Below are 72,089 nucleotides of genomic sequence, written 5' to 3'. Positions count from 1 at the left end.
AGAAGGATGTTTGTCAATGTGCCCGTGCTCCCCGTGCTCACAGAAATGCTTCCTCCTTTGTTCCTACTGGACTCTGAAGAACACAGCTCTAGCACAAAGCCAAGGAGGCACTGGCAAGTAAAAGCAACAGTGTTTTCTAATCTCCCTGGATCAAAACCACACAAGTTTCGATTCTGTGAAGACTCTTCCTTAGCATGCTGGATTAATCACACGGATTAATATAGCAAGTCGCCTTTACTCACGGTGACTTCTAGGCTTTGTGCTGGCCACCCTCCCTCTCTGGCCCCTCCCTCCCGCCCCCACCTCCCACCACTTAAATTCTGTGGAAGTCTGAGAGAACAAAAGGACTGGAATCTTCTATGAGTGCCCAGGCCATTGGGACCATTGGCCCAGCCCCTCTGGAAGGTGGGCTCCTGTAATCTCTCCGTGTGTAAAGTACTTGTTTGTACCTCTGTGCCCCCGGGGGAACTCACGGTGTCCTGTGGGCCCTACATTCTGCATGATTTCCTGTGAGTGAAAAGCTGCACGTTGCTGTCCTTCACATGTAAACCAGAGCGAAGACTGAATGAAAGCCAGTTAGGACATGTTGAGGGGTATCCGATAAGGCCCTTGCTTAGATAGATACGCAAATGTTGGTCCCAACCCTTTTTGGCCTGTTTGACTGATAAGATCAGTCAGCCTATGTGTGATTCAACAACAGCCATGACAACAGCTAAAGTTCGTTGAACTTGACTATCTGCCAGGTATTGATTGAACACTTCACCTGAAGTATTCATTTCACCCTCAGAGAACCCCTCTGGGACAGCATATTATCCTCTGCATTTCCTGACAGAGTAGCTGGCGTCAGGGATGCTCAGCGTCTGGATAGGGGCTTAGGCCACTGCTAAGCGGTGGGGCTGAAATAGCTCAGTCACTCTCCAGAGCCTAGGATCCTAACCTCCGCTGATGCTTTTTCATAGCTTGAAGCCAGTTTGTTTACGCATTTTTTGGCTGCAGCGGGTCTTCATTGCTACTTGTGGGCTTTCTCTAGTTGCAGCGAATGGGGACTTCTCTCTAGTTGCGGTGCCCAGGTTTCTCACTGTGGTGCTTCTTGCAGAGCATGGACTCTAGGGTGAGCAGTTGTTGCACTTGGGCTCAGGGGTTGTGCTCCCAGGCTCTAGAGCACAGGCTCAGTAGTTGTGGTGCACAGGCTTAGCTGCTCCATGGCATGTGGGATGTGAACCCATGTTCCCTGCTAAGGCAGATTCTTAACCACTGGGCCACTGAGGGAAGCCCTCATTTAAGCTTTTTTAAACCATTACCTTCAACAGTGAGATAAATACTTCTAGGCTGTGTTTTAAGTTTATTACTGAATTGTGCCTTCTTCACAGTGAGGAAATAAAATGGCAGTTTCTGTTCTGAGCCCACAGTGCATAGTTCTTATCATTCATAGGCTGGAAAACCCTGATTGAAACCTTGTAGGACAAAACAACAGAGAGGGAGAAATGCATGGAGGACAGGGGAGCGGCTAGGGAGGGGAAAGAAAGCTGTGAAATGAACCAGCAGGTACAGTTACGATGGCATCTTGTCCTTGTCTGTCCGAATGTCATTGTGATGTGGGGAAGGGACTTGTCTGTGCTTTTTGTCACCTCTCTTTTGCACGGCATTCTTCTCCCTCCCCTTCCTTCCAGGGTGAGCATCCTTTCTTGTGCCTCCACCCACTTGGTCTCCTCTTCAATCTGACCAGCAAGGAAGATTCTGCCCTCTCCAGGGAGCTTCTTGGCCTTGTATATCAGAGCAGGGTGATGGGAGAGCAAAGAAGCAGACCAAAAAAAAAAAAAAAAAAAATCCAAAATGTATGCAGAGCAAGAGAAGAAGAAAAATGACAATGTCAAGGAGGGCAGAGAAGGAAGGGCGAGGGAGCCTATCGTGCTGGCTGGTGTGGAGGAGGGCTCTGGGGGCTTGTTGTGGGGAGAAATGGAGGACTGTGTTGCAATATAGGAGAGAGCAGGAAAGGGAGAGAGTAAGGAGAAGCAGGGAGGGAAGGGGAGAAGATGGGGAGGAAGTCAGGCGAAAAGGCTTTTAAGGAATTTGTTGTGTGAGATGGTTATCTAGCATCACTGACTCAATGGACAGGAGTTATCTCTTGAGCAAACTCTAAGAGATAGTGAAGGGAAGCCCGGTGTGCTACAGTCCATGGGGTTGCAAAGAGTCGGACACAACAACAGCAATGAATCTAAACCTTCTTCCGTCTTTCCTCAACAGACTGCAATTAAAGATTTGTATTAATCTTTTAGTCTGAACAATTTTTGGATTCCAGTTAAATTTGATTTTACTAAGACTTCTAGGCATATCTGGGTAAGAAGGGGCCACAAATGGGCTCCCCTTTTTGGAGGTTACACACCCCAGGAGATTAAAATTCCCAGGTTGTGAACATAGGTGTTATCTTTTTCTTGGTCCAACTTCAGCCCATCACTAAAATATGTGGACCTGCCAGTTGTTTCTCCTTGGATATATAAGGGGTAGTAGATCTATTTATTCACTTTTTGTTCATAATGATATTTGCAGACAGCCAACTCTGTGCAAACCAGTAGTGAACAAGGTATGGTCCCTGCCCTTGAAAGCTGGCTCCCCAGGGAAGGAAGCAGGAAAGAAACCACTAAAAACCAATAAACAACATCAGTACAGATTGTGAAAAGATCAATAAAGGAAATAAAATTGGAGCTACTTCCTGCACAAGTAACAGTTAAATCATGACAGGAAAATAAGAATCTAGTTGTATATATGGGGTCACACAGAGTCAGACACGACTGAAACGACTTAGCAGCAGCAGCAGCAGTTGTATATAGAGCTCTGGAAGAAAAGTATATTATGAATTTTCAGGGAAATGCCTCAGACATATATTTCTAATAAGATTTTTTCACATCTCTCTCTTCTTAAAAATCCAAGTATTCAAACAGATCAACAGAATTTCCCCAGTCTGAACAAGGGAGAGAAAATGGACTGAAAAAAAAAAAACCCAACAAACCCCTGGGGGACACACACGATGATAACCAAGGGTGGTTGAAGTCCCTGAAGGAGAGGAGACAGAGTAACACAGAGAACTATTTGAAGAGATAATGACTGGAAATTCCCCAAATTTGGTGAAAGACATAAACCTGCATGTTCAAGAAGATGAGAGGATCCCAAGTAAATAAACCCAAAGAAATCCAGGCTACAGCACTTCCTAAAGAAATGTCTGAAAACACAAGATAAAATCAAGATATTCCATTAGTTGCCCTTAAAGTGCTGGTGTAAATTTTGAAAAGTGAAGTTTTGTGTTTTCAAGGCAGGGGAAAATATGATTGGAGAATCATATAGTGATAACTGGTCCTATAACTAGGATCCAGAAAGAAATATTTGGCACATTTAAAAGAGTCTCACAGGGACTTCCCTTGTGATCCAGTGGTTGAGACTCTGACCTCCCAATGCAGGAGGCTTGGGTTCAGTTCCTGGTTGAGGAACTAGGATCTCTCAGTCAATACACAAACAAATAAAACATCAGGATATTTTAAGAAGTGGGCATCTCACAGAAAAGAATTTAGTAAAGGGGCAATATGCTGAGAAGTGGGGAGGATTTAGGCTCTACAACTTGAGGCATGAGGGAGTTAAGATAAGGAGGCTGGAAGGCAGTGACTATTTCTAGGTGTTGTTACCAGTGCCTGGTGGAAGTTGGAGCTGTCTGCTGATAGAAATTATAACATAGAAGGATGTGCTGGAACTGTGGTACAACAATTGCACTCATCTAACACGCTAGTAAAGTAACGCTCAAAATTCTCCAAGCCAGGCTTCAGAAATACGTGAATTGTGAACTTCCAGATGTTCAAGCTGGTTTTAGAAAAGGCAGAGGAGCCAGAGATCAAATTGCCAACATCTGCTGGATCATCGAAAAAGCAAGAGAGTTCCAGAAAAACATCTATTTCTGCTTTATTGACTATGCCAAAGCCTTTGACTGTGTGGATCACAAGAAACTGTGGAAAATTCTGAAAGAGATGGGAATACTAAACCACCTGGTCTGCCTCTTGAGAAACACGTATGCAGGTCAGGAAGCAACAGTCAGAACTGGACATGGAACGACAGACTGGTTCCAAATAGGCAAAGAAGTATGTCAAGGCTGTATATTGTCACCCTGCTTATTTAACTTATATGCAGAGTACATCATGAGAAACGCTGGGCTGGATGAAGCACAAGCTGGAATCAAGATTGCTGGGAGAAATATCAATAACCTCAGATATGCAGATGATACCACCCTTATGGCAGAAAGTGAAAAAGAACTAAAGAGCCTCTTGATGACAGTGAAAAAGAAGAGTGAAAAAGTTGGCTGAAAGCTCAACATTCAGAAAACTAAGATCATGGCATCCAGTCCCATCACTTCATGGCAAATAGATGGGGAAACAGTGGAAACAGTGGCAGACTTTATTTTTGGGGGCTCCAATATCAGTGCAGATGGTGATTGCTGTCATGAAATTAAAAGACGCTTCCTCCTTGGAAGGAAAGTTATGACCAACCTAGACAGCATATTCAAAAGCAGAGACATTACTTTGTCAACAAAGGTCCATCTAGTCAAGGCTATGGTTTTTCCAGTGGTCATGTATGAATGTGAGAGTTGGACTATGGGGAAAGCTGAGTGCCAAAGAATTGATGCTTTTGAACTGTGGTGTTGGAGAAGACTCTTGAGAGTCCCTTGGACTGCAAGGAAATCCAACCAGTCCATCCTAAAGGAGATCAGTCCTGGGTGTTCACTGGGAGGACTGATGTTGAAGCTGAAACTCCAATACTCTGGCCACCTGATGCGAATAGCTGACTCATTTGAAAAGACCTTGATGCTGGGAAAGGTTGAGGGCAGGAGGAGAAGGGGATGACAGAGGATGAGATGGTTGGATGGCATCACTGACTCGATGGACTTGAGTTTGGGTGAACTCCGGGAGTTGGTGATGGACAGGGAGGCCTGGCCTGCTGTGGTTCATGGGGTCGCAAAGAGTCAGACACGACTGAGCAACTATGTTGACTCAGGAGTGAGGACTTCTGTTTTCACTATTAATCAACTGAGTCAATTTGGAAAAGTCACCTGTACTCTTTGAGCTAAAATGTATTTCTCTGTTACATAAAGGCTTGAGATTAGAAAATCTTGAATATTATCTTTCAACTCTATGTTTTCTGTAAAAGTTCCATGTCACTGCTGCTGGCGCATGCCATCTGGGTTTCAGTTATTCCAAAACTGAAGTATTTAAAGATTAAATACTCCCAGATGACAGTAAATATTCTCTTACAACCCCCAACTTAATTGACTTTCTACTTCCTCCAGATTCACCAACTTCCCCCATCTCCTTAGCAGAACATTATGATACCCACAGGATATTGCTATATGCTGGGTGTCTATTTTATCTATCTAGTTCTCTCACCAGTGAGTATTATGTTTGCCAAAAATCCGTTGTCTTTTCTCTGTGTCTTCCAGTTGTATATGTATTGTGATCATGTAACAGTTAAATATTACATGAGGGCAAAAGAGTTGTTTCTTTGCAAGTACTAAGTTGAATGGTTCAGAAACAGTTTTAAATTAGGCTTACAATTATTGATATTAGTAAAAATCTAAGAGGAAATTACTAAATCTAGAATGAATTTGCATTTAGCTCATTCTGGAAGCATCCCACTCTACTTAGGAAATGGAAACCAGAAACTGCAGGTAGGTAATTGTAGATGTGTATTATGAATGCAGCCTATGCAAGAAAGGAAACTTGAAACTCCATCAGCCCTTAGACCCATTCTCAAAAAACAAAGCCTTGGCCCTACATCAAAAGTTTGGCTAACAGTATGCAGACATATTCAGATGTATGTTTTAAATAAAAAAAAAAAACAATATATAGGAAGAATATTTGGATTTCTTGCTTTTATTTGATTAACTGATCATTTATTAGATATAATCAAATTGGGTTAGAAGGCTTATACTATCCTTGATGTTTAGCATGTTTTTATTCTGTAAGAAGTAACTGTCACTAAACTAATATCATAAGCTATTAAAAACAGCAGCCTGTGGATTAAGACTTCGTAGACTGTTAGGTAGTTAATACTTCTGAGTCTAGGCTAGTACCTTGTGAAAGTAAACCATTTTCTTTGAAACTAATGCATTGTGTAAGATTGTGAAACTGTGTTTATCCAAGAAATGCTGGGTGGCCTGGGGGTATGAGCTATGAAATGGAAAGATATTTGCTATTGAATGACTTGCTGTTATCACTTGAGTGTTGAAATTCTATGTTTTCCTCTACAGACATATGCTTTTAAAAGGAACTCTTTTTTTTTTTTTTTTTTTGAGAAATGGTGTGTGTACTCAGTTGTGTCTGAGTCTTCGTGATACCACGGACAGCGCAGGATTTTCCTCACAAGAATACTGGAGTGAGTTGCCGTTTCCTCCTCCAGGGGATCTTCCCAACCCAGGGATCGAGCTGACATCTCTGGTGTCTCCTGCATTGGCAGGTGGATTCTTTACCTCTGAGCACCTGTAAAGCCTTTTTGAGAAGAAATAGTCCTTAATTTATTTTCACTGTGTATGAGAACTAAAGACCTTTGCTTGGTATCTGGCTGCTCCTTTGGAGACATAGCGTTGCTTTGTCATGACAGTCACTTCAAATGTCAAATACACTCCGCTGTCTCTCCTGGAAGTAACAGATGTTAGAAGATCTCTAAGACCTGTCTCTCTACATGGTAGACAGTATGAGATGATTGATGTAAGACTGGATTTGATAGGAGACTGGAAGGAGAAGGGGAACATGGGAGACGGAAAGAGCTATGGCTAGTTGACAGTTATTACGATTTATGGTTTTTTGAAAAAACCCATGTTCTGCAAAATCATATACGAAAATGGAAAAAATAAAGTTGGACTGATCACTCATAGCATACAGTTTTGGAAAGTTACAGAAATAGTAACAAGACAAAAATACTGATGCTGTTAAAAAGATATGTTGAGTTTCTGCTAAAGAACCAGAGCAGTAAATACAACATTTTAAAAACCTTTTAATTTTTGTTTATTGCATCCCCAAAGTATGGGAAATTCTCTAAATGGCCGAAGAGTACAAAGAACCATATGTACTCTTTTCTTTACATCTCATGAACCATGTGTACTCTTTTCTCTACATCTCAGGGTATACGCCAGTACTGAGATTGATCTGGCATATACCCTGAGAAAACCATAATTCAAACAGACACATGTACCTCAGTGTTCATCGCAGCACTATTTACAATAGCCAGGACATGGAAACAACCTAGATGTCCATCAACAGATGAATGGATAAAGACGTGGTCTATATATACAAAGGAATGCTACTCAGCTATAAAAAATGAATGAAATTGGGTCATTTGTAGCGATATGGATGAACCTAGAGTCAGTTATTGGAGAAGGCAATGGCAACCCACTCCAGTACTCTTGCCTGGAAAATCCCACGGACGGAGGAGCCTGGTAGGCTGCAGTCCATGGGGTCGCTAAGAGTAGGAAATGACTGAGCGACTTCACTTTCAGTTTTCACTTTCATGCATTGGAGAAGGAAATGGCAGCCCACTCCAGTGTTCTTGCCTGGAGAATCCCAGGGATGGGAGAGCCTAGTGGGCTGCTGTCTATGGGGTCGCACAGAGTTGGACATGACTGAAGCGATTTAGCAGCAGCAGCAGGGGCAGTTATACAGCATGAAGTAAGTCAGAAAGAGAAAAACAAATACTGTATATTAACACATACATATGTATTTATCTATATCAATATCATATGGAATCTAGAAAAATGATACAGATGAACCTATTTTCAGGGAAGGAATAAAAATGCAGATGTAGAGAATGAACTTGTGGACACAGTGGGGGAAGGGAGAGGGGGGACAAACTGAGAGAGTAGCTCTGAAATATATATACTACAGTGTGTAAATAACTAGCCAGTGAGAAGCTGCTATATAGCACAGACTGCTCAGCTCAACTGGGAGGGGATATATGTGTACTTATAGTGGATTTATGTTGTTGTACAGCAGAAACTAATACAACATTGTAAAGTAATTATACTCCAATTTAAAAAAAGAGCAAGTTTCCAGACCCAGCAAGGTAGCCCCCCTTAACAGCTTTTTCTGTGTTGTTTACAGCTTTTTTAAAAATGTAAAAGCAGGGCATAATTTTTAACTTTTTTCTCCTTTTCAGATGCAAAAGAGAGCACATTGTGCAAGGTGTCTGCATCTTTCATTTTTCAGTTAATAATCTATCTTGAAGTTCCTTCCACATCAGTACATTTCCTTTTTATTGCTAAATATGACTTTTAAAGAATCTTAAGGTAGTTTAATATTAGAAATTACAAAGAAGTGTTGAGGTTGCTAAATTTTGTAGGCAACGGCAAATGTATAATGATTTGGGAGATTTGCATGATTAACTTTGCAGGACTGAGCTGCTGGTCAGACAGAGTAAGAAGGGTGTGATGGTGGATCCTCCGTAACTTGCTGTGTTCAGCTATATTGCTGTGCTGTGCTTAATTGCTCAGTCATGTCTGACTCTGCGGCCCAGCAGGTTCCTCTGTTCATGGGGATTCTCCAGGCAAGAATACTGGAGTGGGTTGCCATGCCCTTCTCCAGGGGATATTCTCAGCCCAGGGATTGAACCCAGGTCTCCTTCATTGCAGGTGGATTCTTTACCATCTACTGCTGCTGCTAAGTCGCTTCAGTCGTGTCCAACTCTGTGTGACCCCTTAGATGGCAGCTCACCAGCCTCCTCTGTCCCTGGGGTTCTCCAGGCAAGAATACTGGAGTGGGTTGCCATTTCCTTCTCCAATGCATGCAGGCATACTAAGTTGCTTCAGTCGTGTCCGACTCTGTGTGACCCTATGGTCAGCAGCCCACCAGGCTCCTCTGTCCACAGGATTCTCTAGGAAGAATACTGGAGTGGGTTGCCATTTCCTTCTCCACTTTACTGTCTGAGCCACCAGGAAGCTATATTAGGGCAAGTTAAATTCAGCTGCTTTTACTAGTGGTTCAAATATTAACACATTGGCAAAGCTAGATATGAAAAAAAAATGTGATTTTCAAATGACTGCATTATACCTCATCCCTTATTTACCAATGACAAATGAGCTAATTTTCTTTATAGAAATGCACATTGTAACAGGCCATATATGAAGAATTTGAGTAATATTTAATTGTTTACCATGATCCATCTGCTTCACAGATTATGTTTTTTGGGGGAGAAATTAACTTCTTATTCTATAAGGTATTAATAGCAAAATAACAGAATAGTGTTATTACATTTTTTGGCCAACATATTTGAGAATTCTTCATATAAAAGCAGGGACTATAAGCTACATCTGATGGGTAGCAATTTAATCCAATATTGGAAAGATTATATAGAAGCAATAATAATTGTAGGTAACATTTATTGACCATTTAGCGGTGTCATTAACTCTGCTTAGCAATTTGATATGTTATTTTATTTTAAGAACACACAGCTTGTCCACTGCAAAGCTAGACTTTCAAACCAGAGTTTGATTTCAGAACCTCCTCTCACCCGAACACTACCTACTGCCTTCTGTAATTGTTGCATATGATGTGTGAGACCATTTTGTGCAGTCCCCAAAGAGACTGGGCTTTTCACAGGGATATGATGAAGAAGACTTTATTCAAAAACCACAATTTTCATGCCAAGAAAATCTTGCCCATCTTGAGATAAATGATACATTTATCTGTCTTTTCTCTAAGGGTAGATACTAACTCTCTAAATTTTCCTTCCACTGAAACATGTAGATAATAATACTGTCATTTCTTAGGGGTTACCTTTAATAGTTTCAAATAAATTCTTCAATATGTATTTGTAGTTGAGAAAATTTATGAAAAAATGTATTTGAAACAAGGAATTTAGCAAGCTATGCCTACACCCAGTACCTCTTAACTTTTCAGTCTTTGTTTATATAATTTAGAATTTGGGATATTCAGTTCAGTTCAGTTCAGTCACTCAGTCATGTCCGACTCTTTGTGATCCCATGGACTGCAGCATGCAGGCCTCCCTGTCCATCATCAACTCCCGGAGTTTACTCAAACACATGCCCATTGAATCTGAGATGCCATCCAACCATCTCATCCTCTGTCGTACCCTTCTTCTCCTGCCTTCAATCTTTCTTAGCATCAGGGTCTTTTCAAATGAGTCAGCTCTTCACATTAGGTGGCCAAAGTATTGGAGTTTTAGCTTCAGCATCAGTCCTTCCAATGAAAATTCAGGATTGGTTTCCTTTAGGATTAACTGGTGGGATCTCCTTGCAGTCCAAAGGGACACTCAAGAGTCTTCTCCAACACCACAGCTCAAAAGCATCAATTCTTTGGCGCTCAGCTTTCCTTATAGTCCAAGTCTCACATCCATACATGACTACTGGAAAAACCATTGCTTTGACTAGACAGACTATTGTTGATAAAATAATGTCTCTGCTTTTGAATATGCTGTCTAGGTTGATCATAACATTCTTTCCAAGGAGTAAGAGTCTTAATTTCATGGCTGCAATCACCCTCTGCAGCGATTTTGGAGCCCCAAAAAGTAAAGTCTGCCACTATTTCCACTGTTTCCCCATCTATTTGCCATGAAGACCATGGGACCAGATGCCATGATCTTAGTTTTCTGAATGTTGAGCTTTAAGCCAATGATTTCAATCTCCTCTTTCACCTTCATCAAGAGGCTCTTTAGTTCTTCTTCACTTTCTGCCATAAGGGTGGTGTCATCTGCTTATCTGAGATTATTGATATTTCTCCTGGCAATCTTGATTCCAGCTTGTGCTTCTTCCAGCCCAGCGTGTCTCATGATGTACTCTGCATATAAGTTAAATAAGCAGGGTGACAATATACAGCCTTGACGTACTTCTTTGCCTATTTGGAACCAGTCTGTTGTTCCATGTCCAGTTCTAACTGTTGCTTCCTGACCTGTGTACAGGTTTCTCAAGAGGCAGGTCAGGTGGTCTGGTATTTCCCTGTCTTTCAGAATTTTCCACAGTTTATTGTGATCCACACAGTCAAAGGCTTTGGCATAGTCAATAAAGTAGAAATAGATGTTTTTCTGGACCTCTCTTGCTTTTTCGATGATCCAGCGGATTTTGGCTATCTGATCTCTGGTTCCTCTGCCTTTTCTAAAACCAGCTTGAACGTCAGGAAGTTCATGGTTCATGTATTGCTGAAGCCTGGCTTGGAGAATTTTGAGCATTACTTTACTAGCGTGTGAGATGAGTGCAACTGTGTGGTAGTTTGAGCACTCTTTGGCATTGCCTTTCTTTGGGATTGGAAAGAAAACTGACCTTTCCCAGTCCTGTGGCCACTGCTGAGTTTTCCAAATTTGCTGACATATTGAGTGCAACACTTTCACAGCATCATCTTTTAGGATTTGAAATAGTTCAACCGAAATTCCGTCAGCTCCACTAGCTTTGTTCGTAGTGATGCTTTCTTTTTTTTTTTTTTTATAATTTTATTTTATTTTTAAACTTTACAATATTGTATTAGTTTTGCCAAACATCGAAATGAATCCACCACAGGTATACCTGCGCTCCCCATCCTGAACCCTCCTCCCTCCCCCCCCCCCCCACCCTCCCTCTGGGTCGTCCCAGTGCATCAGCCCCAAGCATTCAGTACCGTGCATCGAACCTGGACTGGTGACTCGTTTCATACATGATATTATACAGGTTTCAATGCTATTCTCCCAAATCTCCCCACCCTCTCCCTCTCCCGCAGAGTTCATAAGACTGATCTATACATCAGTGTCTCTTTTGCTGTCTCGTACACAGGGTTATGCTTTCTAAGGCCCACTTGACTTCACATTCCAGGAGGTCTGGCTCTAGGTGAGTGATCCTACCATTGTGGTTATCTGGGTCATGAACAGTTCTTCTGTGTATTCTTGCCACCTCTTCTTAATATCTTCTGCTTCTGTTGGGTCCATACCATTTCTGTCCTTTACTGAGCCCATCTTTGCATGAAATGTTCCCTTGGTATCTCTAATTTTTTTGATGAGATCTCTAGTCTTTCCCATTCTATTGTTTTCCTCTATTTCTTTACACTGATGACTGAGGAAGGCTTTCTTATCTCTCTTTGCTCTTCTTTGGCCATCTGCATTCAGATGGGTATATCTTTCCCTTTCTCCTTTGCTTTTTGCTTCTCTTCTTTTCACAGCTATTTGTAAGGCATCCTCAGACAACCATTTTGCATTTTTGCATTTTTTTTTTTAGGGGGGATGGTCTTAATCCCTGTCTCCTGTACAATGTCATGAACCTCTTTCCATAGTTCATCAGGCACTCTGTCTATCAGATCTAGTCCCTTAAATCTATGTCTCACTTCCACTGTATAATCATAAGGGATTTGATTTAGGTCATAATATAATGGTCTAGTGGTTTTCCCCACCTTCTTCAATTTAAGCCTGAATTTGGCAAAAAGGAGTTCATGATCTGAGCCACAGTCAGCCCCTGGTCTTGTTTTTGCTGACTGTATAGAGCTTCTCCATCTTTGGCTGCAAAGAATATAAGCAATCTGATTTCGGTGTTGACTATCTAGTGATGTCCATGTGTAGAGTCTTCTCTTGTGTTGTTGGAAGAGGGTGTTTGCTATGACCAGTGAGTTCTCTTGGCAAAACTCTATTAGCCTTTGTCCTGCTTCATTCTGTACTCCAAGGCCAAATTTACCTGTTATTCCAGGTGTTTCTTGACTTCATACTTTTGCATTCCAGTCCTCTATAATGAAAAGGCCATCTTTTTGGGTGTTAGTTCTAGAAAGTCTTGTAGGTTTTCATAGAACCGTTCAACTTCAGCTTCTTCAACATTACTTACTGGTTGGGGCATAAGCTTGGATTACCGTGATATTGAATGGTTTGCCTTGGAAATGAACAGAGATCATTCTGTAATTTTTCAGATTGCATCCAAGTACTGCATTTTGGATTATTTTGTTGTCTACAAGAAATGGCTACTCCATTTCTTGTAAGGGACTCTTGCCCACAGTAGTAGATATAATGGTAATCTGAGTTAAATTCACCCATTCCAGTCCATTTTAGTTGGCTGATACCAACATTCCGAAAATGTTGATGTTCACTCTTGCCATCTCCTGTTTGACCACTACCAATTTAACTTGATTCATGGACCTAACATTCCAGGTTCCTATGCAATATTGCTCTTTACAGCATCGGACCTTGCTTCCATAACCAGTCACATCCACAACTGGGTATTGTTTTTTCTTTGGCTCCATCTCTTCATTCTTTCTGGAGTTATTTCTCCACTGATCTCCAGTAGCATACTGGGCACCTACCTACCTGGGGAGTTCATCTTTCAGTGTCCTATCTTTTTGCCGATTCATACTATTCTTGGGGTTCTCAGGGTAAGAATACTGAAGTGGTTTGCTATTCCCTTCTCCAGTGGACCACATTTTGTCAGAACTCTCCACCATAACCCGTCCTTCTTGGGTGGCCCTACACAGCATGGCTCATAGTTTCATTGAGTTAGACAAGGCTGCTGTCCATGTGATTAGATTGGTTAGTTTTCTGTGATCGCGGTTTTCACTCTCTCTGCCTGCTGATGGAGAAGGATAACAGGCTTATGGAATTAATTAATTAATTAATTAATTTTGGCTGTGCTGGGTCTTAATTGCTGTGCGGGCTTATCTCTAGTTGTGGTGAGTGGGGGGCTGCTCTGTAGTTGCAATGCAATGGCTTCTCATTATGGTCGCTTCTCTTGTGGAGGAGCACAGGCTCTGGGGTGTATAGGCTTCAGTAGTTGGGGCTCCTGGACTCTGGAACACAGGTTCAATAGTTGTGATGCCTGGGCTTAGTTGCTCTGTGGTTTGTGGAATCTTCCCAGACCGGGGATTGAACCCGTGTCTCCTGCACTGGCAGGCTGATTCTTTACCACTGAAGCACCAGGGAAGCTCTCATTGTTCTTAAATTATATCTTTGCTCATTGCATGAATTTCAATCGTTCTCTATTTTTATTTGGGAACTCCTTTAATTCTTAGGTTTAATTTATGTTATTTGTCTTTATCCTCCTTACTTACTATTCACTGATGGTTTTCATTTCTTTGTCCTTTTTTTCCCCTCAGAATGGGTGCACTTTTCAAGTTTGCCCTGCATATTAGGATTCTTTCAAATACAACTAACAGAAGCCATGCCCAGGGTGGGGGCCCTGCCCTTGAGTTAGTAATGTGGTCTCACATTCCAGAAGACAATCACTGTATCTGTGTGTCATCACCATGCCCAGCGAACTCTTCTCTGAAGCCCCCAGCAGACTTCCCCTCAGGTCTCTTTGACTTTACCCAAGTCTCCCACTCTCTCCTGAACCAATCGTGGTAAAAGGAATGTGGTTCTCATTCACAGGGACTTCCCCCTGAATTGAAGACTTGGACTCTTTCTGAGCTGTGGGTACTTGAATCAAAGGTGGTTTCTGTTTGCAGAGATTATGGTTTCTGTTTGTACCAGCGGCGTCTGCTACACCTTCCTTGCTAGTGATTTGATTTTCTTGCAGTGTTGCTCATTCCATTTACTCATCCATTTACTTGATGTTGCTATTGGACATTTAATTTCCGTGGAATTGTTCCTTATCTCGCTCTGCTCTGCTTTGTCTCTGCTTACGGGTCTTTGCTGGTCATCCTGATGTTTTTAAACCATCTAATGTGCTTGTCCTTTCATCTTATTCTGTTCTTTTGCAGGTTCCTGTTTCATAAAGCTCTGTCTTGTATCCTGTTAAGGATGCCAAGCTGTTTTCTAGAATTTCCAAAATGTTTGGTTACAGGAGGTTTTTCTGAGCTTTCGGGATGATGTGTTCTCTTCCTCAACTGGCTCTATTGTATGTAACTACTTATCCATTTATACATAGCATTGTATAAGTTCATATTTTTTCATCTTTTTAAAAATTTGGCTGCACCTGGTCTTAGTTGTGGCATGTAGGATCTAGTTCCCTGAACAGGGATCAAATCCCAGCCCCCTGCACTGGGAATATAGTTAACCACCAGACCACCAGAGAAGTCCCTCATATTTTTTCGTCTTTGAGTGGGCAGAAGTATATTTCCCTTGAGGCTTTCTAGAAGGCACAACATGTGCTTTGCTTCTGTTCATTATCTACTTGGAAGTTATTTGTTCTTTTTTAGGCTTGATGCTGGGAAGTAGGTTCATAAGAGCCAAGTCTGTTCTCAGGGAATAGCTGAAATCCTCACCCTAACCCTAACCCAGCCCTTAACCAGGCCTACCTCCACCTCTATTTGGTGCTGTTCTTCCTGATATAGTGAGACCTCCCTCTCACTGCCTGATTATCTGGTACTCATGGATTATACCAGTACCAGTACCAATGCTTACTGGCAGTAAGCATTGTTACCAGGAAACTTTTCTTTGACCTGACACTTGATATGCAGGGTCTGTATTTTCTGGGATAGACTGCACAATTGCCACTCTCCCCTGTACATCCAGGCAGGGCTCTAGGGCAGGGAGTGGAGTACATGCCTTGCCTCGGAATCAGTGTCTACAATATGTACAGGAGGCTCTGCCTTTTAAATGTTTTAATTTCTAATTTTGGCCACAAACCCTTGTTCACTGGGCCAGGAGGTAGACAGGGGCAGAGGAAAAAGTCTCTTTCGTATTTTCCAATCAGCTTGGACTCATTTGCTAATTATTTAGAGATTGGATATGGCACTGATGACTGTTCTCATTCCATCTCATCTGGATATAAATGCCTCTTAAAATCTAGCCTAGGGTGTCTCTGAGGCTTAGATTTTAACAAAAAGTAAAGAGAGGCTGCACCTGGAATGATGGCTAGACATTTGCATTATTCTTCTAGTAACGTTACTCTCTCTCTCTCTGGGTACCTGATCCCTCACTCTTCTCTTTCTGTAAACCAGCTTTCTCTTACTGCTTGCACTTAGACAATCATGGACCTCCCTAAATGTGCCTGTGTTCCCTAGATCCACCAGAATTTTCCAGCCATTTGATTTATTCCCTGTGTCTAGATTTCAGATTTCTGAGAATGGAGTGTCTGAGTGGTCCAATTTGGCCCAGGATTTATCTAAACACCTGTGGGGTGTGTGTGTGTGTGTGTGTGTGTGTGTGTGTGTGTGTGACATGGTACCAGGCTGTGGGTAGTTCCCTTTCTCTAAGCAGGGGTTGCATATTTATTATTGATTGAAATGAAATAGGCAAAAACCTGAGCTCTCCCAGTGGAGGAAAGGACAGTGTGCTCCTTGCCACCTACTAAGCCTTCACTGATCAGCTCATACACAGAATTCTTCAGAATTCTCAAGTGGAATTCTGCATGGAGGGATTCAGTGTCCATTGGCCAACCCTTTGGCATCATCATGGCCATTTCAGCAGCTGCTCCCTTTGTGCCATGAAAACACAGCCTCAAGAAGTTTGAATTAGATTAACTCTCATCTTTGTGGATGAGTGAGGACTTCTTTATCTTGATCCAAGATGCAGCTGCCCCCACCCCTCTTTATTGTGTAACAAAGATGAAAATGGCTGAAAACAACTTAATTTTACACAGATATAGGAGAGCCCTCAGATGCATGGCCTTACCCTGTTTTGATCGCATCAGCTGACATCTGGTAACGTGTGTGAGCTTGGCCACTGTTTCTGGTCTGGGTTAAAGATGACAAAGATAAAAATCTTTTTTTCTGGATATATACATGCAGGGCATGTGGCTAGACTAATTGGTAGTGCTTATTATGGTAACAAGTCCATAAATTTGTACTATTAAAGCTAGCAGCCCTGGAGAAAAACACTGGACTTTCTCCCCATGTTTCAATTCAAGCATTACTAAAAATTCTGGCTTCTGAAATACCATTAAAAGGCATGTCAGAAGGTATTCCTCAGCTGACTGTATTGCTTCTTTTAAGATTATTCAACTACCTAATTCCTTTTGTAAATATTCTTTAGGAAATGGAGAATTGTGTCCACAATTTTTTAAAAAAATCATTGATTTTAGCATACTTCTCTTTTTAAAGCAATCCTTTAATTTCACTTTCCTGAATTATTTTTTTCTCAGGGTAAAAAGAAGTCAAACTGAATCAACTTTGTGATTCAAATGCCTATGTAGAAATAAGCTAAAAGAGGATATTAAATATCTCAATTTCTGTGGGAAGACTTTGTGTGTCCTTGGTATAGAAGAGTTTTGCTTTCCTTTGTGAACATTAGAATTTTTAATTTTGTTAATCACATTGGCAGAAACATTTTTACTTTGAAAACAGATCATTCCAGTTGGATTTGTACTAAAACTCTAACATGTACATATTTTATTTTTCTTTTCTTCAATGTTACAACAGCTCCGACAGGTCCTCAGAACGCTCTGTATCCTGGATGTGGAGTGTAGGTTGTAAACAGGGTAAGCAGGCAAAGGGTTCTTGAACAGTATCCTTGGATTTACCCCCTGCACTTGTCTGGTTATTTTCCTTCTGACATCTGGAAGGGCAACAGAGACCTGGTGACAGGACAATGAAGTTTTCCTATCAACGCTGACCCTCAGAAACTGACGTCATCTCTGTAATTTAATTCAGTCCCATCGTCTCTGCATGTTGTAGCTTCTGTCATGGGGTTTTGTTTAAGAGTAGATTTGTTTTTCTAGAAAGAGAGGGGGGGAATGCATATGTAACCTTTGAATATTTTTTAACTTAAAAAAGAGCTTGCATATTTTGGTCATTTACAAGCTATCTGATTAACTTGCTTAAACTTCTTAGAGAGTTTATATGGTGAGGTCATGAAGCTATACTTGGGCAGATTGGAGGACTAGAGGTTGTATCTATAGGGCACCTACTACAGTGCTGATATCACTTATATGCAGAGTACATCATGTGAAATGCCAGGCTGGATGAAGCACAAGCTGGAATCAAGATTGCTGGGAGAAATATCAAGAAAGTGAAAGAGGGGAGTGAAAAAGTTGGCTTAAAGCTCAACATTCAGAAAACAAAGATCACGGCATCTGGTCCCATCACTTCATGGCAAGTAGATGGGGAAACAGTGGAAACAGTGGCTGACTTTATTTTCTTGGGGTCCAAAATCATTGCAGATGGTGATTGCAGCCATGAAATTAAAAGACGCTTGTTCCTTGGGAGAAAAGCTATGACCAACCTAGACAGCATATTAAAATGCAGAGACATTACTTTACCAACAAAAGTCCATCTAGTCAAAGCTATGGTTTTTCCAGAAGTCATGTATGGATGTGAGAGTTGAACTATAAAGAAATCTGAGTGCTGAAGAACTGATGCTTTTGAACTGTGATGTTGGAGAATACTTGAGAGTCCCTTGGACAGCAAGGAGATCCAACCAGTCCATCCTAAAGGAAATCAGTCCTGAATATTCATTGGAAGAACTGATGCTGAAGCTGAAACTCCAATACTTTGGCCATGTAAAGAACTGACTCCTTAGAAAAGACCCTGATGCTGGGAAAGATTGAAGGCGGGAGGAGAAGGGGATGACAGAGGATGAGATGGTTGGATGGTATCACCGACTCAATGGACATGAGTTTGGGTAAGCTCCAGGAGTTGGTGATGGACAAGGAGGCCTGGTGTGCTGCAGTCCATGGGGTCACAAAGCGTCAGACAGGGCTGAGTGACTGAACTGAGTGACTGACTACAGTGCCTGATACACAATAGGAACTCAATGCGTATTCATTCTTTTCTGCCACCTCTCTTAATATGAACACTGTTTGTAATGAGATCCAGTAAGGCATCATTCCTTGCCTACATCTCTATTAGAGTAGAAGGTCATGTGTGAGTGCTTAGTTGCTCAGTCATGTCTGACTCTTTGCAACCCCATGAACGGCATGCCAGGCTCCTCTGTCTATGTGATTTTCTGGGTAAGAATACTGGAGAGGGTAGCCATTCACTTCTTCAGGGGCTCTCATCAACCCAGGGATTGAACATGTGTCTCCTGCATTGCAGGCAGATTCTTTACCATCTGAGCCACCAGGAAAGCCCATAGAATGCCATATCCCAGACTTAATGGGAAGAGAGAGGAAGTCTGTTACTGTCACTTGATATCCTTACAATCCTTTTAGTCTTCGAAAGTTGTTTCTTCAGTTAAAAGGAGAAGGTTGAGGAGGACCATCAATTAACTTGAGTATCTGCTGAGTCTTTGAGGACCATCACATGCCAGGGGTGTCCAACCCAGCACCCCTCTACCTTGAAAGTCTGTAGAAATGCAGTTCAGTTCAGTTCAGTCACTCAGTCATGTCCGACTCTTTGCGACCCCATGAATCACAGCATGCCAGGCCTCCCTGTCCATCACCAACTCCTGGAGTTCACTCAGACTCATGTCCATCAAGTCAGTGATGCCATCCAGCCATCTCATCCTCTGTCATCCCCTTCTCCTCCTGCCCCCAATCCCTCCCAGCATCAGAGTCTTTTCCAACGAGTCAACTCTTCGCATGAGGTGGCCAAAGTACTGGAGTTTCAGCTTTAGCATCATTCCTTCCAAATAAATCCCAGGGCTGATCTCCTTCAGAGTGGACTGGTTGGATCTCCTTGCAGGCCAAGGGACTCTCAAGAGTCTTCTCCAACACCACAGTTCAAAAGCATCAATTCTTCGGTGCTCAGCCTTCTTCACAGTCTAACTCTCACATCCATACATGACCACAGGAAAAACCATAGCCTTGACTAGACGAACCTTTGTTGGCAAAGTAATGTCTCTGCTTTTGAATATGCTATCTAGGTTGGTCATAACTTTCCTTCTAAGGAGTAAGCATCTTTTAATTTCATGGCTGCAGTCACCAATCTGCAGTGATTTTGGAGCCCAGAAAAATAAAGTCTGACACTGTTTCCACTGTTTCCCCATCTATTTCCCATGAAGTGATGGGACCAGATGCCATGATCTTTGTTTTCTGAATGTTGAGCTTTCAGCCAACTTTTTCACTCTCCACTTTCACTTTCATCAAGAGGCTTTTTAGTTCCTCTTCACTTTCTGCCATAAGGGTGGTGTCATCTGCATATCTGAGGTTATTGATATTTCTCCTGGCAATCTTGATTCCAGCTTGTGCTTCTTCCAGCCCAGCGTTTCTCATGATGTACTCTGCATATAAGTTAAATAAGCAGGGTGACAATATACAGCCTTGACGTACTCCTTTTCCTATTTGGAACCAGTCTGTTGTTCCATGTCCAGTTATAACTGTTGCTTCCTGACCTACAAATTTCTCAAGAGGCAGATCAGGTGGTCTGGTATTCCCATCTCTTTCAGAATTTTCCACAGTTTCTTGTGATCCACACAGTCAAAGGCTTTGGCATAGTCAATAAAGCAGAAATAGATGTTTTTAGACATGCCTGCAAATTGATCAGCTTTGTGTAATCATCCATCCCTGTCTGTCTATCTTTCTCCTCCTTCTCCATCAACATCATCACATATTATTTATTTGAAATATTGATTATACAACATACTCAGTGGATGCATTGTAGGTAAAGAATATTATAGATAAGGAAGAAACTGAGAAATGATAGGCATATAACACCAAAGTGTACTTTCCCTCTAGTCTAAGGGATCTTTCTTTCTTTTTAAAATGTAAAATAGACTTAAGCTAGGCAACTCTTTAATCAAGACATAATGGATATAAAATACACTGCTCATATTTAAGGGACACAAATACAAGATTTGACATACATACACCTATGAAACCTTCACCATACTCACAATAGTGAACATAACAATTACCCCCAAAGTTTCCTCATTTACTTTTGTAATCCTTCCATCCTATCTCTCCATGCCTCTCATCCCTAGGCAACCACTCATTGGTTACTTTTTTGTCACTGTAGATTGGCTTGCATTTTCTAGAATTTTATGAATGTGAAATCATGCAGTATATACTCTTTTGGAGGGAGGGTCAAGTTTCTGTCAGAATGATTATTGTGAGATTTGTCTATGCTGTTGCATGTACCAACAGTTTGTTCCTTATCAGAGCTCAGTAGTATTCCATTGTATGAATACACGAGAGTGTGTTTATTCATTCACTTGTTGAGGGGCATTTGGATTGTTCCCAGTCTAGGGCTTTTATAAATAAAGTTGGTATAAACATCTGTGTACAAGTCTTCATATGGGCATATGCTTTCATTTCCCTTGGATAAATACCTAGGATGGAAATGGTTAGATCATCCCATAGTTTAACTTTCTTCTTAACAACTCTAACTTTTTTAGAAACTGCTAAATTGTTTCCATTGTGATCAATCTGCTTAAGTTCCCACCAGCAGTGTCTGAGAGTTCCAGTTGCTCCATCATCTCAGCAACAGTTTAGTTGTTTTAGTTAGCCATTACAATAGGTATGTAATGGTTTTAATTTGCTTGTTAATGACTAATGTTGAATATCTTTTTACACTCCAATTTGCTATTGACATATCTTTTCTGGTGAAGTGTCTGTTCAAATATTTTGCCAGGGTTCCCCTTCCCTGTGTCATGGCCAGGAATCTCTTAGAAGATGGTAAGCTAGACAGTCTTAGCGCCCATCTCATTTTTCTCCTGTCTCTCTAGGTTCACTGTCCTTTTTGATTTCCCTGTTAATTTTTTTCTAGCAAATTTTAAGAAGTTTTTCCCACTTTCTAAGAAACACTGTTAAATGCATTTCATAATAGATGATTTTATTTAAATTTGGAGTGAATTATTTGAGTACATGAATGACTAATAGCCCTCTGTATCCATAGTTCCCTTAGATTCATGGCACCTAATCTATGTATTCAACCAACCAAGAACTGTGCGGTACTGTAGTATTTACTCTTGGGAAAAAAAATCTCTGTATAAGCAGACCCATGGAGTTCAACTTTGTTATTCAAGGATCCACTAGAATATTTATGTCTTGAATTGTTTTTATTGTAAAGTTAAGAAAAAAGTCATCTAAATGTAATCTGTTTATAGTTCAAAAATCAGTCAGATGATGAAACATCAGCATGTTTATGTTGAATGTGAATGAATATTCCAAGTTGTTTTTATAAAAATGTGCTTCTATGTATCTTCATGACAAAGGAGAGATAGGTTCGTCCCTTGTGGCTCCATAGTTGTGTCTCTACAGAGTTGGATTCAGCTAATACGCTGGAAAAAACTGCTGAGATCAGTCTCAGGTTCTTGCCTTCTTCCTCCTCTGCTGCCCTTCCCCTGCTGCACTGCTCCCCATTCCAGCCCCTTTCTGCCAGTGCATGCCTCACCAGCCCCTGTGAACCAGGAATCAGCAAGAAACCCCACAGAGCATCTCTTTCATTTGACAAGTGTCAAGGATCTGGCAACAACAGGATGAAGCTGCAGTCTGAAAACGGAAAAGGATAAAAGTGTTGGGGGAAAATAAAAACCCTTCTGGAAGCTCGTACCTTATAGAGAAATCTGGGCTTGAAGGAGAGGATTATAAAGATTGAACGCAACAGAACCATTTCAAGTGACCAGGAAACCTTTCTTCAGACCTCCTTAGAAAAATGTGCTGTTCAGAAGCCAGATGCTACTGTGAGCTGTCCCTGAGTGACTTCCATTTCAAGTGTATCAGTATAGCAGTAAAACACAGAATCTGAAATGTTGAGTTCTAGATAATGGTGAAAGAATTCGTATAGATTTTCAAAAGGAACCTGGAAACATGGTCTGTTTCTTTGCTCTGTAAGGATGCTTTGGTTATTCTCTATGTAGGTGAGATAGGGCAAGTGCTGGGAGAGAGTTCCTTGAGAGAAGATGCACACAAGAAGTGACAAGACGTTATGTCTGCACTGCTTAGCATGCTAGCCACCAGCCCCATGCAGCAATTCAAATGTAAAGTACTTAAAATATTAAATTTAGTTTTTCACTTGCACTAGCCACATTTCAAAAATTTACTAGCTACATCTGACTGGTGGCCACTACCAAAGCACACATCTAGAACATTTCCATCTGTGTAGAAAGCTCTTAGTGCTGTTTAAAGGGATACTTACATTTTAGGGGGTTTCTCTGGTGGCTCAGTTGGTAAACAGTCTGCCTGCAGTGCAGGAGACCTGGGTTCAATCCCTGGATTGGGAAGATCCTTTAGAGAATGGAATGGCAACCCACTCAGGTATTCTTGCCTGGGGAATCCTATGGACAGAGGAACCTGTTGGACTATAGACCATGGGGTCACAAAGAGCTTTCACCAGTTTACACTTTACATTTTAGAGAGGTGGATGGTTAAGCAGAGATGATTAAGCAGTAGACAGAAAAGAAGAAAATCAGAAGTATGGATGGAGAGCCAGAGAGGGCAACATCTAAAGAGACAACATGAGCTACAAAAGTAGGGAACATACCAAATAGAGAAATGCTGCCCAGCAGACAAGGAGGAGGAGGATACAGAAGTAATTACTGGCTTAGGTGATTAAGGTTTGGTGCCGACTATGTGGAGAGCAGTTTCAGTAGTGGAGGCAGAATTCAAATAGGAGTTTGGAACGAGAAAATAGAGGTGATCAGGGTAAACCATACTTACTTTTTCCAGAAGTCTGGCTGTGTAAAGGGAAAAGAAAAATAAGATAGCCATAGTAGAGCTAAAAGGTCTGACTCACTTTGGGGTATAGAAGAAGAGATGGAAATTCCCAACAGAAACAGAAACATGGACAATTACTACAGTGTCGTATGGGGAGAAGTGACAAGGGCTGAAATGAAGAGGCCAGGTCAAGGCTGGATTGAGTTTTTTGTTTTGTTGTGTATTTTTTTTTCTTTCTTTTTTATGTGGATCATTTAAAAAGTCTTTATTGGACTTATTACAATATTGTTTCTGTTTCATGTTTTGGTGTTTTGGCCCCAAGGCATGTGGGATCTTAGGTCCCCAACCAGGAATCAAGCCCATACTCTTGGCATTGGAAGGCAAAGTCTTAACTGCTGGACCACTGGGGAAGTCTCTGGATTGAATCTTAACAAAGAAAAGAGGACAGGAAGAGTTGGGTGAGTGGAAAGAGAGAGGAGGAACGTGAAGGAGTTCATGGTAGATGGCTGCATCAGAAGTGATCATGCTGGGAATGGCTCCTGAGGTTGTGGAGACTGGAGAAGGTTCATGTGGTTACCCTGGCAGGTCCACAGAGGTGAGGAAATGAGTGCTAAGGGAATTAATGTGCTATTCCCTTCTAAGTACCATGTAGGATTTTACATGGAGAACTTCTGCAGACAACATCTTAACACCAAATCATGACTACATGAAAGGGTAAGAATTTCTGGGTAACCTAGTAATGACATAAGTTGGGAAAGGAAGGGAGACTCTATAGCACACCTCAGCTCAGTCCATGGATGAGTCTATGCCACTCTCCACAGAATTAATACTGATTGCCACTTCCTGTTTGCCCAACCAGCTTGAGAGTCACTTCAAGCTGTTTATTTTTCCCAGTAATGCATTTTTAGTGTTTTATGAATTGATATCTATGAGAAAATAATATTTTGCTCAAAATAAGAGGGTAGATCCATAATCAGCTCCTCTCATGTTCCAGGTTAGTGTTTATTAATGATTCTTTCAAATTGGATGCCCCAGGATTAAGTAGATTAGATGCTTTGAGGATTTAGTCATTGATTGTAACTAAGAATAACCACATTTCATAGATGATAGACTTTGTTAAGAACCATATTAGGCAGTTTGCACAGCTTACCTTTTAATCCATAAAATGCTGCAAAGGAGATACTATTCTTTCTCTTTCTCTTTACCTTTTATAAACACACGAGGGAACTGAGGCTTAAAGGAACTGAAGGGGACTAATCAATGGTGACGTCTGGCATGAAGCTCAGGAATGTAGGACTTCCAAATTATTCTGTTGCCCCTACCTTTTCTGGACAAAAGTACATGGAAAACACCATGGCAGGTGCTCTTTGATCAAAAATGGAAATGTAGGAAAAAATGAAATGTTTTTCCTACAGTTAGAATTTTAGAGTAGAGAGAAAAAAGATGACAATTACAAGCCAGTGGCAGTCAAAAGGATAATGCTAATTAGATGGAATGGAAGATGACCCTAGTTACTATATTCTGTATCGACTTCCAGGGCCCATGGGCAGGAACTCTCAAACTATGGTCTATCAAAGGTCTCGTAGTTCCTAGACTGCTCTTGTGTAATATTCAAGACAATTTAAAGTAGTTCCTTGACCTCTGCATGCTTAAAATGTATATCCTGTGGTTCCAGTCATCTCACTGGTGCTAAGCTCTAGGTACTGAAAGTGAAAGTGAAGTCACTCAGTCGTGTCTGACTCTTTGTGACCCCATGGACTGTAGCCTGCCAGGCTCCTCCTCCATCCATGGGATTTTCCAGGCAAGAATACTGGAGTGGGTTGCCATTTCCTTCTCCAGGAGATCTTCCAGACCCAGGGATTGAACCCAGGTCTCCCACATTGTAGGCAGATGTTTTACCGTCTGAGCCACCAGGGAAGTCCTAGGTACTGAGGACACAGTAAATAGCAAATAGAACCTGCCCACGTCCTCAGTGAGTTGATAGTCTAGCTGGTGATGTAGGTATTTTCCTAAATGATTAAAAATATAAAACGAAAATGACAGTTGTTATTTTATGGCACTGACTCTCTTTTTGCCTGTGAGACCTCTCTTGACTGGCTCATTAAATCAGTGCCTCCTCTGCTGATTTATTCCAGTGAGGCAGTTCTTTTTCAGCCATGAATAGGAGGGAGGATCTTGGGGGACTTGGCTATGGTAAAATGGTCTGCAAACTAAAGATATTTGGGAACCACTGACCTATAGCAAGGCCCCGAGAATTGCATTAGAGAACATTTCAATTCCCCATCTCTCTTTCTCAGAGTTCATACATTTGCATGCAGAGAACGTGAAGGCCAAGGTCAGAAAGCAGTTTGATGTAAAACCTCTCAGGAGCAAATCAGCATTGCCTTACCCTAGAAAATGCAAAAATAGATGCAAACTTAGGTATTTTTATCTTGCGCTGTGTATGTGGAATAAATGCTTATTTTCTGACTGCACAGAGATCTTTCTCTCTTTTGAGAGAAATTATCTGCTGATTAAGCCTTCTACTTTGGGGACAGTGAGCTTGAAATCTTGACTGGGCTCTTAAATCTTCATTCTAAGAGCACCAGGTGTATTTTCTGATGGAATAAGGAGGTTTTTATTTAAAGAGATCAAAAAGTTCATCCTGCTTGGGACAGCACTAACAGTACTCACAACAAATTTATGTTCACCTTTTATGCATCAAGGGCAGAGAGCATCCTGGTACTTGGCTTTGATGAGCCATATTCACATGGACTAAGTCACTCATTTTGAGAAAAAGAAGATGGAAACCAGTTTATTTAAGGAAAGGCATTTGGTTGTGAAAACTGGGCATCTCGCATTGGGTTGCAGCCTCTCAGAAGAAGAAAAAAATAATTACAGTTTACTTTAAAATACTACGGACTCCCTATCATCACCTATCTGAAAGGAAGCAAAGAAAAAGGGACAGAGCTTGAAGCTGGCAAAGAAAAAAAATCCCAACTTTTGTGAATGTATAGGCATTCAACTCACACTGTTCATTAACACACATATTGCTAACGTTTGGCAATGAAGCGGACATTTTTCTTGAGTAGGGTCGAAAAACTAATTATTCACCATATGGTGGTTGGCGCAGCAACAATTGCTAAAGTCGTGGAAGCAAAGGGAAGTTGGCTGAGTGATTTCTTTGGGCAGTTTGCACAGCTCTGACTCTCTTGACATATGCCATTCATGTGGCCTCTGGAGAACAGATGGGCCAGGGCTGGGAACGGAGGGGACGTCGTGGCTGGGATCTGGTGGCAGCCCTTGTCTCTTTATCCTTCAGAATGACTTGGAGTCACATGGCATGTGAAAATAACAAGTAGGGGATTGTACTCAGAGGATTTCCCTGCCTTCTTTTATAAAGCCACAGCGTAATTTTGACTGCCTTTTCGTATTTTGTTTATTAAAGGGATCAGGGTTTTAGATGAAAGAGATTCCTTGGTTGTGGGTAGAGTCTAGCCTGTGCCAGTGACCCTTGCTCATTGTCGGCAGGAAAAATGCTGGCAGTTTGATAAGGGATAAGAAAATAGAGGGTTTTTTAAAATTAAAATTTAAATTACTCCTTGTTTGTTCTCCTCCCATTTGTAAATCTCACATTAGCAGGTTAAGATAAGAGCTAGTTCAGATAGGATACTCAAACCTTCTGAAGCGAGTTAGTATGGGTTATTATTATTATTTTCTCTTCAGAGGATCCCAGGCAGCAATGTTGAGAGTCAGATGCACATTGAATAGATACAGCTTGGGTGCTTTCTGGATATTACATTGTCCAAAAGAAACAAGATAGAAGAAGGAGGGAAAAAGTCACCAATTAGAGAGTATCTGGGTATTAATATGCATAAAACAGATTAAACTGAAATTGTTCACTCAGTAACTTCAATTTTAATTAAGAAGCATTAGCAGTTAGGGAGGGCCTGCAAGCTACAGCCTTGGGACAGTACTTAGGCTGCCATTCTTGCTTTGCAATGATAGCCCTGGAACTCATACTAAATACAGGGCCTTGTTCTTGGTCATAATTCTGGACTTTGACTTCCAAAGCTGACTCCTCACAGAGAGACATCTTGAATGACAACTATGGTGTTTTACATTTCAGAGCTTTTAAAAGCAAATTTGCTTGGTGAATTGAAATGAAAGAATTACAGGCATTTTTTTCTTGTCTTCCTACATTTTGAAATTTTATCATTGAAAATTCGATCCTAGTACAAGAAGACGATCTTGAAACCAGGTGGTTAAACAACAGAAAAGTATTTTCTCATAGTTCTGGGAGCTGGAAGTCTGAAATCAAGCTGTGGGCAGGGCATGCTCCCTACAGGAGGGTTCTCCCTTGCCCCTTTTGTGTTTCTGGTCTTTGGCAGCAATCCTTTGTGTTCCTTAGTTTTCAGCTGCATCATTTGATCATCATCAAATGACCTCACTGTGTGTCTCTGGGGCTCTTCTCCCTTTCTAAGGACACTGGTCATACTAGACTAAGGGCCCACTACTATCCCAATTGGTCTCATCTTAACTTACACCTACATTTCATCCTTAAAGACTCTTTTCAAATAGGTCACTTTCACAGGTACATAGTTAGGACTTGAATAGCTCTTTCTGGGGACAAAATTCAACTCATAGCAGGTGCCTTGCATGGGACAGGTATGGCTGAGAAGACAGTAGCAACCAGCTAGACCTAATCCTGCCCCTGGGGAGCCTCCATGAACTAGACAGAAAGGCAAGCACATACAGCATTTTCGGGTAGTTGCTGTTCAGTCACTCAGTCCTGTCCGACTCTCGATCCCAGACTGCTGCACGATGGGCTTCCCTGTCCTTCACCATCTCCTAGAGTTTGCTCAAACTCATGTCCATTGAGTTGGTGATGCCATCCAACCATCTCATTATCTGTCATTCCTTTCTCCTCAGGCCTTCAATATTTCCCGGCATCAGGGTCTTTTCCAATGAGTTAGCTCTTTGTATTAGGTGGCCAGAATATTGGAGCTTTAGCTTCAGCATCAGTCCTTCTGATGAATATTCAGGGTTGATTTCCTTTAGGATTTTCAGGTAGGGATAAGTACTATTTAGAAAATCAGACAGGGTAAAAATACTAAAATATAGGTGGCTATTTTAACTGGAGCAGTCAGTAAAGGACTCCTTTCCACCCCCTCAGATTTATTGAGGTGTGACTAACAAATAAAAATTGTATATACTTAAAGTGCGGAAGATGATATTTTGATACATGTATACATTGTGAAATGATTCCCAAATTCAAACTAATTAACATATTAATCTCTTCACATAGTTACCATATGTTTATTAATTTTTTTGTGGTGAAGACACTTATGACCTACTCTTGTAGCAAATTTCAAGTATACAATGCAGTATTATTAACTACAGTCACCCTTTAGTCTCCAGAATTTATTTATCTGATAACCAAAGTTTGTATCCTTGGACCAGCATCTCACCATATTTCCCCCCTGCCTAGCCCTTGGTAACCATTTTTCCACTCTGTTTCTGTGTGTCCAACCTTATAGATTCCACCTGTAAGTGAGATCACACAGTATTTGTCTTTCTGTGTCTGGCTTATTTCACTCAGTATAATGTTCTCCAGGTTTCCATGTTCATTTATGTTGTTGCAAATGGCAGATTTCCTTTTTTTTAAGGCTTAATATTATTTACACTACATAATATTAATATTTATATTCATATATATATACATTTTCATTATCATTCATCTGTTGATGAACACTTATTTCCATATTTTAGCTATCGTGAACACTGCTGTACTGCTGTACATGGGAGTGCAGATAATCTCTTTGAGATAGTAATTTCATCTCTTTGTGTATATATCCAGAAATGGGATTGCTGGATGATTCAGTAGTGCTATCTTTTATTTTTTGAGGTTTATCCATTCTGTTTTCTATAATGACTATATAAATTTACATTATCACCAACCATGTTTAAGAGTTGCCTTTTCTCTACATCCTTGCCAACACTTATCATTTGGCTTTTTGATAATAGCCATACTACCAGGTGTAGAGTGATATCTCATTGTGGTTTTGATTTGCATTCTCTGATGATTAGTGATATTGAACACCTTTTCATATACCTCTTGGACATTTATATGTTTTCTTTAGAAAAATGTCTATGCAGGTCCTATACCCATTTTTTTTAATAAGCTGGTTTCTTTTTTTGTTATTGAGTTATATGGGTTTTAGATATCAGTCACTTTTCAAATATATGGTTTGCAAATATATTTTATCATTCTACAGGTTGTATTTTCATTTCATTGATTGTTTCCTTTGCTATGCAGAGGTTTTTTGTTTGTTTGATGTAGTCTGACTTGTTTACTTTTTTTTTGCCTATGCTTCTGATATGATATCCAAAAAATAATTGCCAAGACCAATGTCATGGAGCTTTTCCTCTGTTTTCTTCTAGGTGTTTGACATTTAAGTCTTTAATCGATGTTGAGTTGGGTTTTCTATATGGTGTAAAATACAGATTCAATTTCATTGTTTTGCATTTGGGAATCTAGTTTTCCCAACACTATTTGTTGAAGAGACTTTCTTTTCTCCTTTGCCTTTGTCCTGGCGCCTTTGTCCAAAATAGGTTGGCTGGATGTGCATGGGTTTACTTCTTTCTTTGCTTTCTGTTTTGTTTCATTGGCCTATATATCTGTTTTATGCCAATACCATACTGTTTTGGTCACTGTAGTGTTGTAATATTATTTGAAATCAGGAAATATGATACCTCCAGCTCTGTTTTTCTTTAGGTAGGCAGGGTATTTGGTAGCTCCATACAAATTTTAGGATTTTTTTTCTATTTCTGTAAAAAATGTCATTGAAATTTTGATAGGGATTGCATTGGATCTAGATTCATTGCAATAGAGATTGCACTGAATCTGAAGATCACTGAGGGCAGTGCTCTGAAGATCACTTTGTTGGAAGTTTGATAGAACTCAAGATCAATTTGTTAGATAATAAGGACATTTTGACAATATTAATCCTAACTCATGAATACAGGATACCTTTTCATTTATTTGTGTCCTCATTTTCTTTCATCAATGTTTTATAGTGTTCAGTGTATAGATATTTGACCTCCTTGGTTCAATTTATTCCTAAGTATTTTATTTTTTGAATTTTTTATAAATGGGATTGTTTTCTTAATTTTTTGGAAAGTTCATTGCTAGTATATAGGAACACGGTGGAATTTGTATGTTGGCTTTTGTATTCTATCAGTTCAGTTCAGTTCAGTCACTCAGTCACGTCCAACTCTTTGCGACCCCATGAATTGCAGCATGCCAGGCCTCCCTGTCCATCACCAACTCCCAGAGTTCACTCAAACTCATGTCCATCAAGTCAGTGATGCCATCCAGCCATCTCATCCTCTGTCATCCCCTTCTCCTCCTGCCCCCAATCCCTACCAGCATCAGTCTTTTCCAATGAGTCAGCTCTTCGCATGAGGTGGACAAAGTACTGGAGTTTCAGCCTCAGCATCAGTCCTTTCAAAGAACACCCAGGACTGATCTCCTTTAGAATGGACTGGTTGGATCTCCTTGCAGTCCAAGGGACTCTCAAGAGTCTTCTCCAACACCACAGTTCAAAAGCATCAAGTCTTTGGTGATGAGCTTTCTTCACAGTCCAACTCTCACATCCATACATGACCACTGGAAAAATCATAGCCTTGACTAGACAGACCTTTGCTGACAAAGTAATGTCTCTGCTTTTGAATATACTATCTAGGTTGGTCATAAGTTTCCTTCCAAGGAGTAAGCGTCTTTGAATTTCATGGCTGCAACCACCACCTGCAGTGATTTTGGAGCCCCCAAAATAAAGTCTGACACTGTTTCCACTGTTTCCCCACCTATTTTTGCCATGAAGTGATGGGACCAGATACCATGATCTTTGTTTTCTGAATGTTGAGCCTTAAGCCAACTTTTTCACTCTCCTCTTTCACTTTCATCAAGAGGCTTTTGAGTTCCTCTTCACTTTCGGCCATAAGGGTGGTGTCATCTGCATATCTGAGGTTATTGATATTTCTCCTGGCAATCTTGATTCCAGCTGTGCTTCTTCCAGCCCAGCATTTCTCATGATGTACTCTGTATATAAGTTAAATAAGCAGGGTGACAATATATAGCCTTGACGTACTCCTTTTCCTATTTGGAACCAGTCTGTTGTTCCATGTCCAATTCTAACTGTTGTTTTCTGACCTGCATATAGGTTTCTCAAGAGGCAGGGTCAGGTGGTCTGGTATTCCCATCTCTTTCAGAATTTTCCACAGTTTTCCCTACTTTCTGCAATTTAAGTCTAAGTTTGGCAATAAGGAGTTCATTATATGAGCGAATTTATCTATTAGTTCTAACAGTTTTTTGGTGGAGCCTTTGGGCTTCTCTGGTGGCTCAGAGGTTAAAGCGTCTGCCTCCAATGCGGGAGACCCGGGTTTGATCCCTAGATCAGGAAAATCCCCTGGAGAAGGAAACGGTGACCCACTCCAGTATTCTTGCCTGGAGAATCCCATGGACGGATAAGCCTGGTATGCTACAGTCCACAGGGTCGCAAAGAGTCGGACATGACTGAGCGACTTCACTTTCACTTTAGGATTTTCTATCATGTAACCTACATGTAAGATAAGATCGTGTAATCTACAAACAGAGATAATTTTCCTTTTTCTTTTCTGATTTGGATTCCTTTAGTTTTTTTTCTTGCCTAATTGTTGTGACTAAGACTTCTAATATTGTGATTAATAAAAGTGGTGAGAGTAGATACCCTTGTCTTATTCCTAATCTTAGAGAAAAAGCTGAAAACCATTGTGTGTGATGTTAGCTATGGGTTTGTCTTGTATGGCCTTTGTTATGTTGAGGTACATTCCTTCTATACCTAATTTATTGAAAGTTTTTATCATGAAAGAATGTAGAAGTTTGTCAGATTTTTTTTTTCTGCAGCTATTGAGATGATAATGACTTTTATCCCTCATTTTGTTAATGTGAAAGTGAAAGTGAAGTCGCTCAGTTGTGCCCGACTCTTTGCGACCCCATGGATAGTAGCCTGCACCAAGCTCCTCCATCCATGGGATTTTCAAGGCAAGAGTACTGGAGTGGGTTGCCATTTCCTTCTCCAGGGAATCTTCCCAACCCAGGGATAGAACCCAGGTCTCTCACATTGTAGACAGACGCTTTACCGTCTGAGCCACCAGGGAAGTTGATTTGTGTATGTTGAACTATCCTTGCAACCCAGGGATGGGTCCCATTTGATTGCAGTATATGATTCATTTATTGTACTGCTGAATTCAGTTTGCTAGGTTTTTTTTTTTTTTGAGAATTTTTGCCATCTATGTTTATCAGTATTTTGGCCTGTGATTTTCTTTCCTTGTAGTGTTCTTGCCTGATTTTGGTATCAGAGTATTGCTGGCTTTGTAAAGTGAACTTAGAAATGTTTCTTCCTTTTCAATTTTTTTGGGAGAGTTTGAGGAGGATTGGTATTAATTCTTCCTTAAATGTTTGGTAGAATTCACCAGTAGAGCCACCTGGTTCTGTACTTTTCTTTTTGGGGGAAGATTTTGGATAGTTAAGGACTCTCAATGGCTAAGTCAGCAACTTGCCTGTGCTGTTCTTAGTCTTCCATTTCAAACTCACCTGCACTTCATTGCCTAAAGGATTTTCCCCAAACACTGCTTTCACCACTCTGACTTAGTGCCTCTTGAACAGAAGAAAGTTACTTTAGAAGAAAGCTTCAGTGCTGCTATCAGTGGAATGAGATGATTGTGAGAGTTAAGTGAGCTAGTTTTGTGGAAGGTACTAAGCTCAGTACCCAGCACACACACAGGTTCTTGAGAAGCAAATGCTCCAGTGTGTGAGGTTTTTCATTTTCTTCTTTTACTCCTTCTTTCTTTATACTTCTTTTGAACAAACTTTTTTCACTGTCATTCTCTTTTCTTCCTCTGTGTATTTCTTATAACTTCTCCTTCCCAATTTCTGTTAATTGAAATCCTCACCATTTTTCAGAGCCCATTTCAAAGTCTGTGCATCTCCCCACTGCATAGGGTGGGAAGGTTAGAACCCATTCACTTAAGACTTCTCTGTAGGACTTTACACCTCCAAGCCTACACTTCTACGCTGTGTCCTAACTCATCTCCCCCGGTTGGCAAGGACTATTTCTATGTCCAGCTCTTTTGTTTAATTCCTTATCTTTAGGATGCTGACACATTTGGCTGTTGTTCATACTTTTTCTAAGATAAATATTTATTTGCTAATGGACTTGAATTTTATTAACCTAATCTTAGATTTGCTGAGGGTCAGAACTGTATTTGGAGCAGTGGATTGGACATATGAGTCTTATGCTCTTTTCCTAAGAAAGGTATAATCTAAGACAGTGATTCTACAGGCCAGTCTGGCCTTCAGATGTGCACTGTTTTCCTTGTAAAGCAGATTAAAAAGAAAGAAAGACAACAAACTCACCAGAAAAAAGTATAAGTAGGTGGATATTAAGGTTTTTTGTTTTTCTTTTCAGAACAAATAACTTACATGTTTATATTTGTGTTATCTACTTGACTCTATAGATATTTGAAGTTGTTAACACCTGTTGAAGCTGAAACTCCAATACTTTGGCCATCTGATGTGAAGAGCTGACTCTTTGGAAAAGACACTGATGTTGGGAAAGGTTGAGGGCAGGAGGAGAAGCGGACGACAGAAGATGAGATGCTTGGATGATATCACCGACTCAATGGACGTGGGTTTGGGTGGACTCCAGGAGTTGGTGATGGACAGGGAGGCCTGGCATGCTGCAGTTCATGGGGTCGCAAAGAGTCGGACATGACTGAGTGACTGAACTGACTGACTGAACACCTGGTCTACAGGTAGAAATGTAATATTTGAACATGAATCAATACGTGAGAGCAAGAGCAATGTGTTCCATGATTTATAAGGAACTTTCTTGCACATTGTACTTGAATCTTGTGTCAAGTTCCCAAGATAGAGGGAAATAGTTATCCTTGTTTTATGGGTGATATTACTAAGGTTCAGAGAGTTTGATTTCATTTCTGTTCACCTGTCATGAAAGAGCTAATGCTGCTGCTGTGTGTGCCCTCAGTCATGTTGGACTCTCTGAGATCCCAGGGACTATATCCCACCATTCTCTGTTCATGGAACTTTCCAGCCAAGGATACTGGAATGGGTTGCCATTTCCTACTCCAGGGGATCTGATCTTCCCATCCCAGGGGTCAAATCTGCATCTCTAACTTCTGCATTGGGAGATGGGTTCTTTACCACTAACACCGTCTGAGAAGCCCAAATGAGCTAATATTCATCCCCAAATCTTCTGTCTCTACATTTAGTTGCACCTCTATAGTCATGAAAATAGTGCATTATTGTTCAAAACTTTTACTACCTTGAATTATGGGAGGATTTTACTTCTCTGCCTCATTGACATAGGGTTGGCCATGTAACTTGTTTTGGCCAATGAGATATGAAGAGAAGTGTGTCACTTCTGTGCAGAAATTGTGAGAGCTGTGTCTTTTCCGTCTGCTCTGATACCAGCAGTGTTCCACGTAGAGCCTGCTCCTCTGCAGGAGACCCAGGATGAAGTTGATGTGGAGCAGAGCTAATGCCAACTTGTAGATGAACAGGAATATAGAATGAGAATAATTCTTTATTTCTATTAACCACAAAATCAGAGGATTGTTTGTTACTGCAGCATAAGTGAGTCTTAAACTGACGCATTAATATAGCTTGAAACCAAGTGCTAGATGATTTCTTATGAGCAGTAGAGCTAGAAGAGTCTTTCAGATAATCCTACTTACATGGCTGGAGCAATCAGTCATAAACATAACACAATAATGGATGACTACTTTAATCATCCTAGCTTCCCTCCCCTTCTAGAAAAAGTCTGGTCCTGTGTTTCTACAGTGGTATCATGCTGTAGACATGTAATAGACCAGAATCTTTTCTGATTCTAACTATCTTGTGCCATATGCCAGAGAAGCAGGTTCAATCTCTGGGTCAGGAAGATCCCCTGGAGGTAGGCATGGCAATCCATTCCAGTATTTATGCCTGGAGAATTCTATGGACAGAGGAGCCTGGTGGGTTACAGTCCATAGGGTCGCAAACAGTCAGACACGAATGAAGCGACTTAGCAGAGCACAGCACAACCTTCAGGAACCTGATGTTTCTGAGCTTCAGTTATCTCATCTGTAAAATGGGAATATTAATGTTTACTAACCCTACATGCCAGAACTACTGTGAGATGCTCCTATCCCATTGGTGCAGGTTTCCACAACAGCGTTTGTTACACTATGTGGCAACAGTATGTTTGCTTATTTTGCTCCTTCTGGACTGGAGTCTCTAGAAGGTAGAGATGGGGTTTCATTTAGTTATTGCAATAAGACCACTCTTTAGCACAATGCCTTGCACAGAGTAGATGGTAACATGAATTGTTAGGCGAAAGTTGTAAGTCTTCTTTGAGAGTGAATGATGCATGCATCAAAGAGGCAGTAGATGTCTTGTTGACTTTCATGAAAGCATACCCAGTCATGTCTGCCTCTGTGCACTCTGGAGAAATGGGAGTGCTAAAAGTTTGTAGAGGAGTAGTCATTAATCCCTCCCCATCCAAGTGAGAGTAGATGTAAGAAGACAGAATAGAATCAAAGCCTAAATTTTACCAGCTAATGGTAAAGCTGGATGGAGAAAGGCAGTTTTGCCTGGTGTGCTTACAGCATGAGCATTAAAAGGACCAGGTGAGTCCATCCTGCACAAGAGCAGCAGGCATATAAGAAAACAGGAGCATGACAAAAGGAAAACATTCTATTTTCCTGCTTTGGAGAACAGTGATTCCTGTAGCTGGCAATCTGGCCAGTCTTACCCTGGGAAGAGGAGGAAGCTTGGCGATGGGAGAGACCTGGACATTGAGGCAGGTTATCTTTGCAAACAAAGGAGTCCAGTAAGGAATACAGATAACTACAATTCATGATGATACAAGTGGCGAGAAATAAAGCACAAGGAGGGTTAGAACAGAGAAAAATGATGAAAAAGGATACAACTAGAAAGCAAAAGATGAGGATTTAGGGATAGAAGTGGTAGACAAGCACAAAGTTGTGCTTGTCTTGGCCAACTATTGAAATAAATTCAGACCATATTGTGCCTCTATTCTGTCGGCTTGAGCAGCCAACCACTTCAGTTTAAAGTTAATGGTTACAGATTATCCAGACTTTAACACCAAGGGACTTATTGACGCTAATGGGTCTAATCCTATTAGAACTCCCTGTGCACTCCTGGGAGCGATTCCTTTACCTCCAGTGGAACTACCTCCTCATTCTTGAATTTACAAAATAAGATAAGACAGTCTAAAAATCATTAGTAACATTAACGCAGATGTAGGTCTGCAAAATTAAGAACCACATCTTCTGTATATAGCTCAATCTTCAATAGGATTGACTCATTAAATTTTTTAAATGGAGTATTAAAAGTCTGATACTCATCCCAACCCAACAGTGTAAATAGAGAATGCTTTGATATTGGTCTGAGTATAAGGGAGGGTATTATAAAATCACATGAGAGTTGTTTGTTACTTATATTTTGTCATTGCTTCTATCATTGGAAAGGTGAATGAGCAAAGGAAGTACAACAACATTTTATCTCCTTTAAAAGTTTATGGCACTTTAATTTTCTTACATTTCAGAGTTATAAATCACAGTCTGTTTTGAAGTCTGACATCTTTGCCTACCCAAATGAGTCATTTCACTTGACAATTTCTTTTTATTGCCTTTGTCAAAAAGACTGTCCAAAATGAACAGTGATATTATCATATGCAATATTAGAGTCATAAAAAAGTCTTCAAAGAATATTTATTGACATGGAAAATTTCTAACAGTGGAGAGTTAGGTTAAAGACACATAAACATAAAATCATCTGTATTATTGTAGGTGTTATATATGTATGTGTATGTGTGTGTATATATGTATCTCCATGGGTACATATATACATTACACATTTTACATATATTATGTTAATATATATTATAATTATCTATTTGTAAAGAAAGAACAAAGAAAAACCAGAATAAAAATAGCACGAAAATGCTAATAGTGATTATATATTTTTCCTTTTTAATAGTTTCATTTGCCAAATTTTGTGCCATGAGCATCTATGCTTTTATTATTGGCAAATTGAAAGCCTTTCTGTTTTGAAAAGACCAATAGCATCATATGGTTTAGTCTCTTTTGGACTACCTTAGTAGCCATTGAAAGAGCAAGGTGACAAACTAAAAGATGTTAAAAATTCGTACACACAAACCTGTGGCCCCTGTATTGTGCAAAGGTAGTGCCAGGAGCCCTCTGTGTGTCCCTGTTGGGTCTAGTGCCACCTCCTGTGCTGCCTCAGCCCCGAATGCATATCTGTCTCACTGTCTTCATCGCATCATTTCACAGTCTCCTCTGCATTCCTCCCCCCACCCCCCGCCAGGTTAGGATATTCTGAAGGGCACAAACCATGCTTTAGCTATCTTTGTAATCCTAGCTTTCGGCATGGTAGCTAGAACATACTAGGTGCTCCATAATTGCTTTCAATTCAGAAATGGTCAAGAATACAGAGGAGGACCAGCTCCCTTTCCTTCCGAGACACTGATTTCACAGTGTTGGAAGAATCTTTGGAATTGGAATCCTCACCCAGGACGGACTGCCCCCTCCACATTCATTCCATTCTGTCAGCACAATGGCTTGCCTCCTCCTAGAGCTAGGAAACCAGTGCTGGGAGAGGAAATGCATTCTGTCACAGCCTGCCTGTACTTACTGGAAAGGTGGTCCATCTAAGTGGTAGTGACTCAGTCGTGTCCGACTCTTTGTGACACCATGGACTGTAGCTCACAAGTTCCTCTGTCCATGGAATTCTCTAGGCAAGAATACTGGAGTGGGTTGCCATGCCCTGCTCTGGGGTATCTTTCCTGACCCAGGAATCAAACCAGGATCTCCCACTTTGCAGATTCTTTACTTCCGAGCCACCAGGGAAGTCATCTAAAGAATTGAAATATTCTGCTTGTTAAAAAAAAAAAAAGAATTGAAATATTTTAGGTTCAAGAATTGAAATATTTTAGGTTCAATAAATGTTTTAACTAAATGGAACTGGACTGTGGGGAAAGGATTGGGTTTGTGGGAGGGGGAGAGATGCATTCTGGTATTGCTGTAGAAATAATGAAAGCATAGCTGGAAGAGGATGACTTTAATAAAAGCGTGTTAGTGTGTATGATATTCTTTATATAGCTGGCAGAGATTGAATTTGGAATATAAGACTCTCTGATGTTTTTGTCTGCTCTGATTTCCCTTTTCCTCTACCGGTGACGGTAACATCACCGTCCTCCCCTGCTAGCAGTTTCCTACAACTTAGGTGGGGCGACCCTACTCCAAATTTCCAGGAATGAATAAGTCCATGATCGAGATGAGTTAAATACTCATCAGAGCATTTAATTCTGCTGGGCACTGTGATGCAGGTTTGGGGATTGGCATCTGATACGAGGAGAGACCATGACATCATGTCCTGGTGATTTTACTGAAACTGATGAGAAAGAGGAATGCTTTCTCCTTGATGAGACTGCTAACCTGTTAGGATGTCAGCCTTGAGCATGGGTGACCTACCTTATCCTTATCCTTATCTCCACCAGAGGAGACTTCTTGAGAATGGAGATGATGCAGGGAAAGTAGTGCCAGAGATGGATCTGAATTCTGAGGGCATCATTTCTACACACTTCAATTCAGTTATTCCTGAGTCAAGATCTTCCTTTTTTTTTTTTTTTTCAGTGCAAAGTAATAAGCTCATTTTTTTTTTTTTTTTTTTTTTGCTTAAGCCTGTTTGAGTAGATTTTAGTCCTTTGCAGTGAATGGAAATGCATCTAATACAGAGGTCTGTTTTCATTCCTCTGTAGGATTGAATTTCTAGCATTGGAAGAGTCTTTGGAACTGATCCACCCTCACCCAGAACAGACCACCTTTCTCAACATTCACTCAATTCTTTCAACAATATGGGAATGGAAAACCAGTTCGGGGAGAGATAAGCCATTGTACTCTTGACTGCCTGTATTTACTGGAAAGATGTCTTCAATATCTGATCTTCATCTGTCCTCTAGAGTAACAGAGGCTAGCGGTTGTTTCCCTTCAGCTATGTGAGTATCACTGAAAACCAGGTTCCTTTCTCAATCAAACTTACCTTCTCCAGACTAAATATCATCTCTCCCTTTCAGTTTAGTTCAGTTCAGTCGCTCAGTCATGTCCGATTCTTTGTGACCCCATGGACTGCAGCACGCCAGGCCTCCCTGTTCATCACCAACTCCTAGAATTTACTCAAACTCATGTCTATTGAATCTGTGATGCCATCCAACCATCTCATCCTTTGTCATCCCCTTCTCTTCCCACCTTCAATCTTTCCCAGCATCAGGGTCTTTTCAAATGAGTCAGCTCTTCACATCAGATAGCCAAAGTATTGGAGTTTCAGCTTCAACACCCGTCCTTCCATTGAATATTCAGGACTGATTTCCTTTAGGATGGACTGATTGGATCTCCTTGCAGTCCAAGGGACTCTCAAGAGTCTTCTCCAACACCACAGTTCAAAAGCATCAATTCTTCAGCACTCAACTTTCTTTATGGTCCGACTTTCACATCCATACATGACCACTGGAAAAACCATAGCCTTGACTAGACAGATCTTTGTTGACAAAGTAATGTCTCTGCTTTTTAATATGCTGTTTAGGTTGGTCATAACTTTCCTTCCAAGGAGTAAGTGTCTTTTAATTTCATGGCTACAGTCACCATCTGCAGTGATTCTGAAGCCCGGAAAAATAAAGTCTGTCACTGTTTCCACTGTTTCTCCATCTATTTGCCATGAAGTGATGGGACCAGATGCCATGATCTTAGTTTTCTGAATGTTGAGCTTTAAGCCAGCTTTTTCACTCCCCTCTTTCACCTTCATCAGGAGGCTCTTTAGTTCTTCTTCACTTTCTGCCATAAGGTTGGTGTCATCTGCATATCTGAGGTTATTGATATTTTTCCCAGCAATCTTGATTCCAGCTTGTGCTTCATCCAGCCCAGGGTTTCTCATGATGTACTCTGGATATAAGTTAAATAAGCAGGGTGACAATATACAGCCTTGACATACTCCTTTTCCTATTAGTACAAGGTTTTTCTCTAAGTGTGGTCTGCAGTGTTTTCAGATAGGATATAGGACACTCAGTTTATCCTTCAGATCATTTTTAGTGGTATGAGCATGTCCCATGCAATACATTTTTGTTTATCTGAAATTCAGGCCTACCTAGGCACCCTGGAGTTTTGTCTGTTAAATCTGACAACCCTGACCACAGAAAAGCTGGGCCAGAATCACCTGGGTGCTCTCCACCCTGAAGGTCCTGATTCAAAAGATATACACTTGTTCACTGAAGCTTGAGAATGACCGCTTTATTTCTCACACTCCTACTTGTCTTTCTCAGGCGTGCTCTTCTTAAATAATGTTCCACATTTTTGAAATGCTCAAAAGTAAAGCAATCTTAAGCAGCATCAAGGCTCTGGAGTATTTTGTGAAACATATTGAGTGCTTTTTATATACCAGACACAGGTCTAGGTAGTGAACAAGAGTACATAGGACCCTGCCTTACGGAATGGACACTGCAGTAGGAGAGCCAGGCAGTAAGCAAGTGAACAAACAAATAGATTATTATATCACTTCAGGCAGAGATAAGTCCTATGTCATTTTCTTCATGTCATATTTCTCCAAGTACAGATAAGGAAAAAGTACTGAGATTTGAGAGGTGATATTTTAGATAATGTGATCAAAGAAGGCCTCTCAGAGGAGGTGAGATTTCTGCAGAGTCTGAAGGAGGCAAGAGGTTGAGCCAATGCCAATGTCCAGGGGAAATAACATTCTAAGTGGAGGTGAGAGCAAAGGCATGGGATCTAGGAGGGAATAATCTCAGGCAGGTCAAGAGGCTAGAGTGGAGCTAAAGAGTGGAGGCTAGAGTGGAGTGTGGTAAGGTGGTAGGTGGGTATGGAAGTAAGAAGGAAGTAGACCACGTCAGATCTTGTGACCATGATTTGTTATTGTTTAGTTGCTCAGTCATGCTCGATTCTTTTGCAACCTCATTAACTATAGCCTGCCAGCCTCCTTTGTCCATGAGATGTCCCAGGCAAGAATACTGGAGTGGGTTGCCATTTCCTTCTCCAGGGGATCTAAGAGGTTTTAATCTTTCCGTAAGTGCAGGAGGAAGTCATTGGAAGAGTTTGAACAAAGAATATTTAATTTAATCTGATTTAGCCTTTAAAGACGCCTCTGGTGGCTCCATGGAGAATAGACTGAGGAGCACAAAGTTGGACATTGGACCCTGATGTTGACCTTATTGCAGGGTCTTGGTTCCTGCCTTTGGCAACCTGCTCTTGTCTTACTTTTTCCCAGTCCTCTCTAGAGCTCCATAGCAAATCAGTGGAAGAATATGAGCTCTGACACCCAATGGCCTTGGCCAGCCGTGCCAATTAGTATCTGTGGGATACTAGCCAAGACTCTCAGAGAAGGCAATGGCACCCCACTCCAGTACTCTTGCCTGGAAAATCCCATGGACAGAGGAGCCTGGTAGGCTGAAGTCCATGGAGTCGCTAAGAGTCGGAAACGACTGAGCAACTTCACTTTCACTTTTCACTTTTATGCATTGGAGAAAGCAATGGCAACCCCCTCCAATGTTCTTGCCTGGAGAATCCCAGGGATGGGGGAGCCTAGTGGGCTGCTGTCTATGGGGTCGCACAGAGTCGGACACGACTGAAGCAACTTAGCAGCAGCAGCAGTCAAGACTCTTAACTACCCGGGGCCTTGTTTTCTTAATTAAAAAAGATGAGGATAATAATTTTACCTACTTAATCAGGTTGTTGTGAGAAATTAAATTAGTAAGTACACACAAAATGCCTGGAACAGTTCCTGGCACATCACAATAATAATAAATGCCCAATAAATGTTAGATACTATGATGACTCAGCACAGCACCCTCTTTCTTTCCTTAGGACAATATTGCCCACTTCTCCTTATTCATCTCACTAATTTCTGCTCATCCTGTACACTTCCTATTGTCATAAGAAGTCTTCCCTATCACCTTTGCCCCACTTAATTAGACCCAACAAGTCACAAGTCCAGGAGTAGGGAGACACACTCTTTTGTGATGGCACAGAGTTGTATTCCAAAGGAAAGGTGGAGAAGTAGGGCCATTTTTGGAATGTTCCACCACAGAAGCCAAGAGAAGCATTGCCAAAAGGTGCTGAAACACACACTTTTGGTCATTTAAGTACCGAAGGGCCTTGTTCCAAGATAACTTAAGCATCATGCTGTGACCTTCAAGGGTGATCTTATAAGAACCAGTTTCCCTGCCGCCCAGAGTGCTGGCTCTTCTCCTGGCTGGATTTGCTAGTTTCTAAAGGGAAACGTTGCAAAAGGCAGTCTGCGGGGATGAGAGCCTGACAGGGCTGTGAGGGAGGAGGACCTGTGCACCAGTGGACACACACACACTGAGCCACGCAATGATCTTTCAGTGGAGACAACTCCAGTTGGGTGGTGAAGCTTGGGGCCACGGGGCTCAGGGTCTATAAACATCAGATCCTGTTAACGCTGCTGTTCTGGCTTTGCCAGAGTTGGTGCTCAGAAAGGGAGTCCCCACACTCTGCCCGTGAATGAGGCCCGCCTGCCAACACCAGTTCCAGCTGTGAACATGTAATCAGCTCTTCTATGGCCCCGAAAGGAGTCCCCGAGGCCTAAATTTAATTTTCATGCATATTTGTCATCTCGCTCTACTTTATGCAAACACAGTTCTGTCGCCAACACAGGCGCCAACTGTTTTGTTTGGATAATTGCTCCAAGTCAACCCCAAACTACAGGGAGCTCCCTTTTTCAGAAAGCACGTTTTGGTTAATTTTCTATTCACCAAATGATACCTTCCTTCGGCACCTCCTTCAGGGGTACAGCGATGATTTCTGTAGGCATTTTCTTCCTTTTGAAGCAGTTCAACACCGTCAGGTTTATTATCCTCCGCACTGGGTTGGTTGGAAGAAGCAAGAAAACAGGGGCACCGCGGCACCGCGGATCATTTGTGGCTGCTGTTTTTCTTCCAAATAATTCTCTATTCAACTTGTCACAATTGGCTGGTCCTAGAGTGGCTGAACTAACCCGAGTAGAGGTTTGTGGCCATAATAGAGATGAGGAGAGAGAGGAAAATGAACTCTTGGAAAACAAAGGTCTTATTTTCATGGAAATGAATAGAAACTCTGAAGTAAGGATGAGACATATGGAAAAGCATAAAATATGAACAGAACATTTTAAAATAGAAGGTCCTCAGAAACGCTCCATATGGCCCAGCGGTATTTAAGGTAACAGAAAACAGTCCATGGTGCAGCTGCAAATGTTCATTCCTGGGGTTCAGGACTCAGTTCACAAAACTGTACTTTCCACTTTGTCTTGAAGAAGGCTTCCTTTGTCTAACTCCTGGGACTAATTCTTTTAGGGTTAGGGGGAGAGTTAAACTAATAAGTTATTAATTAAGATCTGCAATTTTAATTAATTGTATTTCACTCTTAATGAAGTGATACATTACTCATAAGTCATCATCATTTCTCATCCTTTCTTACTTAAAAGTCAACAGTTATGAAATAGTTATGAGTCAATAGTTATGAAAACTTCATGCAACTTTAGAGTTTATTGAGAGCTTATGGACTCTAAATATTACAGCATAGTAATATTGCAGGGTTTATAATTGAAACATCAATCTAAAAATGATACAGGGCATTAAAATGACATCCCCTAAAAGCACAATTGACATACACCGTTAATGCTAGTCAATGACCATTATTCAAAGAGTCAACAGAGGATTTTCTAGTTTTTGCCATAGTATTAAAAATGATTTGGGGAAATTGATGTGAACATCAAATAAGGTTTGTTATTTAGAATTCTCCATAGACAGTATACATTTCAATATTTTTTTTGCCCTGTAGAAAATAAAGATAATATTTGATCTACCAGGCCACATAGAATGATCACATCAGAGTCTGTCATATGACAGACTTAGCAAAAGAGAGTGCTCCTTTTTAATATCCTGAGTTGGGATGGAACTCAGATCTCTGGATACCGGCTTTGTTTTTTTCTTGATTTGCATCTTCAGCTTGAATTTTGAAAATGAAATGTAATCAAGAGGAAAAAGAGAGAAGTATAGAACCCCACACAAAATTAATAAATCTTTTTCATATATTCAATAGCACCTCTATATTTCTGACAGTGAGCATCAAAAATCTTCCTCTTACTTATTATCCTTTTTAAGTCTGTAATCTCTGCCAGCGCTTTAACCATGCTATTGTACTGACCTTTGTTTCTTCATTTTATGTTGTCTGCACAGTCCTGATCAACTAATTTAATTTTTCCTGGTGCTAAACTGTATTTTTTTTTTTTTTTTTGGCCGAGTTGACTGGATGTTTGGCTTTGTGTAGACACAGCCTTACTGTAAGTTGGCCCCTAATTCAATAATTCACCATGAAGACTGGTTTTTATCCTCAGTGTGTTGAACAGGCATCTAATCAACCATTAATTTCCTTTTTGTTGGATGAACATAATAACTATTTCTGTCTTTCTTTCTAATGGGAGACAGAGGCAAAAGGCTTAGTGGCTGCCCTAAGTCAGAAATGAAGATTGTGGAATTCAGCTTTACGAATCCCTATAGTATTTGGGATTGATGTGGCAAGAAAAGACCGGACTTTGGGGGAAAAAGAGATGGAAGAGAACTCATGGATATGTATACCTATTGGGTGCTAACCATTGTGCTAAGTACTTTAAGTCAAACCTAGAGGATTGCTTCTGCTGATGAAGAGTTTGGAAGAGTTTGGGACAAGCCTCTTAATTTCACTAGATCTACTTCTTCATTATCTGTAGAGTGCAACAGATAGAGTGGAACTGAGCAATATTTCATTTTTTCATGATACATAAATGCAATATTTCCAGTAGAAAATGAGCAATTATTATTGTTACTGGCAGCCTTGTCATTATTGTTCCTGTCTTTTGAATTCATTAAGAGGTGGTAATAAATGTTACTATATTTATGAGGATCAAAATTCTTCATAACTCCTCTAAGTAACTTTTTTATAAGTATCCCGTTTATTTAAGAGAAACAGCAGATGAAGCTAATAGCATTCTTATGAATTTAGACATCTGTGATGGAGAGATCAGTTTAAACTTATAAAGAAGCACAGTTTCAGTTAATGTGATATAATAATAGTGACTAGTTTTAGTAAAACTATTTGAAATAGACATGGAGATCAATCAGAATTGTGTTGGTCAGAAAGAGAGGTGTCTTATACATCTAAATTAAATGGAATTTGGGGTGAATCAGGCCTCAAGGAAGGTCTGAACCAGGGAATATGAGCTTTAAGACCCTCCATCTTGTGCCTCTCATTCTCTCTGCATGTCACCTTTATTTTCTCAGAGCAGCTTCTTCAATGAAAGCTGAAAACATGGCCTCCAATAATTTTCATCTCACATGTCACAGCATCCCCTCTGGAAAGGAACTGAAATATGGTCTCTTAGGTCCTAAGAACAAAAACCCATTGAAACAGTCTCATTGTCCAAGCTTGCATCAATTGCATGAACCTGGACCCATCAACTATGGAAAGGAAGTAGGGTACCATCTTGAGTGACTTTGTCATTGTAGTGAAATCTAATAATCACAAGACTCATTCAAACCACTTATAGCCATAGAATCATTGTCCTGAGTGTATGTCTGAATGGACAGACTAAAATATGATTATATGTAAACAAAACATTGCCAACAGAGATTTCTTTAGAATTTCCTTACATACTTAAATGCTTGTCCTTATAAGTTACTGCATTTATTTTGAAAATATTCACTCACAGAGTGCAACATGGTAGGCAGGGTGTTGAATTCAGAAAAGTATAACTATACAGATTCTTCCCTCAAATAATTTATATTTTTTTGTTAAAAAAATGCACACTTATCTAAGACTTTCAATTACAGTGTGGTTCATGTCCATTGGGAATACAGGAAGAACTAGAGCCATTCAGAATTCAGGGAGAGGGCTGTGAACATGAGCAGCAGAGGGAAGCTTCATCAAAACAGTAGTACATATCCTGGGCCTTGAAGGCTAATACACTGTCCCAGGTGGACAGCATTCTACATGTAGGACATTCTAAGTGGAATTGACATACAAAGGGGGAAAGAAGACCTTAATGCCAAAACATGTAGCTGAGTGTTGTCACTGGTATATTATGTATATAAGTACTTTGCCTAGCAAACACCCTTTACAAAGATGGTTTAAGCTGACTTTCTCCTATCCCTTATCTGGTTATGCTTTGTTGTGAAATAATGGAATATGAATTGGTGAGGCTTCTTTGTAGTTGCTCAGTGTCTTCTCTGCTGCTGCTGCTGCTAAGTCGCTTCAGTCGTGTCCGACTCTGTGCGACCCCATGGACTGCAGCCCACCAGGCTCCTCTGTCCATGGGATTTTCCAGGCAAGAGTACTGGAGTGGGGTGCCATTGCCTTCTCCGAGTGTCTTCTCTATAGTACAATAAATGTGAATTGCTCCAATGCTGAATCCTTCCTTCATGTGCACAAAAATTTCTTTTATTTAACAGAAACTTGTTATAAGTCAAGAGATGATAAATTCAGACTTTGTTCCAGTTTTGTTATTGAAAGTTACTACTTATGTACAAAAGTTTGTGGAGCACCTTATGAGGGTGAAATTGACATATCCCATCTCTCTTATGAAGTTTGGAGTAATTTTGAAGACAAGTTGATTCAATATGCATTTTCAAGTGTTGAGTGTTATGATAAAGCAAATCTGAAGAATGATGACAACATACAGCAGAAGGATCTGAGCAGATCGGGAATTGTGAAAAACTATGGAGGGAGTAGAAACTAGTCAGAGGAACAGGGGCTGTGGAAAAACACCAGATAGCAAGAAACTGTCTAAATGTCAGGAAAGAGTATGAGAGTATGATGCATCCAAAGAACTAAACAGAATTCTCTCTTTTCTTTCTTTCCCTCTTTTATTCCCTCCCTGACTCCTCGCATGACTGTGATAGTAAGGTCAGAGTGAGGGAGCTGAGATATACACTTATTCACTAATCATTCTCTTGATTATATTCTTTCAGCTTCTTAAATAATTTTCAACTTTTACTTTAAAACGATGTTTAATAAGCAGAACACCATATTTCTAGTATTGAACATAGAACAGTTTCTGATCAAGGCCATCAAGTAAGAAAGCTTGCTACTTTGCTGTTGTTTAGTCACTCAGTTGTGTCCGACTCTTTTCGACCCCATGGACTGCAGCATGCCAGGCTTCCCTGTCCTTCACTGTCTCCCAGAGTTTTCTCAAACTCATGTCCATTGAGTCAATGATGCCATGAAAGCATCTCATCCTCTGTTGTCCCCTTCTCTCCCTTCCTTCCATCTCTCCCAGCATCAGAGTCTTTTCCAATGAGTCAGCTCTTTGCATCAGGTCGCCAAAGTATTGGAGCTTCATTATTTCATAATGGTTACTAAACCTGCTCTTAGATTTAGTATTAAATGCATGTGCTACCATCTAGTTTTATTCAATTCTGCTGTCGTACTTTATGTAGGTTTTAACCAAGACGCAGTGTTGTCCTCAGTCCCAGACCTTTGAGTTCTTTTGTGCCAGTTGTATTAAACCTTACTGACAGAATTTTCATGAACTTGTTGGTCTTCACTATTAAGAAGACCATTCAAGACTCTAGCTGTTAAACTATGTGATTTCTCTTCTCAGTGTGGAAAGTTATGCCTTTAAGAAGGAGATGCCAGTTGGTCTAGTGATTACATGTTATTAAATTAATATTTTAATTGGGTTGCCTGATTATTCTAACCCCCTGTGGCCTGGAGGTATATTCCTTAAACACAATCTCTCGCCATAATGTCTGCTGCTTCAAAGAAGTGAAAGGAGATTTGTTAAGAGAGGAGATCATCACTCAAGATCATTGCCTCGTTGGTGTCAGCTGTCAGACTAATACATTTATTTGGACAACAGTAGTTTCTGACAGTTTATAAGGTTCTCTTTCTCGGTTGTGAAATATGATGGATGTGCCACACCAGTGACCTTTACACAAGGCCACATGTTAATATTCAGGACCTTCCTTTTGTTGGCCTCAAACAATGGCTGTCATTAAGAAAGCTTGGTTTGCCAATATGCCCTCTGTTAGGATGCTGGACTACTCCTGATTGGTCACTAGGAAGTATCATGTGCCTTTGATGGAAATGACATGGAAGATGTATGGTCGAAGTGCTGTGCTCAGCACCACTGCTGTGCAGGGGAGAAAACCACTATGACCCAAATAGCCCTGCCTTCAAACAATGTCGCACCAACCAAAGACAACATATTGGGAAGAAAAATGCTTGTAAACTGCGTGTGTTAGAAGATGTATTGGCCAGACGGCCATAGGGCAATCTTTGAACTATTGAAATCTTTAGAAATATTGTTTGGTTCTGAAACAATACTTACAAACCTAATTAATCAAGCATAGATGGTTTATTTTCAGGCTTTCCACAGTGTGTTGCTTTAATGCAAGAATAGGGTCTGTTGGGTTCTTTTTGCTGTTTCACAGAGGCATGCAAAAACTCAGCATGGGCATTCATGTTCATACAAGTTGAAGCTCTAAATTTCAAAATAATATCTACATACATCTCTGGTGATCCCTTCAACAAAGGCCAGGGTTGGGGGTAGCCTGGATTCCTTTTTCAATTGTTTCTGATTCTATGTGTGACTTTTTCTTCCCACCCTTCTTAATGTTATTCATCAGCATCATTTAAGAAAGATCATCGTTCCCATTGCATTCTCTGGCTTGAGGGGAAAACACTTTTGCATTTTTTCTTATAGAATAAATACAATAAAGGGTTTCTTTCCTGAATATGTGCCCTTGAATGGTGTGATTTAAAATGTTTTCCAGTCTTAGTATCTCATTTTAAAAGGGTCACTGAGAAACTGCACATTCTCATGGGGGAAAGGGTGAGCAACTTAAAAACCATTTCATGTAAGAAGGCTGGGGTGCCATCTGGAGTGTTACATATAGGCAGACAGGTAGCAGAAGCCCTTTGTGTCTCAAGCAAGCTGTGGTTGAAATAGCTCATCATTCAGATGAAAGAAATGTCCAAGTACTTGGTTGCATGCAAAACAGTGCTTGGCCAGAGTTTTAGCAAGACATGAAATATTACACTGGGTCATGGCCGTTGAATTGCATGAGTACAATCCCCAAGGGTCAATTCCTGGTTATTTATTTAGAGGCAAATTATTGACTTTGTGGATTATCCATGTGCTCCCCACTGTGTCCTCCAGGGCTATGCCACTATGTACCAGCTGGTTAGAATACCAGAGGCAGGAGAAAGGAAAGGGGTGGAAACTCAACCCACAATCACATTGCTTGTAAGCAATTCAGATTAAAGATGTGGTGGGAGGAGAGATGCTATTAGGAAAATGAAAAAATTAAAATCACTATGCAGTCTTGTTTTATACCCTCCAGAATGGCACACGTTGAAAAACACAACAAAGTAACAGCAAGTGTTGACAAGTATGTGGAATAATGGGAAGACTTATACACTGCTGGTAGGAGTTGGTAAAACCACTTTGGAAAACTGTAATATTGAAGACATGGATACCCTAGGACTTGGCCATTCTACTCCTAGAGAAACTAGAGTACATACAACAGAGGACATGTATGAAAATGTTTATAGCAACCTTTTTTTGTAATATTAAGAACAAAACAAAAAGAAATTTCATGCATATACTCATCAGTAAGGGAATGGATGAATAATTTGTAGGTATTTGTATAATGAAATTGAGTTGGTCTGTGGCTATTTGTTGGAGAAGGCAATGGCACCCCACTCCAGTACTCTTGCCTGGAAAATCCCATGGACAGAGGAGCCTGGTAGGCTGCAGTCCATGGGGTCGCTAAGAGTCAGACACAACTGAGTGACTTCACTTTCACTTTTCACTTTCATGCATTGGAGAAGGAAATGGCAACCCATTGCAGTGTTCTTGCCTAGAGAATCCCAGGGAAGGGGGAGCCTGGTGGGCTGCCATCTATGGGGTCGCACAGAGTTGGACACGACTGAAGTGACTTAGCAGCAGTAGCAGTGGCTATTTGTTTCCTTTAAACAATATGTATATGTCATCTATGGGCTTCCTAGGTGGCTCACTGGTAGAGAATCCATTTGCTAAGCAGGAGACATGGATTGATCCCTGGATTGGAAAGATCCCCTGGAGAAGGAAATGGCAACCCACTCCAGTATTCTTGCCTGGGAAATCCTATGGTCAGAGGAGCCTGGTGGGCTATAGTCCTTGGGGTCACAAAGAGTTGGACACAATTTAACAACTAAACAGCAGCATATGTCACCTATACTCTTATAACCATGATATTAAGTTATAAAATGTGAAATTCCATACATATAACAATTTTTATCCTACAAAACAGCAATTTTATATGGTAACATAATGTTTCCAAAAATAAAGTAGTTAAATAAAAGATGTTTCATGCAATGAAAAATAACCTCAGAGACTCACACAATTATTAGGGCTAGAAGATACTTTAAAGGTCATTTTAATTCTTCCATCACTGAAGAAATCAAGGCCTTCAGACAGTTATTCAATGGATCCACCAGAAACCAAATGTAGTGGCTCTCAAATTATACCTCATGTTTAAAAAATTTAAAATCAAAATATTTGGACATGCATCTGTGTCCCTTGTCTGAAGACTCTATGATTCAAATGCAACTGCATAAGGTGGATGGTGTCATGGGAGAAGGGGAAGTGTATCTGGATGCACCTGGGTGACCTTCCAGTATCCTTTTACCTGAGGACTCTGATCCCTTGCGTCCTTTTACTAGAGGAAGAGAGGTGGTTGAGTGACATCAGGAGAAGGCACATCCCTCCCCCAGAAGGCAGGGAAGGCATCCTCTTACTTAGAGTCCCTCAGCTAGGACAACTGCCTGCCCCTCTTGTGGTCATTTCATCCTCCCGCATCCCTGGCAGACATCTGTAATTTCCCTGTAGAGTGAGACACAGTCCTGGAACTCTTAAAAAATTGATGCACAGAGGGGTGCTGGTGCCCAAAATGGAAGCTTCTTAGTAGAGGATATGACACTAGAGTCAGAATGAATGATTATGGTGAACTGAGCAACATGGACTAATCCTCGAGGAAAGACTTACCTTGTTGCACCCAGGCAAGTCTGAAGAGAGGGACGATGGAGGGGGATAAGGTGGACAGAATGAATAAAATGAGATAAACTCTGGTTGAATGAAAAGGTATTATTTTCCACTTGAGTTCTTATTGCTGAAAGAGTCCATTTAGGAGCTACAGAAGGAAAGGAAGAACATTTTCCAACAACAGCAACAATAATAATAGCATCTAAGGCTTACTGAGTACCTCCTATGTGTCACATAGGGCTCTAAACTCTTGTTTATTAACTACTTTAAAATCTGCACCTCAACCCTAAGTGGTAGTTATGACCATTACTGCCATTTTGTGAATGGGAAAACTGAGGCACAGGGCACTTAAGCAGGTTGACTTACGCAGCATAGCCCGGAAGAGGTGAACCAGATTTGATCCAAGAAGTCTGGGCTCAGAGCTTGTGCACTTGGCCTCTAGGTGCTACAATGGTCAGGTCAGGGCTTGATGCCTTCAGCCTCCTCCCATCCACCCCTAGGGGAAGTGGTGATATTGAGGTGGCAGACTTCATTCAAATCTACTATGTGGTCTAAGAATACTTTAAAAGCATGTGTCATTAGAGTTTCTAATATTAAATGAAGACCTAGTTAAGGTTTAGGTTTGATGTTAGTTGTATAGGAGATGGGTTTCCCTGGTGACTCAGATGATAAAGAATCTGCTTGCAATGCAGGAGACCTGGGTTCCATCCCTTGGTTGGGAAGATTCCCTAGAGGAGGGGATGGCAATCCACTCCAGTATTCTTGCCTGGAGAATTCCATGGACAGAGGAGCCTGGAGGGCTACAGTCCCTGGGGTCACTAAGAGTCAGACATAACTGAGCAACTAACACACTTTCATGCAGGAGACGAAATAAATTATTTAGCCTCTATTTTGAGCTTCCCAGGTGGCTCAGATGGTGAAGAATCTGCCTGCAATGTGCAAGACCTGGGTTTGAACCCTGGGTTGGGAAGATCCCCTGGAGAAGAAAATGGCAACCCACTCCAGTCTTTTTGCCTGGAGAATCCCAAGGACAGAGGAGCCTGGTGGGTTACAGTCCATGGGGTCTCAAAGAATTGGACACAACTGAGTGACTAACACACAAAACCCCTATTTATGCATACAGTTCAGGGCAAGATGAGCTTTGGGAATGAATTTCCCCTGGATTTTTATTTCTCCTTCTAGGACAAGTGCCTCTAGTCTATTCATAACATGCTGGAGTTAGAAGCCCAAGAGAGCAAAAGAATAGGTCAGGGATGCAAACACTTAGAAGTTCTGTGTTGAGGGGGAAATGCCAGCAGCAGGTGTGAGGAGTACATCACCCTGCTCTGTGGCAGCCCAGAGGGGCGCAGCATGCAGGGGGCTACCACAATTGTTTTTTCCCAATGAATAGAAAATGAATAAATCTGCATTTTTCATGATGTATCGTGAGCTATTTCGCAGCTCAAGAAAAAGATGAATTGTTTCTGTGAAAAAATAGCACTCAGCTCTGAGGTTTATCTTATTTGCCTTGAAATCTCCTGTCTGCCACAATATTATTTCAAGAGAAATAGCAACAGATGGAACACCTGTGCTACAGCTTAAGAGGCAGAGTTGCCTACACATTGAAAGAACCTGCTAAACTTGAATGTCAGGAAGAATTTCTTAAGATGAAAAACACCCAAAAACAAGTAGTTGAGAAAAGTAGGGTCTTTGCATCAGTGAGTGAGCGTGGGGAGAGGTTTGGGTTAGACTGTGGGCTTTCGTGGGACCTGATTTCAGTCAGCAGTCCTCAGGCAGGGTACTTAGCCTAAGGTGCCCTGCCTTCTTCTGCACAGAAGTCATGCTGCTTGCATCAACTGTTGGCAAAAGCATGTCCAGAAAAGTGATCAGTGCTCACTATTTGCAAGCTGTTGCCATGGACATATGTATCCCTCCCTTCATTAAGCCACTTTCCTGGTGGCTCTGTGGTAAAGAATCAACCTGACAATACAGGAGACACAGGTTTGATCCCTGGGTCAGGAAGATCCCTTGGAAAAAGACATGGCAACCCACTCCAGTATCGTTGCCTATGAAATCCCATGGACAGAGGAGCCTGGCAGGCTACAGTCCATGGGGTCACAAAGTGCTGGACACAACTGAGCGACTCACCACTTCATCAAGCCCAGTTTACGGTAGTCATGTTTCTTCTTGCACCACTGGCATTGATGGGGCAGTAGGAAAAAAACAAACTCCTTCAAAATCTAAGACCTGTGTCCCAACCCCAGCTTCTCTGGTGCTTGATTCATGGTATAGACAGATGGTTACTCTTCAACCTCAGGTTCCTCCTGAGTGAATAAACTGAAGAGTTGTGGTCTGAATCAAGTGCAAGATTACTGGTGTGAAAGCAAATAGCATAAGGAATATCTAAGCTGTAAAGTAGCAGATACTTCTGGTATCTGTCATGAGGACTGTTCACAAAGATAATGCTTGGAGGAGAGAGACATCCCTGAGGTCATGGCTCTAGCTTGTTCATGAATGTTTGGGATGTGTGCAGTTTGTAACAGTACCTGACACTTATGATAACTGAGACTGATGGCTCTACACATCATAATCCCCAAGGGGCTTACTGACTACAAGACTGGGACCCTGGGACGATGTGTTTGTATTTTTCAGAGCCTGCCAGATATTGGTGCATGAATGGCTAAGATTGGGAAATACTGAAGCAGCCTCAAGAGCCAAATAACATAACAAAGAGCACTGGAATTTCAATCCTGAGCAATGGATTTGGGCTCAAGTTCTGCCACTGTCTTGGTAGGGAGATTTGAAAAATTGAAAAAAAATAAAGACAAAGCCATTGGAAATTGCAAAAGGCCATTTCATTTCTATCAACACTCTCTGGTTGTTTAAGGCCCAGACTACTGGTCATTTCCAGATTTCTCCTGGAAATCTGGAATCAAGCTGGAATCAAGATGGCCAGGAGAAATATCAATAACCTCAGATATGCAGATGACACCACCCTTAGAAAGTATGGCAGAAAGTGAAGAAGAACTAAAGAGCCTCTTGATGAAAGTGAAAGAGGAGAGTGAAAAAGTTGGCTTAAAACTCAACATTCAGAAAACTAAGATCGTGGAATCCAGTCCCATCACTTCATGGCAAATAGATGTGGAAATAATGGAAACAGTGAGAGACTTTATTTTTGGGGGTCCAAAATCACTGCAGATGGTGACTGCAGCCATGAAATTAAAAGACGCTTGCTCCTTGGGAGAAAAGCTATGACCAACCTAGACAGCATATTAAAAAGCAGAGACATCACTTTGCCAACAAAGGTCCATCTAGTCAAGGCTATGGTTTTTCCAATAGTCATGTATGGATGTGACAGTTGGACCATAAAGAAAGCTGAGCACCAAAGAATTGGTGCTTTTGAACTGTGATGTTGGAGAAGACTCTTGAGAGTCCCTGGACTGCAAAGAGATCAAACCAATCAATCCTAAAGGAAATCAGCCCTGAATATTCATTGGAAGGACTAATGCTAAAGATGAAGATCCAATACTTTGGCCACCTGATGTGAAGAACTGAAAAAGACCCTGATGCTGGGAAAGATTAAAGGTGGGAAGAAAAGGGGACAACAGAGGATGAGATGGTTGAATGGCATCATCGACTCAATGGACATGTGTTTGAGTAAGCTCTGAGGGTTGGTGAAGGACAGGAAAGCCTGGGGTGCTGCAGTCCATGGGGTCACAAAGAGTCAGACATGACTGAGTGACTGAACAGAACTGAACTGGTGAAAGTTAAAGCGGCTCAGTTGTGTCTTACTCTTTGTGACCCCATGGACTATATAGTCCATGGAATTCTTCAGGCCACAACACTGGAGTAGGTAGCCTTTCCCTTCTCCAGGGGATTTTCCCAACCCAGGGATTGAACCCAGGTCTCCCGAATTGTGGGCAGATTCTTTACCAGCTGAGCCACAAAGGAAGCCCAGACTACTGGTGGTTCTATTCAATTCAGGCAGCCTGGCAGTTGTATCATAGAGGAAACCTGAAATTCATGTAGGTGAAACTGGGAGGCTCTGAGTTTCTGTGCTGAAGTCCATTTTGCCAAAAATCAGCTGATCAATTGAATCTCAAAATGATGGATTCTGTTGATGTGGGTAACATTTTGCCTTTGTTGTGGTGCCTTAGTATATGATAGGAGTTCAATGAATATTGGTTGAAGAACTAAACAAACATAGTCACCAGCTGTCTCAACATCATATAAGTTGACTTTGACAATTATTCCCTATATAAAACTTGCTTATTTTCCTTTCTATCTATCTATCTAAATGTGCCTTTTTATGTAGCAAATACAAAATTACTTACTTGCCTTTATGATAAGCAGTGAAATCTCTGATGCAGAGGTAGTGAGACTGAGGGCCCTGGTGGTATTTAAACAGAAGTGAGTGATGATGGATGGTGAGAGTCAGCCTCAGATGACCTTTAAGTTCTCTTTCAACCCATAACTTCTGGAGTGTGAGGGTGCTTAAAGTGCTTTCAGGCCTTCCATTCTGTTCTTGATATTTGAACAAAAGAAAGAGGGCAGATCAAACGCTGTGGGTTCCAAGGTTGTAGATTTTCCTTTGGGATCAACAGTCCCATAGCTATTGTTTTCAAAGATTCTAGAAGTTTCTCTGCATTTGGGAAAGACTAATAGATTTGTTTACCATTTCAAATTCTGGGCTTTATGATGAAAAGGATGAGACAGTTAAGACTAAAATGAAAAGCTGGGTCTTCCTAAAGTGTTGGAGGAAGTTGAGACTTCTAGAACTCTATAGTCCGCTTAGGCACAGAGCTTGCAAACAAATCCCCATGGCTCCAAGCCAAGTATTTAACAAATCATGTTCTGAGTTGAAGATGGTATGAGAGGAGGTAAATGATGGTGTGACTTTCATAGGGCTGGCTGCAGCTCAAAGATGCACACTGGTGGCCTGTGGTGATTCAAAAAGCAGGTGTTATGTGGAATCCAAACCATACATTTTTCCAAATTGAGTTACCAACATTTAAAAATCAGAAGCTTTTACATATATAAAAAACATATGTCTGCTTCTCCTGGAAATCCAGAAAAATCTGTCTTCACTGGGCCCACATTCCTTCAGGACAATAAAAGAAGGTCTGAGAAGTGACTGCCCCTTCTGATGGAGTATACTCCCAGGGTGCTCCCCTTGACCTCGTCTCTCATTTCTAATATTATCTGTGGGGCCTCTGGAGGCATTTCTTTTGATTCCCTACTGAAGACAAAGCTGTGGTTTATGAATGCTGTGTCCTGGTACCTAACATGGTGAACGTCTTTGCCACTTGACTGAACCTTAAGCACAGGGAATGCAAGTCTTTTTAAGAGTTGGTACACCCTGGGAGACTTCTCTGGTGGTCCAGTGGTTAAGATCTCGCCTTCCAATCAAACCCAGGGCATGGGTTTGATCCCTGGTCAGGGAAATAAGATCCCACATGTCTCAAGGCCAAAAAAAAAAAAAAAGTAAAATATAAAGCAGAATCAATATTGTAACAGAGTCAATAAAGACTTAAAAATGGCCCACATTATAAAATCTAAAAAAAAAAAAATTTTTTTTTCTTCCCAAAAGGGAGTTGTCATATCCTGGCACAGTTTCTGCCACACAGTAGAACCAAAGAAATCCAGTTCATTCCTCTCTCCACTCCACACTTCCTTACCTCTTAGGTTTTATTCTTTCCTATTTTCCAAGTCTAAACAATTTTTTTTTTCAGTGAAAAGGGCTGCTGTTAATAATTATTCTTAGATAACACATGTGAGTTGGACCCTTTGTGGGTATATTAGTTTCCCAGGACTGTCATAACAAAAACCCCAAAGTGGATGACTTAAAACAGAATCATTATCTCACAGTTCTGGAGGCAGAATTGGAAATTCAGGTGTCATCAGGATTGGCCCCCTCTGGAGGTTCTAGGGGAGAATCCGTTTCATGTCTTTCTCTTAGCTTCTGGAGGATGCTGCAGTCCTTGGTTACCTTGGCTTGTGGCTACGTCACTCCACTCTGCCTCTGCCATCACATGGCATTCTTCCTGTGTGTCTGTTTTTTCTTCTTATAAGGACACAAGTCACATTGGACTAAGGCCTTAACACTAACAACTTCAGGATTTTGCTGATGGTTTAGCAGATAATCTGTCTGCAATGCAGGAGACATAGGAGATGCTGGTTTGATCCTTGGGTAGTTGGGAAGACCCCTGAAGGGGAGTATGGCAACCCACTCCAGTATTCTTGCTTGAAGAATCCCATGGACAGAGGAGCCTGGCAGGCTACAGTCCATAGATTCGCAGTCAGACACGACAGAAGAGACTTAGCACAAAACACAGCAACCTCATCCTGATTTGACTGTATCTACAAAGACCCTTTTAACAAATAATGTATGTTCACTGATATAGAAGGTTAAAACCTCAACATATCTTCTTGGGGGACTCAATTAAACCCATAAGCTTCAAACTAGCTTGCTGACCTGAAAAAAATAGAGCCAATAATTCTATTTGTTAGATGAGGTTCTTATGAGGCTAAATGACCTGCGTGCCCAGGCTCTCATTCAGCACCTGCAGCATAGCTTGACCTCAGTAAAAGCATGGTCCGTGTCTTTTCTTCCAGTCCACGTGTTTTCTCTCCTCTTCTTCTCTTGCTTGGGCACCTGGATCCTTGGCTTCTTTGTCATTTTGTTTGCTCAGGAGAGAAACATGAAACAAACAAAATCCATCCATGACTTGATTTCATCCTTCCTGCCATTAATTTAGTAGGTGGTATCGAAGTGTATTCCTTCAAAATAGTTTACCTTTTATAGTATTTAGAGAAAGGATTCAGTCTCCAATGGCATATAGAAGACTGCTCTACATTCACCAGTACGGCACCCCCTGGGCCTCCTGCTGCCAGTATAGTTTCTTTCAAAGAAGAAAGCCTTGGAGAAGTGAGTTCCTCCCCAACACCACCCAGTGAGTGGGAAGAGACTCCACTCATCTTCACTGTCAGGCAAAACATGAACATGGGAGCCAGAGGCACACCCAAACGGACCTGGGGTAGTTTATTTCTAGAATAGTGAATGACAAAAACGTGTATTCAGGCCCACTTGGTAAATCCTATGCACCTGGAGGCCATAGGGACACACATCCAGGGACCAATGAGACTTCAGAACCTACCCTCTTGCAGTTCTAAGGGAGATTCTGTCCCATCGGTTGAGTTATCAGTTCGTGGTTTCTGTTTTTCACCTCTTTTCATTTGGCCGTGCTGCTGATGCTGCTAAGTCGCTTCAGTCATGTCTGACTCTGTGCGACCCCATAGACAGCAGCCCATCAGGCTCCCCCGTCCCTGGGATTCTCCAGGCAAGAACACTGGAGTGGGTTGCCATTTCCTCCTCCAATGCATGAAAGTGAAAAGTGAAAGTGAAGTCACTCAGTCGTGTCCGACTCTTATCGACCCCATGGACTGCAGCCTACCAGGCTCCTCTGTCCATGGGATTTTCCAGGCAAGAGTACTGGAGTGGGGTGCCATTGCCTTCTCCATCTTTTGGCCATATTTTGCTTTTAACTTCAATAGAAACAAGCAAAATTATTTGACTCAATGGCAGATACTGTTCTAGAACATTCTATAAAAACTGTAGTTGCCAAGTTTTCATGGAAATCCACTTGTTGCCATATATTATCTTGGAGGAGAGAACAGGTGTGAGCTAATGACACATGTTTGATGATTCAGTTGTTGTCTAATAATGGTGATGAGGGCAATTATCATCACCAGCAACCTAGCCTCTCACCACATGCCAGATACTGTGTTGAGCATTTCACATTATTTCATGAAATCCTCATATAACTCTTTTGGGCAGTTAATGTTATTATCCCCACTTTACAGATAAGGGGGTGGTACTAGTGATAAAGAACCTGCTTGCCAATGCAGGAGTCATAAGAGACGAAGGTTTGATCCCTGGGTCTGGAAGATCCCCTGGAGGAGGGCACAGCAACCCACTCCAGTATTTTTGCCTGGAGAATCCCATGGACAGAGGAGCCTGGCGGGCTACAGTCCATGGGGTCACAAAAAGTCAGACATGACTGAAGTGACTTAGCATGCACGTACACACAGATAAGGAAGGTGTAAATTCATAGCACAAGTTAATGTGTATAAAAATTAAGTATAAAACTGCATAATAGGATGAATGAAGAAGGACCAGAAAGAATAAGCTTTGAAATCATGGAAACCTGAGCTCAGAACCAGAAAGACTTGACCTCAAATTTCTGCTGTCTCCAGTTTCAGTTCTTTAGCTGTGATCAAGTCCCATAAATATTCTTTGAGCCTGGTATTTTCTGTAAACTGACAATCACTGCCTTGATGAGATGTTGTTGATATAAAATTCCCTGAACACAGCAGGGCTGACTAAATGGTGGTTGTGAGAATAGTGGTGGTGTTCTGACTGCAGGAGAGGAAATGTAAGCAAACAACATGTACCTCAAAATATTCTAGAAAATGTCATGTAGAATAAGGATTAGACTCATTTTATGTAGCTCCTTTATGGTTTTATAATGTGCTGGTTTCTGCTATACAACAAAGTGAATCAGCTGTATGTATACATATATCCCCTCCCTCTTGGACTTCCCCAGCATCCCATCCCTCTAGGTCATCACGGAGCACCATGCCGAGCTCGCTGTGTTATGCAGCAGGTTCCCGCTAGCTGTCTGTTTTACATATGGTAGCGTATATATGTCAGTCCTAATCTCCTGATTCATCCCCCCCTGCCCTCCCCCGACTGTGTCCACAAGTTTGTTCTTTACATCTATATCTCTATTCCTGCCCTGCAAATAGGTTCATCCATACAGTTTTGTAGATTCCACATTTATGAATTAACATTAGACATTTATTTTTCTCTTTCTGACTTACTTCCCTCTGTGTGACAGACTCTAGGTCGATCTACATCTCTGCAAATGACCCAATTTCATTCCTTTTTATGGTTGAGTAATATTCCCTTGTATGTATGTTCCACATCTTCTTTATCCATTCATCTGTCGATGGACATTTATATTGCTTCCGTGTCCTGGATATTGCAAATAGTGCTGCAATGAACATTGGGGTGCATGTGTTGGTTTGAATTATGGTTTTCTCAGGGTATATGCCCAGGAGTGGGACTCTTGGGTCGTATGGTAGTTCTATATCTAGTTTTTTTGATAAGCTTTCATACTATTCTCCATAATGGCTAAATATTAATTTATATTTCCTCCAACAGTACAAGAGGGTTCCCTTTTCTCCACACTCTCTCTAGCATTTATTCTTTGTAGGTTTTTTTGATGATGGCCATACTGTTTTTTAGGTAACTTTATGGGTTGATTTTAATGCAAATATTTGTACAGTTTTTTGTTGTACAGTTTTTTGGAATTGACCAATTGAAGAAAGAGAGATTTTGAGAGCCTTCTTTGAACTAGGGGATAATGTCCTTCCTGGGCTGTAAATTGTAAGGTTGGTTCTGGGAGACTTCCACCAAAGATGCTGAGTCAGAGATTCTTCTTTTCTGGGAGGATGGGCTTGATGATGGGATGTTGAGGATGCTGGCTAGTTAATACACTTTGAGCCTTATGTATATGGCAATATAATAAAATCTGAATATGCATCTGCAATTATGGTCCATATGGGTACCTTCTGAGATAAGAACTGCTATCTCCCCATGGCTTAGATGAGGTACTAGAGGCTTATAGAGATTCTGTTACTTTAGGGAGGGAGGAGCCAGGATTCGAGCCTCCATTCTGACTCCAGGTCAGAGCACTCCTATTTTAAGATTCTAAATATGACACTAATAGCACTTGGGTACTGAGCACCACAAAGAAAGTTGAGCGCTGAAGAACTGATGTTTTCAAAATGTGGTGCTAGAGAAGACTCTTCAGAGTGCCTTGGACTGCAAGGAGATCAAACCAGTCAATCCTAAAGGAAATCAACCCTGAATATTCATTGGAAGGATTTATGCTAAAGCTGAAGCTCCAATACTTTGGCCATCTGACGCAAAGAACCAACTCATTGGAAAAGACCCTGATGCTGGGAAAGATTGAAGGCAGGAGAAGAAGGGGACAGCAGAGGGTGGTATGGTTAGATAACATTACCAACTCAATGGACATGAATATGATCAAACTCTGGGAGAGAGTGGAGGACAGAGGAGCCTGGCATGTTACAGTTCATGGGGTCCAAAGAGTTGGACACAACTTAGCAACTGAACAACAACAGCAACAATTGTGCACTTACTATGTACTAGATGGTTTACATTTTATTATATTTTTCCCTCAGATACTTGCTTAGTTTGAAGAAATGCAAAGGCTTCACAGGTGGCTCAGTGGTAAAGAATCCGAGTGCCAATGCAGAAGACTTGTGTTTGATCCCTGGGTAGATAAGATCCCCTGGAGAAGTAAATGGCAACTCACTCTGGTATTCTTGTCTGGAGAATCCCATGGACAGAGGAGCCTGTTGGGCTACAGTCCATGGGGTCTCAGAGAGTTGGACATGACTGAAGTGACTGAGCACATACGCACACAGTTCAACACCCACTGTTGGGAATGCAATATGCATTTGAAGTCTGCATATCTTTTGAATTTGCCAGTGATGCCTTTCAGTTCAGTTCAGTTCAATCACTCAGTCGTGTCCGACTCTTTGCGACCCCATGAGCCACAGCACACCAGGCCTCCCTGTCCATCACCAACTCCCAAAGTTCACCCAAACTCATGTTCATTGAGTCGATGATGCCATTCAACCATCTCATCCTCTGTCGTCCCCTTCTCCTCCTGCCCTCAATCTTTCTCAGCACCAGGGTCTTTTCCAATGAGTCAGCTCTTCCCATCAGATGGCCAAAGTATTGGAGTTTCAGCTTCAACATCAGTCCCTCCAATGAACACTCAGAACTGATCTCCTTTAGGATGAACTGGTTGGATCTCCTTGCAGTCCAAGAGACTCTGAAGAGTCTCCTCTAACACCACAGTTCAAAAGCATCAATTCTTCAACACTCAGTTTGCTTTATAGTCCAACTCTCATATCCATACTTAACTATTGGAAAAACCATAGCCTTGACCAGATGGGCCTTTGTTGACAAAGTAATGTCTCTGCATTTTAATATGCTATCTAGGTTGGTCATAACTTTCTTTCCAAGGAGTAAGCATCTTTTAATTTCATGGCTGCAATCACCAACTGCAGTGATTTTGGAGCCCCCAAAAATAAAGTCTGACACTGTTTCCACTGTTTCTCCATCTATTTGCCATGAAGTGATGGGACCACATGCCATGATTTTAGTTTTCTGAATGTTGAGGTTTAAGCCAACTTTTTCACTCTCTTCTTTCACTTTCATCAAGAGGGTCTTTAGTTCTTCTTCACTTTCTGGCATAGGGTGCTGTCATCTGCGTATCTGAGGTTATTGATATTTCTCCCAGCAATCTTGATTCCAGCTTGTGCTTCCTCCAGCCCAGCATTTCTCATGATGTATTCTGCATATAAGTTAAATAAGCACAGTGACAATATACAGCCTTAACGTACTCCTTTCCCAATTAGGAACCAGTCTGTTGTTCCATGTCCAGTTCTAACTGTTGCTTCTTGACCTGCATCCAGGTATCTCAAGAGGCAGGTCAGGTGGTCTGGTATTCCCATCTCTTTCAGAATTGTCCACAGTTTATTGTGATCTACACAGTCAAAGGCTTTGGCATAGTCAATAAAGCAGAAATAGATGTTTTTCTGGAACTCTCTTGCTTTTTCCATGATTCAGCAGATGTTGGCAATTTGTTCTTTGGATCCTCTGCCTTTTCTAAAACCCGTTTGAACATCTGAAAGTTCACGGTTCATGTATTGCTGAAACATGGCTTAGAGATTTTGAGCATTACTTTACTAGCATGTGAGATGAGTGCAATTGTGTGGTAGTTTGAGCATTCTTTGGCATTGCCTTTCTTTGGGATTGGAATGAAAACTGACCTTTTCCATTCCTTTGGCCACTGCTGAGTTTTCCAAATTTGCTGGCATATTGAGTGCAGCACTTTCACAGCATCATCTTTCAAGATTTGAAATAGCTCAACTGGAATTCCATCACCTCCACTAGCTTTGTTCGTAGTGATGCTTCCTAAGGCCCACTTGACTTCACATTCCAGGATGTCTGGCTCTAGGTGAGTGATCACACCATTGTGGTTACCTGGGTCATGAAGATCTTTTTTGTATAGTTCTTCTGCATATTCCTGCCACCTCTTCTTACTATCTTCTGCTTCTCTTAGGTCCATACCATTTCTGTCTTTTATTGAGCCCATCTTTGCATGAAGTGTTCCCTTGGTATCTCTAATTTTCTTGAAGTGCTCGCTAGTCTTTCCCAGTCTATTGTTTTCCTCTATTTCTTTGCACTGATTGCTGAGGAAGTCTTTCTTATCTCTCCTTGCTATTCTTTGGAACTCTGCATTCAGATGCTTATATCTTTCCTTTTCTCCTTTGCTTTTTGCTTCTCTTCTTTTCACAGCTATTTGTAAGGCCTCCTCACGTAGCCATTTTGCTTTTTTGCATTTCTTTTTCTTGGGGATGGTCTTGATCCCTGTCTCCTGTACAGTGTCATGAACCTCTGTCCATAGTTTATCAGGCACTCTGTCTATCAGATCTATTCCCTTAAATCTATTTCTCACTTCCACTGTATAATCATAAGGGATTTGATTTAGGTCATACCTGAATGGTCTTGTGGTTTTCCCCGCTTTCTTCAATTTAAGTCTGAATTTGGCAATAAGGAGTTCATGATCTGAGCCACCGTCAGCCCCCAGTCTTGTTTTTGCTGACTTTCTAGAGCTTCTCCATCTTTGGCTGCAAAGAATATAATCACTCTGATTTGGTGTTGGCCATCTGGTGATGTCTTGGGTTGTTCTAAATAACTGAGCCATCTGCATGCTATTCAAAGTCCTTTAAAAGCTCATAGAAAGTAATTTAAAGCATGTAAGTTATCTTAATACACTACTGAAGAATTAGATTTTAATTTGCATAGGTCAATGGACAGGATTTCTTACATAAAAATGATTTTTTTTGCCCTTGTTACATGGCATGCAGGATGTTAGTTCCCCAACCAGGGATTGAACCTGTGCCCCCTGCAGTCGAAGTGGGGACTCTTAACCATTGGACTGCCAAGAAAGTCCCCTGAAAATGATTTTATATGTATGACATATATTAAGATTATATATATATATATATATATATATCTACATACAAATGCATGCGTGATATATATATATATATATATAAATAAAGAAAAAATCAAATCTATTATTAGTGTATATGTATGTATTGTGCAGAGCCAACATCAGATTAAAACACTGTTTTAATTTTCACATGGTTTGAGCTTTCTAATAAAACTCATGAAGTAATTGCCTCTTGGATTTTAAATTGTCAGTCATAGTCTAAATGGGCTGTAAAACTGTTTGTTTTTCCATGATCTCTAACTCCAGAGTAATTTCTATTCAAAGCCTTTCCCCAAATTTCAAATATGAGGCTTTATTTTAGTCACTCATTCTTCCCTCTCTTTGGAAGTTTTGAATTGTTTTCCTTGAAATTAAAAGTTTTAGGAGGATTCTGTAAAAATTATTTTAGGGGGAGGAGGTTCTTTCAAACAATAGTAAAGGAATGGATAGCACTTTATTTTCTTAAAGAAATGTGGGAAGCACATGAGCGTAACGTCAGGGGATTAAATTTTTTTCTCTCAGCTTGTTACAAACGTCGTGGATTTCTGAAACATCCAGTTATCAGGAGAGTTTTCTTTTCCTTTTCTTTCTTTCTTTTTTTTTTTTTTAAGTTTTAGCGGGGCGGGTAAATTCCTCACACTTGAGCGCCACTCCGGCTCTTCTTTGTCTTCCAGGTCTTATTCTGAGGCCTTGCGCTGCCATTGGCCTCTTCCGGAGAAGCCAGACCCCCTTTGCTTCGCCCAAAGTCTCCTGGAGTTCCTCAGAACTGGAGTTGGGGGAGAAGACAGCAGCCCCAGTAGGTGCACCGACCTGCAAGCCTAGATTCCCAAAGCCGGCTCCCAGGCGCGCCCGGAAATCCAGTCCGAATAGGCGCAGTTGCCATGGCACCAAAGATGCTCCCCAAGCATCCTCATTCCCCCGAGGAAAAACGGGCCCGGGGCAGACGCCTCCCTCCACAGTAGTCTGGCAGGAGCGCCCCTTCCTGGATTCACCAGTACTCCTACCCATCTCTTCTCCAAGAGGTTAATCAAGGATTGCTCCTCTTCCCCACTCCCGCCCACCCCCTCGTTTCCATACGGTTTGTTCACAGGCCCCTCCTAGGCCGGGGGTGAATGCTCACTTACACTGACCGCTGCGAGGGAATTGTTCGGTGAGTGCTGCCTATCTTCAAATCAATGCCTGCCCAGAACAACAGAAAGGGCCTCAGATGTACTGGTTTCCACAGAACCATTGTCAGGCTTCACAGAGGCCGTTTTGAACCTAATAAATAATGTCAAAAGTCTCTATCGCAGCCCAAAAATGTTCCTTTTGAAGCATTTCTAATAGTATTTTTGTTCTGCGGTGTCTCCCAGTGTCACAAAGAATTTGCACCTCACAATGGGGATGGGGTACATCGCGTGCCACTTCACCATGTGCCGGCAGGGATGGGCCCGACCCGGCTTTGTTCTGCTCTTGCAGGTAAAGGGTTTCACTTGCCAACTTGGGCTTCAGTTTAAGGATGTTTTCTAAGGGCCTTTTGAATCTCTAAACAGAGGTTTGGAAAACATAATTGAATGTCTGTAATTTAATAGTTAACATGAAATTTGATTACTCCCCATGTGCCTAGGGAAGTTCTTCAGGCTATATTAAGGTTTTTATGTCAGAAACCTGAAGCTAGAACCTCTTTGGAGGCTCCTGAAACACATGGAACTAAGGTTAATGCAGAAGAGACACTTAGGGAACGTTTATATCAACTTGTGGTTTTAGGCAGTGTTTTCGATTTTGGTTTAAGGTCGGTTAAACATAGCAGCTTTTCACTGTGAGGCAATGCAGAAACTAATTTAGCAAATGATTTTATGAGTTTAGTTTTTTCTCTTTTTAATGTACTGTTTTTTTCACAGAGTGAAACACAAATCAATATTACCACAACATTCACACACAGTTTGAATTGCAAATTTCTTGCAGTTTTCCCACAAACTTGGATTTATAGAATTCGATACATGGAGGCTGTAAAATCCTACTGCATTTTCCCCTTCAGTTCAATATATATAAAATATATATAAAGCATGTATTACATACTATATGTAGTATGTCTACATTTATGTGATCAGGGAACTCTGATGTGGTGTGTATTTTTTTTTTTAATATAATGCCTATAAATACCTTGGACACTAGTGTCTTGTGGAATGCATTTGAGACAACATGACTCAAAACTCTATTCTAGATATACTAGAATCCATGTAAACCAGTAGAGGTCAAAGTAAGGGCTTCTTTAAAAAAAAAATGAGGATCAAAGCTAAAGAGAGCAGTCCTTCATAAACACCTCCAGAAACCCATTCTTCCTTGGAGGAAATGTAATGAGCTGTCTTGATTTATCTCATTTTGGATGCATATGGTTGGGCGTTTAGTTGGTCTAACTATGTCCATAGTTTAGATAGTGATGGTTCTTTACCATCAGTTCTTTACCAACATGTGCAATGTTGACTGTCATAGTTATGGGGCACAGGTGTTCAGGTCTTTCTGAGAGGCACTAGAACCTGGACAAAAATGCCCCAAGGTAAGCATAGTTAAATCTTTCTTACTGTTATTTTTTTCAATTTGAACAATTGTAACTGAGTACGAATCAGTTTTAAGAAATAAATAATATGTGTATTTGCATTGGAGTGTGACTGAGGACTAGAACAAAGTCCTGTAGTATAAAATCATTGTTGCTAAGGTTTTGGGTTACAGCTTGCTTTTGTTTTTTCAGGGGCATGTGATTTGATTTAAGGGATATTTATTACCACATGCTATAAGAGTCCTCCTAAGAAGATAATGTGTTGCTTTAGGGAAAACTATGTTTTTCCGAAAGTTTCATTGAAAAATAGTGATAAATTTTAAAAACTAGTACATGGAAGAAAAAATATTTAAGAGCATCTCTAATGAACAATGTTTACAAGTGAGGAATCCTTTTTAGTATGTAGGATAAGTAATAGTTATGACAGATAATGTTTCCTGAGTGTGTATTTTAGAGACTGTTCTAAGCATTTCAGTTCAGTTCAGTTCAGTTGCTCAGTCATATCTGACTCTTTGAGACCCCATGAATTGCAGCACGCCAGGCCTCCCTGTCCATCACCAACTCCCAGAGTTCACTCAGACTCATGTCCATCAAGTCGGTGATGCCATCCATCCATCTCATCCTCTGCCGTCCCCTTCTCCTCTTGCCCTCAATCCCTCCCAGCATCAGAGTCTTTTCCAATGAGTCAACTCTTCGCATGAGGTGGCCAAAGGATTGGAGTTTCAACTTTAGCATCTTTCCTTCCAAAGAACACCCAGGGCTGATCTCCTTTAGAATGGACTGGTTGGATCTCCTTGCAGTCCAAGGGACTCTCAAGAGTCTTCTCCAACACCACAGTTCAAAAGCATCAATTCTTCGGCTCTCAGCTTTCTTCACAGTCCAACTCTCACATCCATACATGACCACTGGAAAAACCATAGCCTTGACTAGACGGACCTTTATTGGCAAAGTAATGTCTCTGCTTTTGAATATGCTATCTAGGTTGTCATAACTTTCCTTCCAAGGAGTAAGCGTCTTTTAATTTCATGGCTGCAGTCACCATCTGCAGTGATTTTGGAGCCCCCCAAAATAAAGTCTGCCACTGTTTCCACTGTTTTCCCCATCTATTTCCCATGAAGTGATGGGACCAGATGCCATGATCTTAGTTTTCTGAATATTGAGCCTTAAGCCAACTTTTTCACTCTCCTCTTTCACTTTCATCATAAGGCTTTTGAGTTCCTCTTCACTTTCTGCCATAAGGGTGGTGTCATCTGCATATCTGAAGTTATTTATATTTCTCCCAGCAATCTTTATTCCAGCTTGTGCTTCTTCCAGCCCAGCGTTTCTCATGATGTACTCTGCATAGAAATTAAATAAGCAGGGTGACAGTATACAGCCTTGACGTACTCCTTTTCCTATTTGGAACTAGTCTGTTGTTCCATGTCCAGTTCTAACTGTTGTTTCCTGAACTGCATATAGGTTTCTCAGAGGTAGGTCAGGTGGTCTGGTATTCCCATCTCTTTCAGAATTTTCCACAGTTTATTGTGATCCACACAGTCAAAGGCTTTGGCATAGTCAATAAAGCAGAAATAGATGTTTTTCTGGAACTCTCTTGCTTTTTCCATGATCCAGTGGATGTTGGTAATTTGATCTCTTGTTCCTCTGCCTTTTCTAAAACCAGCTTGAACATCTGGAATTTCACAGTTCACGTTTTCATTTAAGTCCTTACAATGGCTTCATGAAGTAGTTACTATTGTCATTAGTGCTACTTCACATATGAGGAAGCTTTATTCTTAACTATTATATATATATTTGTATATTTTCAAGCTTATAATTATACATGCTTACTGACTCATTTGTGTCCAACTCTTGGCCACCCCATGAACTGTTGCCCACCAGGCTCCTCTATCCATGGGATTCTCTAGGCAAGAAAACTGGAGTGGGTTGCCATGCCCTCCTCCAGGGTATCTTCCCAACCCAGGGATTGAACCCAGGTCTCCTGCATTGCAGGCAAATTCTTTACTGTTTGAGCCACCAGGGAAGCATTATATGTGATATTATTATAGGGGACTGGAATGCAAAAGTAGGAAGTCAAGAAACACCTGGAGTAACAGGCAAATTTGGCCTTGGAATCCGGATTGAAGCAGGGCAAAGACTAATAGAGTTTTGCCAAGAAAATGCACTGGTCATAACAAACACCCTCTTCCAACAACACAAGAGAAGACTCGATACATGGACATCACCAGATGGTCAACACTGAAATCAGATTGATTATATTCTTTGCAGCCAAAGATGGAGAAGCTCTATACAGTCAGCAAAAACAAGACCAGGAGCTGACTGTGGCTCAGACCATGAACTCCTTATTGCCAAATTCAGACTTAAATTGAAGAAAGTAGGGAAAACCACTAGACCATTCAGGAATGACCTAAATCAAACCCCTTATGATTATACAGTGGAAGTGAGACATAGATTTAAGGGCCTAGATCTGATAGATAGAGTGCCTGATGAACTATGGAATGAGGTTCGTGACATTGTACAGGAGACAGGGATCAAGACCATCCCCATAGAAAAGAAATGAAAAAAAGCAAAATGGCTGTCTGGGGAGGACTTACAAATAGCTGTGAAAAGAAGAGAAGCGAAAAGCAAAGGAGAAAAGGAAAAATATAAACATCTGAATGCAGAGTTCCGAAGAATAGCAAGAAGAGATAAGAAAGCCTTCTTCAGCGATCAATGCAAAGAAATAGAGGAAAACAACAGAATGGGAAAGACTAGGGATCTCTTCAAGAAAATCAGAGATACCAAAGGAACATTTCATGCAAAGATGAGCTCGATAAAGGACAGAAATGGTATGTACCTAACAGAAGCAGAAGATAGTAAGAAGAGATAGCAAGAATACACAGAAGAACTGTACAAAACAGATCTTCACGACCCAGATAATCACGATGGTGTGATCACTGACCTAGAGCCAGACATCCTGGAATATGAAGTCAAGTGGGCCTTGACTTAGAAAGCATCACTTAGAAAGTGATGCTTAGAAAGTGATCACTTAGAAAGTGATCACTTAGAAAGCCAGACATCCTGGAATGTGAAGTCAAGTGGGCCTTGACTTAGAAAGCATCACTACGAACAAAGCTAGTGGAGGTGATGGAATTCCAGTTGAGCTATTTCAAATCCTGAAAGATGATACTGTGAAAGTGCTGCACTCAATATGCCAGCAAATTTGGAAAACTCAGCAGTGGCCAGAGGACTGGGAAATGTCAGTTTTCATTCCAATCCCAAAGAAAGGCAATGCCAAAGAATGCTCAAACTACCACACAATTGCACTCGTCTCACACGCTAGTAAAGTAATGCTCAAAATTCTCCAAGCCAGGCTTCAGCAATATGTGAACCGTGAACTTCCTGATGTTCCAGCTGGTTTTAGAAAAGGCAGAGGAATGAGAGATCAAATTGCCAACATCTGCTGGATCATCGAAAAAGCAAGAGAGTTCCAGAAAAACATCTATTTCTGCTTTATTGACTATGCCAAAGCCTTTGACTGTGTGGATCACAATAAACTGTGGAAAATTCTGAAAGAGATGGGAATGAATACCAGACCACCTGATCTACCTCTTGAGAAATTTGTATGCAGGTCAAGAAGCAACAGTTAGAACTGGACATGGAACAACAGACTAGTTCCAAATAGGAAAAGGAGTTCATCAAGGCTGTATATTGTCACCCTGCTTATTTAACTTATATGCAGAGTACATCATGAGAAACGCTGGGCTGGAAGAAACACAAACTGGAATCAAGATTGCCGGGAGAAATAGCAATAACCTCAGATATGCAGATGACACCACCCTTATGGCAAAAAGTGAAGAGGAACTCAAAAGCCTTATGATGAAAGCGAAAGTGGAGAGTGAAAAAGTTGGCTTAAAGCTCAACAATCAGAAAACGAAGATCATGGCATCCGGTCCCACCACTTCATGGGAAATAAATGGGGAAACAGTGGAAACCGTGTCAGACTTTATTTTTCTGGGCTCCAAAATCACTGCAGATGGTGACTACAGCCATGAAATTAAAAGACGCTTACTCCTTGGAAGGAAAGTTATGACCAACCTAGATAGCATATTCAAAAGCAGAGACATTACTTTGCCAACAAAGGTTCGTCTAGTCAAGGCTATGGTTTTTCCTGTGGTCATGTATGGATGTGAGAGTTCGACTATAAAGAAAACTGAGTGCCGAAGAATTGATGCTTTTGAACTGTGGTGTTGGAGAAGACTCTTGAGAGTCCCTTGGACTGCAAGGAGATCCAACCAGTCCATTCTGAAGGAGATCAGCCCTGGGTGTTCTTTGGAAGGAATGATGCTAAAGCTGAAACTCCAGTACTTTGGCCACCTCATGCGAAGAGTTGACTCATTGGAAAAGACTCTGATGCTGGGAGGGATTGGGGGCAGGAGGAGAAGGGGATGGCAGAGGATTAGAAGGCTGGATGGCATCACTGACTCGATGGACGTGATTCTCAGTGAACTCTGGGAGTGGTGATGGACAGGGAGGCCTGGCATGCTGCGATTCATGGGGTCGCAAAGAGTCGGACACGACTGAGCGACTGATCTGATCTGATTATATACTATACAATATTTTTTGTATATAAGCCATATTATTGTATACTGTGTCATTAGAACTATTATATAAGTACAATGAATATATGTGTATATTCTATCTATATAGATAGCATATATAAATTAGTTTTTATTTCATGCTATTGGTACCTAAGTGAGGTAAGTCTATAAACTCTACTTATATCCCTCTCTTCCTTGTAACAAAGTGGAGAGTGGGAGGTGATTGCTGTGAGTTGATGACATATGATAC

At 41.0% G+C, this 72,089-nt stretch overlaps 1 protein-coding gene across 1 annotated transcript; it reads left to right on the top strand.

Annotated features, from left to right (window-relative positions):
• The first annotated feature begins 43,341 nt into the window (after positions 1–43,341).
• Positions 43,342–65,903, top strand: C5H12orf42 (chromosome 5 C12orf42 homolog). The gene is given in 5 exon segments (XM_070788770.1): positions 43,342–43,609; positions 65,338–65,546; positions 65,548–65,658; positions 65,660–65,776; positions 65,778–65,903. Coding segments are annotated over 5 exon segments (783 nt in total). The 3' UTR covers positions 65,856–65,903.
• Positions 65,904–72,089: the final 6,186 nt, after the last annotated feature.

The sequence above is a fragment of the Bos indicus genome, chromosome 5 (assembly GCF_029378745.1).
Source record: "Bos indicus isolate NIAB-ARS_2022 breed Sahiwal x Tharparkar chromosome 5, NIAB-ARS_B.indTharparkar_mat_pri_1.0, whole genome shotgun sequence".
Lineage (NCBI taxonomy): Eukaryota > Metazoa > Chordata > Mammalia > Artiodactyla > Bovidae > Bos > Bos indicus.
This window is presented reverse-complemented; position numbering and strand designations above follow the sequence as displayed.